Raw genomic sequence first — 70,721 nt, forward strand, 5'->3', positions numbered from 1 at the left:
GGTTTCTCAGAAGGCTAGGCTAAGAATAAAATCGAAAAGAATGAATAACAAAGATCTGTGTCTCAGCAGAGAGCGAGAGCAGCTCTGCCGTGAGTGGTCAGTACATCTAAACACCCACAAGAGACCAATCACGGATCCACCTGTTGCATTCCACAGCAGCAGATAACCATTGTTTACACTTTGGTGCTGAAACTTCTCAGCTTCAGCAGGAAAAATCCTAACGAAAGGATTTTAATGAAAAGATGTCTGTGACAGGATGAGACCAGCAAGGAGCCCCTGTCCCCAATACAGAGGAGGAGTGGGGTGCCCAGAGAGGTGCAGCCCGTGGAGCCGCATCACTGCAGAGCAGCACAAGGGAGCCTGGCACAGCCAAATCCACCCCGGGGGAACCATCGCCATCCCCCAGTTGGATTTGTCCCCCAGCACACTGTCCCAGGGTGGGGAGAGAGCTCCACATCGCACAGAAACTCAAACACCCCCTCGCCCATGTCCGAGACAGAAGGGCTCCACTGGGAACTCCGAGGGATACAAGAACCAGACCCCCGCCAAAGCTCCTCACACTTTTTCCACTGCACCAGCAGCGATCCCACGTCTGCGGTGCAATCATCAAAGAGGGCCTGCATGAGGCGGACCCCCACGAGAGACCACTCCTCCTTGGAGAATGGCTCTGCAGAGTCCGAAAAGAGCCCTTGCTCTCGGGCCCACAGAAACAATCTCTCAAAATCATCCCAGGAAACAGAAACCTGTTTCCACTCCAGGACCCCCCTCCAGAGATCCAAAACGAGGGAATCCTCCTTGAAACTCGCAGAGGTTGCCATCACCACCAGAACAGCAGGCAAAGCACCAAAGAGGGGGGACAACACAACCTCACCAGCAATCTGGACTCTGTGTCTCAGCCTACACTCCGGCAGTCACCAGATGTCACTAGAGGACACAGAAGAACAGAAGCACACACCGCTGTTCTTAGGGTGAAGGAAAAGGGAAGTTTATTTTCTGACTCCAACATTTATAGTTTTCCAAGAGTGACAGCGGACTGGAAGGTGACAGTGACACCTCTCCAATGACTCTGGTCAATCCAACAGTCCATCAATTTCTCCTCCTCTATTAAGGAATGCAAAAGAATGAGTTATTTACAGAAAGTGTGTGAGAAAGTTCGCTACAAGAATGTCAACATCAGAAGGCTTAGAAAAACTTAAAAAACCAGGGTGACAGAGGGGTCAATTAAAACAGGGCAGGGGTCAGTTAAATCAAGGGAGGGTCTTTGGTGGTCACTGGGGCAATTAAATCAAAGGAGGGTCTCTGGTGGTTTCTGGGTTAAGGGAGACACTGAGAGAGAAACAGAGCAGGCAAAGAGAGGCAGGAGAGAAAGGAGGACACAAACACAATGACCTGAGAAGGAGGCACTCTGCAAACAGAACTGCAATGGACTGAAAATGAACGGGAAAGAAATCAATAAGTCTGAGAGTTTTATTTGCTATCAAATACATCCCACAAACCCTGACCCACAGAATATCCATCCCACCAATCTAATTGAGATCCTACTACTCCAAATCACCTCCAAACCCCATCTCACCCTGGTGGCTGTGGAATCGAGTAGGTTTGTGAAGAGGTAGAGCTTTTTTGAGGTGCGAAAAAGCCCTTTTGATGTGGGCCTGAGTTCTCTGAGTCTAAGACTGAGCTGTTTTCACTGGGATTTGAGGTGACAGATCCATCCCTCTTGGCTTTTAGACAGCAGAGAGGCGGAGAAGATAAAAAACTTAATGCGAAACCAAAAGGAGAAGCAGCCAGGTGTGTTGCCAACATGGATCACAGGGAATGTGAGTGACCCGGGCTGTGCCCAAAGTGCCTCCTCCAGTGGGGGATGGAGCTGGAGCAGCGCACGAAGCTCTTCCCGCACTCGGGGCACTCGCAGGGCTTCCCTTACCGGTGCCTCTGTTGGTGTCGGGTCAAGTGAGAACTCCTGGAGAAGCTCTTCCCACACTGGGGACACTCGTAGGGCCTCTCCCCAGTGTGGATGCGCCGGTGCCTGATGAGGTGGGCGTTCTGCCTGAATCCCTTCCCGCACTCGGGGCATTGGAAGGGCCTCTCCTCTGTGTGACTCTGATAGTGCCTGATGAGACGGGAGCTGATCTGAAACCCCTTCCCACACTTGGAACACTCATAGGGCCTCTCCCCAGTGTGGGTCCTCTTGTGCGAGGACAGGTGGGAGCTCTGCGAGAAGCTCTTCCCACACTCCCCACACTCGAAGGGCCTCTCCCCAGTGTGGGTTCTCTGGTGCTTGATCAGGTTGGAGCTCAGGCTGAAGCTCTTCCCACACTCCCCACACTCGAAGGGCCGTTCTCCAGTGTGGATCCTCTGATGCTTGATCAGGCTGGAGCTCTGGCTGAAGCTCTTTCCACACTCCCCACACTCGTAGGGCTTCTCCCCAGTGTGGATCCTCTGGTGCACAATCAGGTTGCAGTTCCGCCTGAAGCTCTTCCCACACTCCACACACATGTGGGGCTTCTCCCCATCATGGAGCTGCTCATGGAGTACCAGCTCCGAGCTCTGGCTCCATCTCCCGCCACCTTCCCGGCCCAGGCTGGCTCTTTCCCCCTCAGATCCCCACCAGCTGCATTTGCAGCTCCTCCTCGTGCGGCATCTCCGGGGCTTTTCCTCCCCGTTGGCTTCCTGCGCCGTGGAGCCGCTCAAAACGGCCTCTTCCACCAGGTTCTGCCGCAGGCATTTGTCCTCCCTGCTCTCCATGCTCAGTTCCTGCTCTGGGGGAGGAAGGACAGGATGGGATTTGCCTCTGTGCCACAGGCAAGGGCAAGGAGATCCTCCCAGGGCTATGCTGCAGCCGGGGCCGTACTGGGCTGGGAGACGGAGCAGCACAGAGGGGAAAGGGGCACTGACTTCCTCCTCACCTGCCTCAGTGTCCATGGGCATCTTCCTCTTCCTCACAGCATCCCAGGGGTTGGCAATGGGAAATCCTGGTTTGGGGAAAACAAGGGATGAGCACGGTGAGTTTGAAGGTCCCTCTGCCCGAGTCCGTCTCTATAAGTCACTGGCCACGTGGGCTCCATAAAAACCTCCCAAATACCAAAAGATTCAGCCCTGGAAAAGTCTCTGAGGAGTTCCCTGTCCCTGGTCCCTCCCCTCTGGTGTTCAGGGGTTCCCCCCTGTCCCAGCTGCTGGGGTCACGCTTGGATTGGGGGTCCCCCTTCTCCTCGGTGCCCACCCTGCCCAGGCTGCTGGCAGTCCCAGCAATGCCAAAAGCTCCCCCCTCTTGGCTCTCCCCATTTCGGGATGCCGGGGCTGTTTGGGCTCCCGGGCTCCCCTCTCCCCTCATTCTCTGCTCGGGGCTGCACCGGCTCCAAGGAGTCCCCCCTGCCCCTCTCCAGGCTCTGAGGCTCCCGCCCATGGCGGCGCTCCCCCCTCTCTGGGCTCCCCACTTTGGGCTCCTGGGGCACACAGGGCTCTGCTCCTCCAGGCTGCCTCTGCTGGCACCACCACCGGCACCCCCCGATGTCCCCCCAAGGGGCCTTTTCCGCTCTGCCTTGGACTGCTTCATTCTCCAAACATCCCCCAAAAACCCAACTGGGAGTGACTGGGAACATACTGCAGGGAACTGGGCTACGCTGAGGGATACTGGGAGTAACTGGTACAAAAGTGAGGGTGAAAGAGCAACTGGAACCATGTGGAGCACAACTGGTTCATACTGGCAGTGACTGGGAGCACACTGGGCTCATCTTTGGATCATACTGGCAGGGACTGGACTAATACTGGGAGTGTCTGAGAGCGACTGGGAACACACCCTGCACATCATCCCCCATACTGGGCCTGACTGGGAGCAACTGGGAGCATGCTGGGAGCAAATGGCATCATACTGGGAATGACTGGGCTGATCTAGGAAGCAACTGGGAACCATGCTGGAGGCGGCTGGGACCATACTGGGAGAGACTGGAAGCATCTGGGATTATACTGGGACCACACTGGGAGGGCTGGCATGTGACTGGGATCAAACTGGAGCTTACTGGGATCACACTGAGGTTGAAAGGCAGTGACTGGGATCACACTTTGGGCTACTGGGAGCAACGGAGGGAAACTGGGACGATGCTGCAAGCAAACTGGAGAAACTGGGAAGGACTGGATGCATGCTGGAGGCAACTGGGATATACTGGGCATGACTGGGGGATCATACTGGGAGAACTGACACCTTACTGGGGCCACTGGCAGTGCCTGGAAATGACTACAGACATGCTGGGGGCAACTGGGATATACTGGGAGTGTCTGTAACCATACTGGGGGGACTGGAACCACACTGGGAACAACTGGGACCATGCTGGGGAGAACGGGGCCCACACTGGGGGCACTGGCATCAGACTGGGAGTGAGTGGGAGCAACTGGGGTTAGACTGCAGGTGACTGGGATCATACTGGGAGTTGCTACACTCATACTGGGATTATACTGGGTGTGAATGGAACCTGACTGGGGGTTACTGGGAGCAACTGGGATCGGCTGGAAGGTTCTGGAACCATGCTGAGAGCACTGAGACTACAACTGGGGCAACTGGGATCATACTGGGAGCAACTGGGACAAGCCTTTGAGTACAGATAGAAACTGGGATAATGCTATAGGAAACTGGGAGCGACTGGGATCATTCTGAGGAAACTAAAACCCACTGGGAGTGTCTCTAACCATACTGGGGGGACTGGAACCACACTGGGAACAGCTGGGATCATGCTGGGAGCACCTGGGACGATGCTGGGGGAAACTGAATCTACCCTGGAGGCAACTGGGCACAACTGGGACCCTGCTGGGAGGGACTGGGACTGTTATTGGGGCAACTGGGATCATAATGGGAGGAACTGGGAACAACTGGAATTATGCTGGGAGCAACTGGGATCACACTGGGATCACAGTGAGAGCAGCTGAGTCCATACTGGGTTACACTGGGATCTCATTGAGAGCGACTGGAATCATACTGGGAGTGACTGGGAGTGGCTGGTTTTGTGGATTTTGGGGGGTTTGGATTTTGGGGGATTTTATTGGCATTTTGAGGGGGAGTTTTTCTGGGGAAGTTTGGTGTTTATTGAAATTTTTTGTGTCTTTTCTTTTTAATTTTGTTTGTTTTACTGGGATTTTGTTGCGATTTTTTTGGGACTCTCAGAAATTCTGGGGGTTTTATTGGGATTTTTAGGAGATGTTGGGGCATTTTATTGGCATTGTGGTAACATTCAATAGGATTCCTAAGGGATTTGGGGTTTTTGGGGATTTGAGGGGTTTTGTGGAGTTTTTTGTGTGTTGCCAGGATTTCTTTGGATCTTGGGGGAGATATTGTGGGACTTCTTATAGTTTTGGGGACATTTTTGGGGGATTTAATCAGGATTTTTGGTGTTATTGGGATTTCAAAGGATTTTGTGGGCTGTTATTGGGATTCAGGGTGTTCTAATGGGATTTTGAGAGATTTAATTGGGATTTTGTGGGTTTTATTAGGACTTTTGGGGGTTTTAAGGAGATTTTGGTGCCTGTCAGCTGTTCCCCACACCCAAGGAATGCTCCAAAGCCCCCCTAAAATTTCACGAAAACTCCAAAAAATCCCCAAAAATTACATGAAAGCCCTCAAAACCCCCAGAGAATCTCCAGAAATCCCAGTGGAACTCACCAAAATTTAAAACAACTGCTAAAAATTTCAATAAATCCCCCCCTCAAAAACCCCCCTGCAACCCAAACAAAACACCTAAAATCCAAAATCCTCAAATCAACAAAAACCCCAAAATCACGTAACCATCCCAAAATCCAATAATTCTCCCCAAAAATTCCCCCCAAACCCCCAACAAAATCCCACAAAGCCCAAAAAAGCCATCCCGAAATTCCCAAAACCCTCCAAAACCCCAAAATCCCCACAAACCCCCCAGACTCAGCGGGGCCGTCCTGGATCAGGGGGCACCGGCCGGTGGAACAGGAGCCACTTCAGGCGGCCCTCGGAGCTTTTTGGGGAGGGGGCACCATGGGAAACCCCTCAAAAACCTGGGGGGGGGGGGAAACCCCTGCTGTGCCCCCTCCCCCCGAAACCCCGGTTCAGGGTGGGCCTGGGACCCCCGGGACCCCCAAATCTCCCCCGGGACCCCTCCAGGAACCCCAAACCGCCCAGAGCCCCCCCAGGGTTGGCCCAGAACCACCCTGGACACCAAAATCTCCCCAGGACCCTCCGACCCCCACATTTCCCCCCAAAATTCAACCCAGACCCATCTGAGACCCCCCCCGCAAACCCATCAGACTGCCCCAAATCCCCCTCAGACCCCTCAATCCCCACCAAACCCTATGAAATCCCCTCAGAATCCCCCACATTTCTCCAGAGCCACCTCAAACCCCCCAGATCCACTCACAACGCCCCAGTTTCTCTCGAAATCCCCCAAAATCCCCTCAGATCCTCCAAATTCCCCTCAGATCCCTCTTAACGCACCTGAGAACGCACCAGATCCTCTCAAGTTTCCCCCAAGCTCCCCAAAGCCCCCTCAGAACCCCTCATTCTCCCCAAACCTATGCACACCCCCCTATTTTCCGTTGATGCCCCCAAAAATCCCCGACTTCCCCTCAGACCCGCCCCAAACCCCCGCAGTTTCCTCCCCCCGTCCCCACCTCAGCCCCGCTCTCCCCTCACAATCTCCCGCCACCACCGCGCGCACGGGCTCCCAACAATGGCGGCGCACCCCGCCGAACCAAACAATCACCGCGCCGTACATCAGCGAAACAACCAATCACGGTGCCGGTCCCCTCAGCAAGGCCCGCCTCCCCGGCGCCGCCCCAGCCAATCCGAGGCGAGCCGGAAGCGGCCCCCCCCCCTTCCCGCCGCTCCTGGGCCCCGCCGGGCTCGGGACAGGAGCGGGAGGGGCCTGAGAGGGGATCGGGGGGGGGGCGGGTTCTTGGAGGGCCTGGGGGGGTTTTGGGGTGGGGTCGTAGGAAGGTCTTGGAAGGGTCTGGGGGTGTTGGGATGGTCCTGGGGGGAGTTTGGGGAGGGTTCTGGGGGCTCCTGAGGGTGTCCTGGTATTGGAATAAGAATCCCAATATTACCAGTTAGATTTTGCCTGGGCCAGTCTGACCCTTGCTGCTGGGCCAAAGGCAGCAACTGTGGTGTGTCACCCCAGAGATACCCTGGCTTGCTGGTGGTTGCAGCTGGGCACTGAACAAGTCCAGGCTTGTTAGGAACTCAGTTTACCTCAGGAGGAGAGCTTCAGGCGATGGTGAAGAGAAAAAGAGATGGATTCTGCTGGAGAGTTTATATCCAGAGGTATATTCCAAGGTTACAGATGTCAGAACATAGGCAACTGCTCCAACAGAACCGGCCTAAACGTCTGATCACCTTTTTAAGCTCAGGGTCAGTGGAAGGGGAGGGAACAGGTGAGCCACCAACCAGGTGAGAGGGGCAGGGTCTCAGGGGGGGATGACACCCAGACAGGCCAATGGCCCCCGGGCCTGAGGGGCATCCTTTGAACTTGACCAACCACACGACGCCTTGCTGGAATGTTAAACCTGACTGACAGCCCAGCAGAGGGCGAGGGGGAAGGGGAAGAGAGGTATTGGCACACCTGGGGAAGGGAGTTTACAACACATTGCAACATCCTGGGAGGGTTCTGGAGGTTTTGGGGAGGGGCTTTGGGGGCTGTGGAAGGGTTTGGGGAGAGGATCTGGGGGAGTCCTCAGGGGACATCCAGGGCTGGGCCCGATTGGGGTCTGGGGGCAGGTTCCTTCCAGGCACGGGCATTCCAGCATTCTGTCAGGGACTCCCTGCCCTTCTTCCCTCTGCTCCCAGCTGCAGAATGTGCAGCAAAGCCGCCTTTGCTGTCTGCTCGGGGAGCCCAGCCAGCTGCTGCAGCCTGACCCTGCCCTGCACAGCTCCCCTGGCAGGCACGGCAGGAGCAGCGCCCCGGCAGCCTCAGCAATCGCCCTCTGACATCTCTGGCACACACTGCCATGGGCTGCAATTCCAGCTGCCAGCAAGGAAAAGATGCTCCTGCCCTTCAAGGCCAAATTCTGAAGGGGCCAAGACACAAGTGCAGCAAGATCTTACACAGACATTTCACTGCCAGCCTCTATAACTTCATCCAGGGCTGTTTGAGCACCTGGATGGGGAAGGAAAAAAAAATCAGGGGAGGGTCTTTGGCTGGAAGCTGCCACAGGTAAACAGAGACCCTGGAAGGGAAAAGGAGCAGACCAAGGAAGGCAGGAAAGAAGGCAGGACACAAATGGCAACCAGCTGACAAGGTGGCACTCTGAAAACCAAACCTGGGCTTATGGAATAAGAATGGGACAGAAATGAAGAATTCTGAAACTTTATTTACTTGGCTTCTCTGAGCAATCTGTGAAGCCAGGACTTCACCATCCTGACAGGGAAGAAGCATTTTCTAGATCAAACCTGAGCTTCGTCCCTTTTACTCTGAGCCCAGTAAATCTCAATGAAGTCATTTGTGGTCGTTTTCATCAAGGGCCCAAGCTTTTTGTTCCAGCACATCCAGCAAGCACCAGGCAGGACAGCACAGGAACCCAACACTCAGCTGAGGGATTCAGAACATCTAAACACCAGCAGGGCACATTGCTCATTTTTGCTCCAATAGATTTGAGAAATGAAACCCTGGGGATGAGAGCTCTTTTTCAGAGCAGTAATTGCTAGTTGATGTTAATGAAGTTGATAGGGTCTGAATTTGAAGTGTTGGTCTGTTGTTAAACATTGAACGTTACAGTTCTAGGACTTGCCTTTAGTTGCCGCTATCCAGTGTTACCATTTTTCCCTGTATTTGTATCTCTCCCCGGCATACTCTGTATTTGTGCCCCTTTCCGCCTCAGCCCAGATTTGTATCCCTTCCCGTCCCAGACTGAATTTAAATGAGAGGCCGTGGGAACTCCATGAACCCTCTCTGAACAACAAACCAGCACATAAACGATGACTTTACCCCAGCAGAACCGCACTAAATCACCCACCCTTGAGCAGAGCCGGATTCTGTCCTGCCCCCATAATTTTAATAGTGCTCAGCTTGGAGGATCCCCCTATGCTCCGAGCCAACGTTGCCTTCCTAAGGACTCTGGTGAGGACGGAAGCCCCGGCTGTGCCGAGAGACAAAGCTGCGCTGCTGCTGCTGCTGCTGCTGCTCCTCCTGCTCAGCGCGGTCCTGTGGGAGCAGCGGCGCTGTGCGCGACCCCTCGGGTTCCGCACCCAGAGCTGTCTTTAATAAAGGCCTTTTGAAAGGAGCTGCTCTCCTGGCCCTGTTTATCACACTGCCAGAGCCCCTCCCCAAAACCTCCAAAACCCTCCCAGGACACCCTCAGGACCCCCCCAGAGCCCGCCCCAAACTCCCGCAGGACCATCCAAACACCCCCAGACCCTCCCAAGACCTTCCTATGACCCCTCCCCAAAACCCTCCCAGACCCTCCCACGACCACCCCGCTTCGGGATCCCTCTTAGGACCCATCCGCGCCCCCCAGGTCCCCCCTCAATGCCCCAGGGCCCCTCCCCAAAGCCCCCCCGGACCCTCCCCCGCCCCCCCGATCCCCTCTCAGGCCCCTCCCGCTCCTGTCCCAAGCCCGGCGGGTCGCGGCCGCGGTGGGGAACGGAGGGCCGCTTCCGTCTCGCCTCTGATTGGCTGGGCCGGCGCCGGGGAGGCGGGCCTTGCTGAGGGGAGCTGCGCCGTGATTCGTTGGTTCGGGGCCGTGCAGGGCGGTGATTGATTAGTTCGGCGGGACGCGCCGCTCTTGGCTGGGGGAGCCGGCGCACGCGGCGGAGGCGGGGGGGAAGCTGGAGCGAGTCTGGATTGTTCTCAGGTGGGTTTAGGGGGATCTGAGGGGAAGTGGGAGGGTCTGAGGGCATTTTGGGGGATTGTGAGAGGAACTGGGGGGTTGCGAGGTTGGTCCGGGGAGAAATTTGGGGGAGTCTGAGCGGATTTCATAGGGTTTTGGGGGGAATTGAGGAGTCTGAGGGGGATTTGGGGCAGTCTGATGGATTTGGGGGGGGGGTCTCAGGTGGGTCTGGGGTGAATTTTGGGGGGAAATGTGGGGGGTTCTGAGAGTCCTGGGGAGGTTTTGGTGTCCAGGGTGGTCCTGGGCCAACCCTGGGGGAGCTCTGGGGGGTTTGGGGTTCCTGGAGGGGTCCCGGGGGAGATTTGGGGGTCCCGGGGGTCCCAGGCCCACCCTGAACCGGGGTCTCGGGGTTTCGGGGGGAGGGGGCACAGCAGGGGTTCCCCCCCCCCCCCCCCGGTTTTTAGGGTCTCCCATGGTGCCCCCTCCCCAAAAAGCTCCGAGGGCCCCCTGAAGTGGCTCCTGTTCCACCGGCCGGTGCCCCCTGTTATGAATATGAAGCTTGACTAGGCCAATATTCAAGCAGCAATCAATTTATTTTTTAATATGGTAAAGTATGAGCAATACAGCGCCGGGTACAGTGGGGGAAGTTTTCTCTCTAACTGTACGCCGATAATTGATGGTTACAGGTATTTATAGGGGTAGTCATCAGCTTTTTTCAGTAGTTTCTATTTCTAATCTTTTACTCATCAGCAATTTTTATTCCAAATTATTACACCACAATTCTATACACTATTGTGATTTTAATTTCTCAGGATGTATCTCAAAGGAGTATCCCCAGATGTTGATGGTCTAGTTTCCGAAAGAAGAAAGACAAATCCCATCTGGTGGGGTCCAGCTCCCCAGATGTGTGTCCACCTTTTAATTGCAGAGACTATAAATCTCATAACAGTGATGTCCAGCTTCCCTTTGGTTGAAACCATAAACCCTTGAGGTGATGTTCATCTTCCTTTCTCAAGCTGCTTTTCTCTGCTTCAATAAGGCGTGAGATAAGCATATTTCCTTTATATATATTCCAAAGCTATAGGTTCAAGGATACAAGTAATATTCTAAAATTATACTTCAGAAGGTTATTATTGCAGAGCTTTTTATGGATTAAATGCAAGCAAAAAGGAACATCCTTAACACCTTAATTCCAATGCTCCTAAATCAACTAGGGTTAATTGCAAACAAAAGATAGGTTCAAAGGCCTTTTTCCATGCTTTATTTTCCTCAGTTATTTTTAGAATTCACAACTATCCCATTGTTGATGTCCACATATTTCGCATTCGCAAGTACACACTTTGCCTGTTTGTACCTGACACGAAACACAGCTTTGCCTCTCACCCCCTGATCCAGGACGGGCCCACTGAGTCTGGGGGGATTTGTGGGGATTTTGCGAGGGTTTTGGGGATTTCGGGGTGACTTTTTTGGGCTTTGGGGGATTTTATTGTCAGTTTCGAAGGAATTATTGGAGGTTTTGGGATGTAATTACTGGGTGAGAATTGCGTGATTTTCGGGCTTTTGTATTTTGGGGGCTTTCATTGGGGTTGTGAGGGGTTTCTTGAGAAAGGATTTATTGAAATTATTTGGAGTATTTTTTAATCTTGGTGAGTTCCACTGGGATTTTCAGAGATTCTCTGGGGTTTTTGAGGGTTTTCTTGTAATTATGGGGGATTTTGTGGGATTTTCATGGAATTTTGGGGGGCTTTTGGGGCATTCCCTTGGTGTGGGGAAGAGCTGAGAGGCACCAAAATCTCCTTAAAAACCCCAAAGTCCAAATAAAACCCACAAAATCCCAATTAAATCTCTCAGAATCTCATTAGAACACCATAGAATCCCAATAAAAGCCCACAAAATCCTTTGAAATCCCAAAAATCCTGAATAAAATCTGCAAATCCCCAAAAAATGTCCCCAAAACCATAAAAAGTCCCACAAAATCTTCCCCAAGATCCAAAGAAATACTGGCAACACACAAAAAACTCCACAAAACCCCTCAAATCCCACCAAAAATCCCGAAAGACCCCAAAACCCCAATGAACCCCACTAAATGGCTCCACAATGCCAATAAAATGCCCCAACATCAACTAAAAATCCCAATAAAACCCTCAGAATCATTGAGAATCCCAAAAAATCCCAACAAAATCTCAGTAAAACCCCCAAAATTCAAAAGAAGCCACAAAAATTCAATAAACCCCCAAACACCCGCAGAAAAACTCCCCCTTAAAATGCCAATAAAATCCCCCAAAATTCAAACCCCCCAAAATCCACAAAACCAGCCACTCCCAGTATGATTCCAGTCTCTCTCAATGAGATCCCAGTGTAACCCAGTATGGACTCAGCTGCTCTCACTGTGATCCCAGTGTGATCCCAGTTGCTCCCAGCATAATTCCGGATGTTCCCAGTTCCTCCCATTATGATCCCAGTTGCCCCAATAACAGTCCCAGTCCCTCCCAGCAGGGTCCCAGTCGTGCCCAGTTGCCTCCAGGGTAGATTCAGTTTCCCCCAGCATCGTCCCAGGTGCTCCCAGCATGATCCCAGCTGTTCCCAGTGTGGTTCCAGTCCCCCCAGTGTGGTTAGAGACACTCCCAGTGGGTTTTAGTTTCCTCAGAATGATCCCAGTCTTTCCCAGTTACTCCCAGTTTCCTCTAGCACAATCCCAGTTTCCATCTGTTGCTCAAAGGGTGGCCCCAGTTGCTCCCAGTATGATCCCAGTTGTCCCAGTTGTAGTCTCAGTCCTCTCAGCATGGTTCCAGAACCTTCCAGCCGATCCCAGTTGCTCCCAGTGTGTCACATTTTCCTCCCAACATGGGCCCAGTTGCTCCCAGTAACCCCCAGTCAGGTTCCATTCACTCCCAGTGTAATCCCAGTATGATTGCAGTCTACTCCCAGTATGATCCCAGTCACTTGCAGTCTAATCCCAGTTGCTCCCAGTCACTCCCACGCTGATGCCAGTGCCCCCACTGTGATCCCAGTTGCTCCCAGCATAGGCCCAGCTGTTCCCTGTGTGCTTCCATCACTCCACTGTGGTTACAGACACTCCCAGTATGGTCCCAGTTGAACCCAGTTGTCCCTGCTCCAGTCCCAGTTACTCCCCAGATGATCCCAGTCCCTCCCAGCATGGTCCCAGTTGTTGTTATTATATTTCTGGAGTCCCAGCTCTCAGGCTGCCACAGCTCTCGGCTGTCCTATCTTGTATTGCTGTTGTTATATTTCTAGAGTCCCGTACCTTCAGGGTGCTCTTCTCACACACAGCTCTTCACAGCAGTGTTGCTCCTGCTTCTTGGTCAGGGCTCCTCCAAGACTCTCCCTGCACAGCCACCCCACTCCCTTTTATCCCAGTTATCTTCATTAGCCACAGCAGCCACCCAATTAAGGACATCACAGCTGCAGCCCATTTACAATTAGGATCAGGGCACGGCCACTTATACAATACATAGATTTTACTAGGACTCCTACTATACCCACTCACTCCCAGTTGCCCCCAGTGTGGGCCCCGTTCTCCCCAGCATGGTCCCAGTTGTTCCCAGTGTGGTTCCAGTCCCCCCAGTATGGTGACAGTCACTCCCAGTATATCCCAGTTGTCCCCAGCATGTCTGTAGTCATTTCCAGGCACTGCCAGTGGCCCCAGTAAGGTGTCAGTTCTCTCAGAATGATCCCCCAGTCATGCCCAGTATATCCCAGTTGCCTCCAGCATGCATCCAGTCCTTCCCAGTTTCTCCAGTTTGCTTGCAGCATCATCCCAGTCTCTCTCACTTGCTCCCAGTAGCCCAAAGTGTGATCCCAGTCACTCCCTTTCAACCCCTGTATCATCCCAGTAAGCTCCAGTTTCATCCAGTCACATGCCTGCTCTCCCAGTGTGGTCCCAGTATAATCCCAGTTGCTTCCAGTCTCTCCCAGTATGGTCCCAGCTGCATCCAGCATGGTTCCAGTTGCTTCCTGGATCACCCCAGTCAGTCTCAGTATGATGCCATTTGCTCCCAGCGTGCTCCCAGTTGCTCCCAGTCAGGCCCAGCATGGGGGATGATGTGCAGGGTGTGTTCCCAGTCGCTCTCAGACACTCCCAGTATTAGTCCAGTCCCTCCCAGTATGATCCAAAGATGAGCCCAGTGTGCTCCCAGTCCCTGCCACTATGAACCAGTTGTGCTCCACATGGTTCCAGTTGCTCTCTTTCACCCTCACTTTTGTTCCAGTCACTCCCAGTATCTCCCAGTGTACCCCAGTTTCCTCCACCGTTCTTCCAGTTCCTTCCAGTATGATCTCATTTGCTCACCAGCACTCCCAGTCAGCCTCAGTGTAGTGGCACTCACTGCCAGTATTATCCCAGTCACCTCCAGCATGATCCCAGTTCATCCCAGTTGAAGTCCAGCAGTTTCCAGTCACCACCAGCATGCACCCAGTCACTCCCAGTTCCTCCCAGTTGCTCCTAGCATGTTCCCAGTTACTCACAGCTATTCCCAGTCACACTCAGCACCATCCCTGTCACTCCCAGTTTATCCCATTTCTCCATAACATGGTCACAATTGCTCCCTGCAGGCTCCTGCTCACTCCCAGTATGATCCCAGTATGATCCCAGTCTCCATCAATGCGATCACAGTCTGGCCTGACATGGCACTATGATCCCAGCATGATGTCAGTACATAGCAAATACAGTCCCAGTCACTCCCGGTACGATCCCAGTATGATCCCAGTACAAAGCCAGTAGAGTCCCAGTCACTCCCGGTACGATCCCAGTATGATCCCAGTACAAAGCCAGTAGAGTCCCAGTCACTCCCAGTACGATCCCAGTATGATCCCAGTACGAAGCCAGTACAGTCCCAGTCACTCCCAGTATGATCCCAGTCCAGCCCAGTCCCTGGCAGTGCTGCCACTGCTGGGATCCCCCAGCCCTGTGTGCGTTCTCCCCTGGCGGATGTGCCGAGAGGAGCCCCAAGGGCTGGCAGTGGCCAGGCAGGGTCCCCAGCAAGGCCCAGTTTGGATGTACAGCCCCCAGTGTGCCCAGTTTGCCTCTCCATTGGCCCGGGCCGGGCTCCCCCCGCCCGCAGCGGCTGGGAGCAGCCGAGAGCCCCGCGCTGCCCATCCCGACCTGTCCCGGCTCCATCCCTGCTCCTGCCGCGGGCTGCGAGGGCTGCAGGAAGGGGCACCGAGGGTGTGGCTGCTGCTGGGGGAGGAGAAGGAGGGAGGGAAGGGCAGGGATGAAGGGGGAGGAGGAGGAGGGGTAAGGGAGGAGGAGGAGGAGAAGGAATGGAAGGGGCAGGATGGAAGAGGAGAAGGAGGTGGATATAACACAGAGGAGCTCGAGGAGGGATGGAAGAGGAGGAGCGGGAGGAGAAAGAGGAGGGAAGGAGGCGGGGTTACAGGGGAGGAGGAGAGGGAGGAGGGATGGAGGAGGAGAAGGAGGTGGGGATAAGACGGAGGAGGAGCGGGAGGAAGAGGCGGGACAAAGGCTGATCAAGGCTGATCAAGGCTGAGCAGATGGAGCCGCGTTGCAGCCCTGCCTGAATTCGCAGCCCCCAGCCGTGGGATCATCGCCCCCCCGCCCCCGTCGCGCCGGTTAGCGGGGAGGGGGAGCCCGGCCCAGACATCCCAGGGGGTCCCTGGGTTGGGTTTTTGGGGGGATGTTTTTTGAGAACGAAGCAGTCCAAGGCTGAGCGGAAAAGGCCCCTCGGGGGGACATCGGGGGGTGCCGGTGGTGGTGCCAGCAGAGGCAGCCTGGAGGAGCAGAGCCCTGTGTGCCCCAGGAGCCCAAAGTGGGGAGCCCAGAGAGGGGGAGCGCCGCCATGGGCGGGAGCCTCAAGAGCCTGGAGAGGGGCAGGGGGGACTCCTTGGAGCCGCTGCAGCCCCGAGCAGAGAATGAGGGGAGAAGGGAGCCCGGGAGCCTAAACAGCCCCAGCATCCCGAAATGGGGAGAGCCAAGAGGGGGGAGCTTTTGGCATTGCTGGGACTGCCAGCAGCCTGGACAGGGCGGGCACCGAGGAGACGGGGGACCCCCAATCCAAGCGTGATCCCAGCAGATGGGACAGGGGGGAACCCCCGAACACCAAAGGGGAGGGACCAGGGACAGGGAACTCCTGGGAGGCTTTTCCTAGGCTGAATCTTGGTGTTTGGGAGGTTTTTATGGAGCCCACGTGGCCAGTGACTTGTAGAGACAGACTCAGGCAGAGGGACATTCAAACTGAACATGTGTTGGGGAAGATGAAACAGAAAAGCCTCATAAATATGATTGTCTGGCAAAAGAATTTGAGAATATTGAAACTCTAAGCAAGATTGAGATGGAAGCAAGCTTTGAAATACCTTAGTGAACAACTGGAAAACAATGGTGTGGCCTGACTAAAGGTAATCCCCTTTTGTTGAAACAATTCCCTCTGCGTGCAGACAGACCCAAGGGTCTGAGCAGACCCTACTAGCTCAGCAGAAGGAGTCCAAAGCGGTGATTTTAGGGTTTAAAATGTAACACAGTATCATGATGTAATGATTCTTACAGGCTGTATGTAAATGCTCTAGGATTTGTATCTTGTACTAGATTTGATAGTGAGAAATAGAATATTCAACAGAGAAGATTTATTGTATTGTAATGGGAAGCTTACTCTCTTACGCTCTTCCCCTCTTACTCTCTCACCCTCTCATCCTCTCTACCCCTCTCTTCTCTCGGGCCTGCTCCGACCTGTGGCTGGCAGCTCCAAGCAGGGCCTTGCACCCAGGCCCTTTGCAATAAACCGCAAGTTCCACGACCTGGCTTCAGAGATCTCTCGTCTCCGTCCGTCCCGACCATCCTACCCCTCAACGCTCCTACAAACGTGCTCATCCCTTGTTTTCCCCAAAGCAGGATTTCCCATTGCCAACCCCTGGGATGCTGCAAGGAAGAGGAAGATGCCCCGGGACACTGAGGCAGGTGAGGAGGAAGTCAGTGCCCCTTTCCCCTCTGTGTTGCTCCATCTCCCAGCCCAGCACAGCCCCAGCTGCAGCTCAGCCCTGGGGGAATCTCCTTGCCCTTCCCTGTGGCACGGAGGCAAATCCCATCCTGTCCTTGTCCTTCCTCCCCCAGAGCAGGAGCTGAGCATGGAGAGCAGGGAGGACAAATGCCTGCGGCAGAACCTGGTGGAAGAGGCCATTTTGAGCGGCTCCACGGCGCAGGAAGCCAACGGGGAGGAAAAGCCCCGGAGATGCTGCACGAGGAGGAGCTGCAAACGCAGCTGGCGGGGATCTGAGGGGGAAAGAGCCAGCCTGGGCCGGGAAGGCGGACAGAGATGGAGCCAGAGCTCGGAGCAAGTGCTCCATGAGCAGCTCCATGATGGGAAGAAGCCCCATACGTGCGTGGAGTGTGGAAAGAACTTCAGGTGGAACTGTGACCTGATCCTGCACCAGAGGACCCACACTGGGGAGAAGCCCTATGAGTGTGGGGAGTGTGGGAAGAGCTTCAGCCTGAGCTCCAACCTGATCAAGCACCAGAGAATCCACACTGGGGAGAAGCCCTATGAGTGTGGGGAGTGTGGGAAGAGCTTCTGTGGGAGCTCCAGCCTGATCAAGCACCAGAGGATCCACACTGGAGAACGGCCCTTCGAGTGCGGAGAGTGTGGACAGAGCTTCAGCCAGCGCTCCCACCTGATCTCGCACCAGAGGACCCACACTGGGGAGAGGCCCTACGAGTGTTCCAAGTGTGGGAAGGGGTTTCAGACCAGCTCCCATCTCCTCCGACACTATCAGAGTCACACAGAGGAGAGGCCCTTCCAATGCCCCGACTGTGGGAAGGGATTCAGGTGGAACTCCACCCTCGTCAGACACAGGCGCATCCACACTGGGGAGAGGCCCTATGAGTGTGATAAATGCAGGAAGAGGTTTCAGACCAGCTCCCACCTCCTCCAGCACTATCGGATTCACACAGAGGAGAGACCCTTCCGCTGCCCCGAGTGCGGGAAGGGATTCAAGCACAACTCCACCCTCGTCAAGCACCGGCGCATCCACACTGGGGAGAGGCCCTACGAGTGTCCTCAGTGTGGGAAGAGCTTCCCCAGCAGCTCTGACTTGACCCGACACCAACGGAGGCACCAGTAAGGGAAGCCCTGCGAGTGCCCTGAGTGCGGGAAGAGCTTCATGTGCTTCTCCAGCTCCATCCCCCACTGGAGGAGGCACTTTGGGCACAGCCCTGGTCACTCACATTCCTTGTGATCCATGTTGGCAACACACCTGGCAGCTTTTACTTTTGTTTTGGCCCTAATGTTTCTAACTTCTCTATCTCTTTGCACTCCAAAACTCAAGAGAGATGGATCTGTCACCTGAAAACCACTGAAATCCCAGTGAAAACAACTCAATCTTACCCAAAAGGGCTCAATCCCACCTCAAATAAACTCAGTGCCGTACCAAACTCACTTGATTCCTCAGCCACCTAAGTAAGATGGGGCTGGGAGGAGATTGGGAGAAGTGGGATCTCAGTTAGAGCGGTGGGATGAGGATTGTGTGGAGCTGGGTGTGTGGGATGCATTTGATAGCAAATAAAATTCTCAGACTTACTGATTTCTCTCCCGTTCATGTTCAGTCCGTTGCAGTTCTGTTTGCAGAGTGCCGCCTTCTCAGCTCATTGTGTTTGTGTCCCCTATTCTCTCCTGCCTCTCTTTGCCTGCTCTGTTTCTCTCTCAGTGTCTCCCTTGACCCAGGGACCACCATAAATCCTCCCCTGATTTAATTGACCCAGGCACCCCCAGAGACCCTCCCTATATTTAATTGCCTCAGGGACCACCAAATACCCTCCTTTGATTTATTGCCCCAGTGACCACCAAGGATTCTGCCCTGATTCAGTTGACTCCATCCCTGATATAATTGACCTCTGCCCTGTTTTAATTGACCCCTCTGCCACCAAAGACCCTCCCCATATTATTTATTATTTTATTGCCCAAATATTATTTTAATTCCCAGTCCCAGGAGCTGAAGTCCTGAAGGCTGGCAGGGAAATGTCTCTGGATTTTGCTCCATTTGCCTTCAAGGGCGGGAACATCTTTTCCTGTCTGGAGCTGGAATTCCAGACTTTTGGAATGTATGCCGAGCAATACAGACTGGCATCAGATATGGACTGGGATCAAATGGATTGGGATCAAATATGGACTGGGATCAAATAGGGACTGGGATCATATGTACTATCCCGAATTTCCTCATTATCCAAAAATTCCCATAATTCTGGAATTTCTGTTATCCCAAAATTCTCATTATCCCAAATTTCCCATTATCCCAAATTTCCCCATTATCCCAAAATTCTTGTTATCCCAAATTTCCCATTGATCTGGAATTTCTGTTAGACTGGAATTCCTGTTATCCCAATTTTCCCCTTGATCCCAGAATTCCCATTATCCTGGAATTTCTGTTATCCCGGAATTCCCATTATCCCAGTTCCCCATTATCCCACTCTCCCAGTTCCCCCCATTATCCCAGTCCCCCACATTATCCCAGTTCCCCCCTTATCCCATTTTTCCTGTTATCCCAGTTTCCCCCGTTTTCCCACTTCCCCCCCACCCTGCTATCCTGTGCCCCCCAGTTATCCCAGTTCCCTACTCAGCGGATGCCTGAGAGACTGGAATCCTATACACTGGGACAAACTGGAATGGGATAGCCCAGACTGGGATCCTATGGATTCGGATTATATGGAGCTGGGATCCTATGGACTGGGATAAACTGGACTGGGATACCCTGCACTGGGATCCTACGGAAAAGGATAAACTGGACTGTGATAAACTGGAATGGGACCAAATAGGGATTGGGACTGTATAAACTGGAACCCTGTGAAATGGGATCCTATAGACTGGGACTGCACAGACTGGGACCATATGGATCCGGGCCATACACACTGGGATAAACTGGTCTGAGATTCTATTGACTGGGATCCCACCAAACTGGGATCGCATGGACCGGGACTGGAAATACAGGGATGGCATGGAAGAGGAGGGATAACGGAGATCGAGAAAGGATGGAAAAAAGAGGAGTAGGTGGGGTTAGGGAGGAGCAGGAGGAGGAGGAGGGGTAAAATGGGAGGGAAGAAGGAGGAGAAGGAGGGAGGGTCAGGGAGGAGGAGGAGGGAGGGAGGGAAAGGGAGGGACAAAGGAGGAGAAGGAGATGGGGAAAGAGGAGGGGGAGGAGGGATGGAAGAGGAGAAGGAGGTGCAGTGAGGGAGAAGGAGGAGGAGAGGGGATGGAACAGGAGGAGCGGGAGGAAGAGGAAGAGGCGGGACAAAGGCGGATCAAGGCTGAGCAGATGGAACCATGCGCTGCTGCCCTGCCTGAACTTGCAGCCCCCACCTGTGGGATCATCGCCATCCCCCGTCGTGCCGGTGAGCAGGGAGGGGGAGCCTGGCCCAGACATCCCGGGGGGTCCCTGGGTGGGGTTTTTGGGGGGATGTTTTTTGAGAACGAAGCAGTCCAAGGCTGAGCGGAAAAGGCCCCTCGGGGGGACATCGGGGGTGGCGGTGGCGGTGCCGGCAGAGGCAGCCTGGAGGAGCAGAGCCCTGTGTGCCCCAGGAGCCCAAAGTGGAGAGCCCAGAGAGGGGGGAGTGCCACCATTGGCGGGAGCCTCAAGAGCCTGGAGAGGGGCAGGGGGAACTCCTTGGAGCCGCTGCAGCCCAGAGCAGAGAATGAGGGGAGAAGGGAGCCCGGAAGACCAAAAAGCCCCGGCATCCCAAAGTGGGGAGATGGAAAACAGGGAACTTTTGGGATCGCTGGGTCTCCCAGCAGCCTGGAGAGGGCGGGCACTGAGGAGAAGGGGGACCCCCAATCCAAGCGTGACCCCAGCAGCTGGGACAGGGGGAACACTGTAACACCGGAGGCGAGGGACCTGGGAGGCTTTTTCAGGGCTGAATCTTGGTGTTTGGGAGGTTGTCTGGAGCACAGATGTCCAGTGACTTGTAGAGATGGACTGGTGCAGAGGGACCTTCAAACTCACTGTGCTCATCCCTTGTTTTCCCCAAACCAGGATTTCCCATTGCCAACCCTTGGCAGGGTGTGAGGAAGAGGAAGATGCCCACGGACACTGAGACAGGTGAGGTGGAAGTCAGTGCACCTTTCCCTTTCTGTGCATCTCCATCTCCCAGCCCAGCACGGCCCCCGGCTGCAGCATAGCCCTGGGGGAATTTCCTTGCCCTTCCCTGTGGCACGGAGGCAAATCCCATCCTGTCCTTATCCTTCCCAGCCCAGAGGAGGAGCTGGGCATGGAGAGCAGGGAGGACAAACGCCTGCGGCAGAATCTGGTGGAAGAGGCTGTTTTGAGCGGCTCCACGGTGCAGGAAGCCAACGGGGAGGAAAAGCCCTGGAGATGCCGCACGAGGAGGGGCTGCAAACGCAGCTGGCGGGGATCTGATGGGGAAAGAGCCAGCCTGGGCCGGGAAGGCGGCCGGAGATGGAGCCAGAGCTCGGAGCTGGTGCTCCATGATGGGGAAAAGCCCCACACGTGCGTGGAGTGCGGGAAGAGCTTCAGGTGGAGCTCTGAGCTGATCCAGCACCAGAGGATACACACCGGGGAGAGGCTCTACGAGTGTTCCAAGTGTGGGAAGGGGTTTCAGACCAGCTCCCATCTCCTCCGACACTATCAGAGTCACACTGGGGAGAGGCCCTACGGGTGTCCCCAGTGTGGGAAGAGCTTCTCACAGAGCTCTCACTTGCCCCAACACCAATGGAGGCACCAGTAAGGGAAGCCCTGCGAGTGCCCCGAGTGTGAGAGCTTCGTGCGCTGCTTCTGCTCCATCCCGCACTGGAGGAGGCACTTTGGGCACCGCCCTGGTCACTTACATTCCTTGTGATCCATGCTGGGAACACACCTGGCTGCTTCTCTCCTTTTGGTTTGGCCTCAATTTTCTTTTGCTTCATCTTCATCCCTTAAAAACAGCTAAAACAGGCTGCTATTAAATGAAATAAATTGATCAAAGATGTCTAACGTTCCACAATTTCAGAGGTTTTTAAGGGAGAATTGATGGTTTAGGGACAATATTTTGGAGGATTTGTGGGTTCTCTGGGGGGATTTTGGGCAGTGTTTTCCATCTCTTTGCACTCCAAAAGCCAAGAGGGTTACCTCAAAACAACTGAATCCCTCTGAAAACAACTGTTGCATAATTTTGTTCAGACATGGCTTATAGAGGGACCATGAAAATATACAGCTGGTTTAAAAGTAAAAGGCAGCTGTAAGCAGCAAGTTCTCAGGCTTTTTCCTTAAACAATAAACACCATGTCCTTGAGTAAAGTGATGAGAAAAAACATGATGGAAAACATGGAGGCCTTGAGAATAGTCAATAACAAATCAACAACAAGATGAGAAAAACAAATCTTAGTCTCAACAAGAAACCACAGATCTTGACAACAAAAGGAGGGGTTGGTGTGTAATCTGTAGCCAACAATGAGCTCGGGTTTTGCAATATGTATGAACTTAATTAACACTACTATAAAAGTGTGTAAGCTGGATCAATAAATGAGATTTCGATGCTGATCAATAAGGATGTGGTCGACTCCCTTCGCTTCCTCAAATGGTGACACCCGATTGTGATATGGCAACACACCACAGAGGAGTGAAGATACGGCTCGGGTCCTGAGAACCAGCCGGGATGGCAGAAAACGCGGAGAAAAGAAAAAAAAGGGATAAAAAAGAAGCTGGGACGCGTCGTGCCTCGGGTGTCGAGGCGAGCCCGACCGATACGTGATGCACGGACCTTGAAGAGGCTGCAACAGCGCTGACGATTTAGGTATGGAAAGGCAAGCAGCATATGATTTATTTACTGCCTTTTTACAAAAAAGGCAGTTTAAGGGGATAGATTTGCAAAAGGATTTACCAGGGTTTTTGACTTATGGCTACGATAGGGGAGTTTTTATTAACACCCAAACGGTTCACAAGTTAACGGAATGGCGTAAATTCGGTGATTTATTATGGGAGGCTACTTTAGAGGGCGATAAAACTGCCAAGAAGTTAGGTAAATTATGGAGGGTGGTTCACAATGAGATGTTAAAGCTTCAGGCTGAGAAAAAGGCTGCCCAGCAGGCTAACGCCGCTCATGGGCGTAATAAAGATTACGATCAGGACAGGCAATACGATCAGGACAAGGGATTACCATTAGCCCCTGCAATGAGGACGGTCTTATTACCTGCTTAGCCACCCTCTTCTGCTTCAAGCCAGGCTACACAGAGCGCTTCTGAGGCTTCCACACCCCCTGAACAACATGAACTATGGCCAAGACCACCCAATAATCTCCTGCAAATCAATGAGCCGATCCCTGGGGCGGAAAACGACCTAGCGGGGGCTATTGCAAGGGAGCGGAGGTTGGCTTGGGCTAACCTTGCCAGAGGCGCTATGAAAAAAGGGGATAAGGGAGTTATCAGCGCTGCTACCGAGCTGGCTTGTCCTGTTGTATTCCATCCACAGGAGGGAGGGGGCATGCAGGCTACCATTACAGCCCTTGATTGGAAATTGCTGTCTCAACTGAGGTGTCTACTGTTAGTCAGTTTGGAGTGAAAAGTGAGCCAGCCAAACAGATGTTAGATTGTATTTTTGATACCAGTCTTCTTCTTTTGATGAATGATTGTAATGAGATAGCTAAATTGATCTTTACTCAGCCTCAGCAATTGTTATTCAATGCTCATTGGCAAGGGCTTCTAAATGAATGCGTAGCACAATTAGGGCTAGGCTTACAAGAACAAGCAGGGACCTCTCGGAATCAGGTGTTAGCTGCTCTTGCAACACTTCAAACCTCAGCAGCACTGCCTCCGACGGCTAATTGGGGCCAAAAATGCCATTCAGACACCGGGAAGCACGAACTGCAGTGACCACGCACCGACACAAGTCATCGCTGCAGCATCAGCACCCTCTCCTGTCTCCAACCCACCAGCACAGGGAGCCTCGGTTTGGAACTGGCAGCCACCGTAGGAGTTACACTGATGACCCCGCACCCACGAAAAATTCTGACAGGGATTCATGGACCTATTGTTATACAGGGTCAAGCTGGGTGCTCTGCTGTTCAGAAGATCATCCGCATTGGGATTATTTGTTTTGCCAGGCGTCAGTGGTGTGGACTATATGATTATGGTGCATACCCCTTTCCCACCACTCCAAATTAACAAAGGACTGAGAATTGCTCAGCTGGTGCCACTTGAGCCAAATGACTAAGGGATTACAGACTATGAAAGGACAAGAGAGGGGGGAAAATGGTGTTGAATCCACCGGAGGACTTACCTTACTGACTCTGAACCTTTCTGAGAGACCAAAGAAAAGGGTGGAAGTGGAATTTCAGGGACAGAAAGGATCATTTTCAGGCTTGCTCGACACTGGAGCAGATTCCAGCATTATTAGCCCTAGCCGTTCGCCTCCTCTCCGGGTTCGCATGAATGAAAAACAGCTAACAGCTTTCTTACCACCTACCAGGACATTGTGGCTCAGTTGGGGGTGGTTTTAACCCTTTGGGGTAGAAGCCACTGCTTGGACCGTGGCTGAGGAACCATATGTTGCAGAATTTTGTTCAGACATGGCTTATAGAGGGGCCATGAAAATATAAAGCTGGTTTAAAAGTAAAAGGCAGCTGTAAGCAGCAAGTTCTCAGGCTTTTTCCTTAAACAATAAACACCATGTCCTTGAGTAAAGTGATGAGAAAAAACATGATGGAAAACACGGAGGCCTTGAGAACAGTCAATAACAAGTCAACAACAGGATGAGAAAAACAAATGTTAGTCTCAACAAGAAACCACAGATCTTGACAACAAAAGGAGGGGTTGGTGTGTAATCTGTAGCCAATAATGAGCTCAGGTTTTGCAATATGTATGAACTTAATTAACACTACTATAAAAGTGTGTAAGCTGGATCAATAAATCGAACTCCGATTTATTGATCCAGCTTACACACTTTTATAGTAGTGTTAAGCAACTGAATTTTAATTCATATGGGCTCAATCCCACATCAAAATAGCTTGTTCCCACCTTAAAATAAACTCAATCCGATGCCAAACTCACTTGATTCCACTGATGGCATGGTGAGATGGGGTGGGAAGGAGATTGGGAGAAGTGGGATCCCAATTTGGAGCGGTGGGATGGGGATTGTGTGGGGCTGGCTGGTTGGGATGTATTTGATAGCAAATAAAACTTTCAGAGTTACTGATTTCTGTCCCTTTCAATTTTTGTCAGTTGCAGTTCTATTGGCAGAGTTCCACCTTCTAAGCTGATTGTGTTTGTGTCCTCCTTTCTCTCCTGCCTCCCTTTGCCTGCTCTTTTTCTCTCTCAGTGCCTCCCTTGAGCCAGGGCAGCTGCCACCAAAGACCCTGCCCTGATTCAGTTCCCAGTGCAGGAGCCACAACAGCCATGGGTGAAGTTCTGAAGGCTGGCAGTGAAATGTCACTGTAGGATCTTGCTCCACTTGGCTTTTGGCCCCTTCATAAGAGCTTTGCCTTCAAGGGCAGGAATATCTTTTCCTGGCTGGGAAATGGAATTCCAGGTCCATGGAGTGTGTGCTGTGCAGGACCATACAGACTGGGATCACGTGGACCAGGATTTCACAGGCTGGGACCATAGGCATTAGGAGCAGAGACTGGGATCATACAAACTGGACCATACGGACCAGGATGCTGCACCAGATTGATGTAAACCAAGGAGGTCCTGCCCTGCCTGGGGGTGCAGCCAAAGCTCCCTGGAACAAATGGAGAGTTTCAGGAGGGATCCCAATTCCAATCCCATTTCTAATCCCATTTCCAATCCTTTTGCCGATCTCAGAGTCATCCTGGCGCTGATCCTGGTCCCGGTGCCAGCCTCGGTCTCTGTCTCAGTCCCGGAGCACTCCCAGTGCTGATTCTGGTTCTCGTGTCAATCTCAATCGCACAGTGGTGCCGGTCCTGGTCTCTGTCTCAGTCTCAGAGCAGTTCTGGACCCAGTGCTGCTGCTGGTGCCAGTCTTGGTCCTGGAGTGCTCCCACTGCCAATCTCAGTCTCGGTCCTGGTCCCAGAGCGCTGCCGGTCTCGGTGCTGGTTCCGGTGACGGTCTCGGTCTCAGTCCTGGTGGGCTCCCGGTCTCGGTCCTGGTCCCGGTCCCAGAGCAGTCCCGGTGCAGGTGCCGGGTTCCAGTCTTGTTCCTGATCCCAGTCCTGGAGCGCTGCCAGTGCCAGTCCCAGTTCCAAAGCACTCCTGTTGCTGGTCCCAGTGTCAGGCTTTGTCCCAGTGGCAGTTCTGGTGCTGGTTCTGGTCTGGGTCTCGGTCCTAGTCCCGGTGCCGGTCCTGTAGCGCTGCCAATCCCAGTTCCCGTGTTGGTCTCAGTCTTGCTGCTGGTGCCGGTTCTGCTGCTGTGTTTGGTCTTGGTCCCGGAGAATTTAGGTCCAATTGGGTGATTTTAGGCCAAACTGGGCAGGTTTAGGGTGGGTTTCAGATCCCTTACAGTGATTTCATGCCTTTTGGGGTGGATCTTATGCCCCTTTGGCTGATTTTATGCCAAATCTGGAGGGTTGAGGGTGGATTTTAGATCCCTTTGGATGATATAAACCCATTTGGGTGGGATTTGGGTCTGTTTGAGTGGTTTTAGGATAAACTGGGCAGTTTTAAGGTGGATTTTAGATGACTTTGGATGATTTTAGGCCTGTATGGTTGGATTTTAGGCCTCTTTAGGTAATTTTAGGTTGAACCAAGCCTTTTAATGGTGATTTTAGTCCCTTTGTCTTACAGATGGCTAATGAGATGATTGGCTCTCACAATTAAGGGATGAATACTGTGTCAATATTAAGAGAAGCTTTATTGATGTGTGATTACGTTATTGCAGGCTGTTGTTTAGATGTCCTCTGTTCTCCCCACAGTCCCCTTTCCCCCTATTGTTACCATCAGACAGCCTGAGCCATCCAGGACAAGTGGAAAGAAGGTGAATACAAAAGCTTGTTCCTCGGGGAGGGGGCGTGGCATGACACGACCTGACCCTCCAATCAAGCTGCAAGAAAGCAGACTCCACCAATAAACAGCAAAGAAGAGTTGACTGACAGACTGTGGGAGGGGCCAGGGTTGGCTGATGCAATCCTTGGGGTATAAAAGGCGGAGCGTCCATCTTGAGGATGAGCCAGGCACGTGGTAGGCAGCCACGATGGAAGCTCCCAGGCCTGTTCTTCCTTATTTAGTCCTTTTCTTGTCATTTATGTTAAGGTTGAATAAACCTTTTAAAATTTTCAAAGTCAGCAGTCGTTTCTCACAATAACCAAAGGTTCCTTTACTGGAGTTTGGTGCACAGGAGAAACACCAACCATATATTCTCAAGAGGTCAAAATGACACAAAATTTTACTGCCAAAGTACAGAAAATCAAGAAACTTTGGAAAAAGATTTAATAAAACATCTAATTCAACATAAAACACCATAGCAGTAACTTCCTTAACTCAGCCTGTTGCACCTGGAAACGTTTAACCACTTCAGTTGTTGAGGTACCAAAAAATGTTCCATATCAAGAGCATTATAAGGAGCAAGACAGGAGGACAGAAGCTCTATAGAAAGAAATGCACATGGCTACCAACTGCTGGGGTTTCAGTGTGGGTGAGACACAAACCCCAGCCATGGAACCCTTGTGACACATCAAGGCCCCTCTGGAGCAAAGAAACCATTGCTGACAGAACAGAAACTCATGGAACCAAGGGGCCATTGTGACCATGCAGATCCAAGGACACCATGGTGGCACTATGGAACCTCATGGGAGCAAAGAGACAATTGTGACACTCTGGTGCCTCACGGAATCAGGGGGACCATTGTGAAACTCAGGCCCCCTATGGAACCAAGGGCCAAGGATGAAGCTGTGGGGCCCATGGAACCAAGGAGCCGTTGTGACACAGCGGGGCCACAGGGAGCCAAGGGGCCATGGGGACATTGAAGGGCTCAGGGAAGCCAAGAGGCCATTGTGACACTGCAGAAGAAAGGAGAACACTGTGACACTGCAGGGACTCCTGGAATCAAGGAGACCCTTGGGACACTGTGGGGCCCCATGGAACCAACGAGACAGGGAGAAGATGTGGCTGGTTTGGCCTCCCGGGGGCTGCTGGACAGGTCTGGCTGACCTTGGCATGTCGAGGGCTGCTTCTCACCTGCCCCTGAAGCACTGGGGCTCTGGGCTCTCCTTCCTATGGGAGAGAACTTTCCTGGTCCTTCTCCAGGGCCCTATGGCCAAAACTGGGATTCCTTCTCCAAATTCCCTTACATGCACAGATTGTTCCCAGATGAAATCTGCCAGGAGAGACAGATCTGGCTGCCTTGGCTACCTGGGGCCACCTCTCATCTGCCTTTGAAACCCTGGGACCATATGCTTTTCTTTCCTATAGGAAAAAACCATCCATCTCGACCAGGCACTCATGGCCAAAATTGGGCAACTGCCTCTGGAATTCCTTATATCCAAGGATAGCTCCCAGACAAAAGCTGCCAGGACTGACAAGTCTGGCTGGCCTTGACTTCCTGAGGGCTGGCCCTCATCTGCCTCTGAAACACTGGGGCTCTGTGCTTTCCTTCCTAATAAAAAGAACTCTTTTTCCTGTCCAGGTGCCCATGGCCAAAACTGAGATTCCACCTCCAAAATGCCCAATATTCAAGGAAAGCCCCTAAACTAAAGGTGCCAGGAAAGACAGGTGTGGCTGGCTTGGCCTGAGGGTGGCCACCTCTCATCTGCTTCCAAAACACTTGGACTTTATGCTTTACTTTCCTATGGGGAAAAAAACCACCAATCTTGACCATGGCCAAAATTGGGATTCCACCTCCAAAGCTCAGTACATCCAAGGATTGCTCCCAAGTGAAAGCTGCCAGGACAGAGAGGTCTGGCTGCCCTTGGGCTCCTGAGGGTGCCTCTCCCCTGCTGTCCAAACACTGGGGCTCAGTGCTTTCCTTCCTATGGAAAAGAACCGTCCTTCTTATCCATGCAGAAATGGCTGAAATTGAGATTCCACCTCTAAAGTTCTTAATATCCAAGGGTTGCTCCCAGGCAAAATCTGCCTGTACCGTCAAGTCTGGCTGGCCTTGGCCTCTGGTGGCTGCCCCTGCAATACTGGGGCTGGGTTCTTTCCTTCCCATGGAGATCCCTGGGACACTGGGGACTTCATGGAACCAAGGGGATCATTGTGGCACCACTGGAGCCCATGGAACCAAGGGGATCATTGTGGCATCACTGGAGCCCATGGAACCAAGGGGATCATTGTGGCACCACTGGTACCCTTGGAACCAAGGGGATCATTGTGACACCACTGGAGCCCTTGGAACCAAGGGGATCATTGTGGCATCACTGGAGCCCATGGAACCAAGGGGATCATTGTGGCATCACTGGAGCCCATGGAACCCAGGGGATCATTGTGGCACCACTGGAGCCCTTGGAACCAAGGGGATCATTGTGGCACCACTGGAGCCCTTGGAACCAAGGGGCCTTGGTGACACAGTGGGGCTTCATGGACCCAAAGGCCATTATGGCTCTGTGGGGCCTGATGGAACCTTGGAGACCATTGTGACCCTTCAGGGTCTCGTGTCACCAAGGGGGCATTATGGCACCTCAGGGCCACCTGTAAGCAAGGGACCATTGGGACACTGTGGGTCCCCATTGAACCCAGGGAACATGGAACAGCTCTGGCATGCTTGGCCTCCCAGGGGCCACCTGACAGCTGTGGCTGATCTTGGGATGTCAAGGGCTGCCTCTCATCAGCTCCTGGAGCACTGGGGCTCCATGCTTTCCTTGCTATGGAAAAGAACTGTCCCCCTTTGCAGATGCCTATTGCCAAAATTGGTACTCCCCCTAAAAAATTCCTATTTGCAAGGGTATCTCACAAAACAAAACCTGCCAGCTCTGGCTGGCCTTGGCCTCTGATGGTCACCTCTCATCTGTCCTGGAAACACTGGGGCTCTGCTCCTTCTATCCTGTGGAAAAGAACCAGCCTTCTTGTCCACGGACCATGGCCAAAATTTGAATTTGGCCTCCCAAATTCTGTATATCCAAGGATTGGTCCCAGACAAAAGGAGCCAGGACAGACAGGTCAGGCTGACCCTGTCCTCTGGTGCTTTTCTTCGACTATGAGCTGAATGTTTTAATTTGGAAACATCTTGGAGAGGGCCCAGAGGTGTCCCAAGGAGGGGTTTGGAGGCCTTGGGCACATGAGCACTGTATAGGGACAAAGGAGCTCTGTGCTCAGTGGGGTGGAGGCTGAGGACAGTGGAGCAGAGCCAGAAGAGTGTTTAAAGAGCGATTTCAGTGATGGTGGATTCTTTTGACATAGTGGAAAACAGCCAGAGAGAGAAAGAATTAATGCCAAGTGCAGCTTGGGAGGCTCAGACTGGCACCAGGAGAAAGGAATTTCCCTGGCAGGGCAGGGCTGTGGTGCAGCAAGTCCCCAGCAGGAACCTGGAGCAGCCTAAGGCTTTGTGTTGGCAGGCAGAGGCAGGCAGGAGGCAGAGCTGTCAGCAAAGGAAGGGCCCAGCCAGGTGGGGCAGCCGGGGGATGCCGACAGCCTGCAGGGACAGAGGCGCAGGGCAGGGACACCGTGGGACAGCCTGGGCTGCACAGGGCACAGGGATGTGCAGCAGCTGCAAGACAGCCCTGCCAGAGCCACCTTGGGCAGCACTTTGGCCATGGCTGCTGGCCCTGGGCCTGAGGCCAGGAGGGGACAAGTGACCCTTGCAGGGCTGGGGCCTCATTGCCTCCTTGTCCCTGCTCAGCAGCCTGGCAGGGGCTGCCCCATGCTCCTGCCCTTGGCATTGCACATGCCCACATGCTAGTGCCCATCCCAGGAAGAGCCCTGAGGAAAGAGGGAGGGACAGGATCTGCCTGGCCAGGGGCTGGGGCTCAGGCCTTGGCCCTTTGCATTCCTCAAACACATCCAGGTGTGCTAAGCACTAGAAACACCTTTGCCTTGTTTGTCCCCAGCTGCCATCACTGCCTCCAGTGTTCTGCTCTCCCTGGAACCCAGGGACACTTTCTCAGTCCTGTCCCTCACAGGGATCTCTTTAAAGTACAAGAAACTTCAGTGTTTCAATCTCACTTTGAGCTCTTGAGAAGTTCTTTGAGTACACGCTGAGGGACTGGGTCTGATGCAAAGAGCACCAAAGCCCCAGAGGCTCATTAAAGTCCCTGTGCTGTGTCTGTGCTGCTGAGCTGGGCCGGGCTTCTGGCCCAGAGGCAGCTCCTGGCAAGGGCAGCGCTGCAGAGACAGCTCTGGCCAGGAGCAGCTCCTGTGCACAGCCCAGCAGGGCTGGGGAACTGCCAGGGCCCCTCAGGGACACCAGCAGGGCACAGACAGAGCTCACAGGGGCTCAGCACTGGCAGGGGCTGTGGGATGTCCCCGAGGGGGCTGTGTCACAGCAGCACCTCTGTGGCTGTGTCATAGAGGCACAGAGCAGCTGGGATGTCAGCAAGGGGCTGTGTGACAGCACAGAGTGAGCTGTGTGAGGTCACAGATTGGGCTATGACATCACAGAGTTTGTTATGTGAGGTCATTGAGCAGCTGCACCATCATAGAGGGGACTTTGTGACATCACAGAGCAGGCTGTGACATCACGGCATGCCTGTATGACATCATATAGCAGGCTGTGCAGTCAAAATGTGTGCGGTGACATTACAGAGTGGCAGAATGACATCACAGAGAGGATTGTGTGACATCACTGAGGGGATTGTGACATCACAGAGGTGGCGTGGACATGATAGGGTAGGATGTGACGCCATAGAGCAGACTCTGCCAGCATGGAGGGTGGCGTTGTGGCATCAGAGAATGGGTTGTGGTATCACTGGGTGTCTGAGTAACATCACAGAACAGTCTGTGACATCAGAGAATGTGCAGTGACATCACTGGGTGAGTTTGTGACATCACAGTGTCTTCTGAGACATCCCAGGAAGCAGCTGTATGACATCACAGAGTGATATCCCAGCATTGGCTCTGTGACATCACAAGGGGGATTTGTGAAATCCCAGCATGTGCTGTGACATCACAGGGGCTGTGTGACATCACAGATGCCCGTGTTATATCACAGGGGCTGTGTGACATCACAGATGGCTGTGTGATGTCACAGGAGCTGGGTGACATCCCAGAGATGGCTGTGTGACATCACAGCTGGCTGTGTGACATCACAGCTGACTGCGTGACATCACAGGGGCAGTGTGACATCACAGGGGCTGTGTGAGGTCACTGGGGAGGTCACTCTGCCCCAGCCCCCCTCACAGTTCCCCCCAGAGCAGTCCAACCGTGGTCGTGCACAGCGGGGTCCCCGGTCCTCCTGGGTCCCCCTGCCCCTGGCCCCTCAGCCTCCCCCAGAGGATGTTCCATGAGATTGACCCCAGAGCCTGACACGGGGACGGGGGCCGGGGCCCTGGGGGTGGCACAGGGGGACAGGGACACTCCGGCAGCGTCCCCGTATTCCCCAGGGCCAGAGCCGGGGCCAGGGCTCCTTCACCTTGCTACCAACGAGGCCTTGAGAGCACTGAAAAAATCCCCAGCAAGGGAGCAGCAAACACCAGATTTAATATTAAGGGATAGCACCACAAAGTTCATTGGCAAGAGTCACTTTGCTCCTGAGTGGACACTTCAGGCACAGCAAGGAAACAAAGCAACAATAAAACTGATAGTGGAACCCTGGAAAAAGTTAAAGATAGAATCTAAAATGTTAGGCTTTGTGCTTTCCCAGATCAACTGCACCTGCGTAAGCAGTATGATAAATTATATAATTGTTAGATGTGATGATTGTTTAGTAATTAAATGTAATTATTATATAACCATAAGAAGAATAGTGAGAAACTATGTTGGAAATTCAGAGAGGGGCTAAATTTATGTATACAATAGAACAATATAAGTTTAATAATTAACATGAAAGTTATGTAACGATAGAGTATAAAACATGATCATTTCGGATGTATGGTCGGAGTCAGATTTGGGTTGAATATACCCCGATTCCCAGAGCTCTTAATAAAAAGCACCGCATATAATCCCACGTGATTATGTGTTTTTGAACGCTAACATTTTGGTGAACCCAGAAGGGACTCTTGTGAGTGCTGCTGAGCGAGTTCACGACTCGATCATGCTCCAGCCGGCACCAAGGGATTCTCGGGGAGCCCATCAGCTGCGACCGCTTCCGCTGCTCACAAACATCCCAGGGAGAAAGGTAAGGTGCGTTTTACTTTGGTTTGGATGCCTGCCAAAAAGATGCAGCGAAAGCTACGCTTGGTTGGGCTAAAGGAATTCCTGTTGGTGCAAGCCTAGGCACCGTTCCATAAGACAATCGCGAAAGCGTTGCGGGTTTGGCATTTGTGGTATTTTTGAAATGGAGAAACTTAAAGGGATTTTGGGCAGTAACACCCCTATCCCGCAAAATTCTCCTTTGCGGTGTTTATTAGCACATTGGAAACAAGGTAACTTTGGGGAAGGATTACGTAAAACTAAGTTGATTGATTATTGTAATTCATGGTGGCCAGAATATGCCTTGGAGAACGGTGAAAAATGGCCAAAATACAGTACTCTGCAATATAACACTATTTTGCAGTTAATGTCGTTTTGTAAACAAGAAGGAAAATGGGATGAAGTCCCATATGTTGATCTGTTTTTCTACTTACAGGGAAAGCCAGAATGGCAGAATGAATGTGGATTATTAATGGTTTAAAACATCTGCAAAGTGTGGGGTTTGTGAGGAACGTTGTTTAGAACACTTGGCATTAAGAGAAAGCTTGAGCAGGGAAAATTATACAGATATTGATTTACAAGTAGCTCCAATAGGAACAAGAGAACCTAACCCTATCCCACCTGTTTCATCTGTCCCTATCCCACTACCTGCTCCTCACCCACCTACCCCTGAACCTGTCTCATCTAATACACCTTTCCCTCTTTATCCTCCTCTCCCATCATCACCTGATCCCTCTTCCTCGGAAGATGAGCAAAACCTAACTGTGATAGAATGGGGAAAGAGGTATGTGAGTGAAAAAGATAGCAATGTTAATGAATCAGTGACCCCAATAGCCCATAGAACCCGGGCTCGGGCAAAGCTTGCTCCAGTTGTGCATAGAGATGGCATAAGCAAACAAAAACAGACTGTGATTGCCCCCTTGCGACAAGGTGTCGGAGTGGAAGGGCCAGTATTTGTAAAAGTGCCTTTTTCCCCAGCAGACTTAGTTATTTGGAAACAGTCAGCCGGAACTTATAGAGAAAATCCTGATAAAGTGGCACGTGTAGTAAAAATGGTTATGAAAATGCAAAATCCTGACTGGGATGACATACAACTAATATTAGATACTCTGATGGATTCTACTGAAAAAGAAATGGTACTTAAGGCAGCCAAAGAGAGGGCAAGAGAAGATATTAGAAATGGACTGGTAACAGGGAATTTAGATGTGAATTTCCCAATTGAGGATCCAAATTGGGACCCTGATTTATTGTGCGATATGAGGAGATTACGGAAATACGAAGAGTGGATCCAAATAGGAGTTCGGAATGCTGTGCCCAAAACTATAAATTGGTCCAAACTATATGAGGTTCGACAGGAAAAGAAGGAATCTCCCACTGCGTTTTTGGAGAGGCTAAAGGAGGTAGCAAGGAAATATAAAGACCTCCAAATGGATACAGAGCAAGCAAAGGTTCAGCTCGCTCTCATATTCTTGGGCCAATCACAGGATGACATTCGTAGAAAATTGCAAAAATTAGAAGGGGAAGAATTAAGGAATTTGGATAAGTTACTCGAGGTCGCTTGGAAGGTATACAACAATCGGGAAAAAGAAGCTAGTAAAAGGCAGCAGCAGAATCTTTTGGCAGTAATACAGGGGAGAGGGAACCCAAATTTCAGGGGGTGTAACAAGAATGGTCGGGGTAGGAGACCAGTTACCCAGGGGTTAAGCCTGAATCAATGTGCATATTGTAAGCAGGAGGGGCATTGGAAGCGAAATTGCCCTAGTTTGAATAACCAGTTTGACCAGGGCAATCAGTTCCAGCAGGCTACCAAGGAGATGGTCCTGGGGGAGTATACCAGCTGACCAGATGTAGAACCGGTAGAACAAGTTAAGGAACCTGTTGTAAATATACAGTTAGGGCATAAAGAGGTCAGATTTCTAATAGATATGGGAGCTACTTTTTCTGTATTGAATGATTTGGAAGGACAAATTGGGGACAAGGAAACGACAATAGTCGGTGCTACAGGGAAAGAGGAAAAACGGCCTTTCCTGCAACCTCTAAATTTGTGTTTTGGGAACAAGGTCATGACACATGAATTCTTATATGTACCTGAGTGTCCAATTCCACTTTTAGGGAGTGATTTGCTAGCAAAACTTGATGCGTTAATAACCTTTGAAAATAGAGAGCTTATAATGAAAATACCTGAATCAAAGACGGGACAGATATTAATGATCAAAGAAAAACCAAAAACCTGTCCCCTCTATCCCAAGGAAGGTAGAAGATGCAGTGATTCCCTCTGTATGAGAGACGGATATACCAGGGAAATCTAAATTAGCACAACCAGTGCATGTAGAGTTAAAAGAAGGGCAAGGGCTGTACAAGTCAAACAATATCCCATAAAACCAGAAGCACGGCAAGGAATAGTAAAGATTATTGAGAAATTCCTGAAATACCAAATTTTAGAAGAATGTGAATCAGAATTTAATACACCAATATTTCCAGTAAAGAAGCCAAATGGTGAATATAGATTAGTGCAGGATTTGAGAGCAATAAATAAAATAACAAAGGACATTTATCCAGTGGTAACAAATCCTTATAAATTGCTAACATCTGTAAAGGAGATATATAAATGGTTTACCGTAATTGATTTAAAAGATGCCTTTTTCTGCATCCCCCTTGACAAAGAAAGTAGGAAACTGTTTGCCTTTGAGTGGGAAAACCCAGGGAATGGAAGAAAGACCCAGCTCACCTGGACACAACTCCCACAAGGCTACAAGAACAGTCCCACCCTATTCGGAAACCAACTGGCAAAGGAACTGGAGATTTGGACTGAAAATGGGCAAGTACCAAGAGACCAATACTTATTGTTGCAGTATGTTGATGATATACTAATAGCTACAGAAGAAAGAGCAACCTGTATAAAGGTAACCATTGAGATTTTAAATTCACTGGGGATGGGAGGCTATAAAGTATCCAGAGGAAAGGCACAAATTGCACAACAGACTGTGATTTACCTGGGATGTGAAATTTCACAAGGGCAACGAAAACTAGGTACTAATCGTATCCAAGCTATTTGTGCTATTCCAGAGCCCCAGAATTTACATGAGCTGTGAGTCTTCCTCGGGATGGCAGGATGGTGTCGCTTGTGAATCATGGACTTTGGACTGATTGCGAAACCCCTGTATGAAGCTCAGAAGACGCAGCCATTCACCTGGGGCAAACCACAGAAAGAAGCCTTCCTAAAATTAAAGGAAGCACTGACAACTGCTCCAGCATTAGGGTTACCTGATCTGTCTAAAGATTTTCAGCTGTTTGTACATGAAAGGCTGCGCCTAGCACTAGGAGTCCTGACACAACGTCTGGGAAGCTAGAAAAGGCCGGTGGGCTACTTTTCCAAACAACTCGACAACATAAGTGCCGGGTGGCCCCCATGTCTGCGGGCAGTTGCAGCTACTGTGATCCTGATACAAGAAGCCAGGAAACTTACTATGGGAAGGCACATAGATGTCAATGTACCACACATGGTAACCATGGTCTTAGAACAAAAGGGGGGCCATTGGCTATCTCCCAGCAGGATGATGAAATTCCAGGTAGTCCTGACTGAGCAGGACGATGTCATATTAAAAACAACTAACCTTTTGAATCCAGCTTTGTTCCTAGGTACCACAACTGAAGAAGGCCCATTAAAACACGACTGTGTAAAAGTAATAGAGTACACCTATTCAGCAAGAGAAGACCTGAAAGACTTCCCACTAGACCAGCCGGAGTGGGAGCTGTTTACAGATGGGAGCAGCTTCGTGGAAAATGGAATCAGATAAGCTGGATATGCGGTAACAACAGTCAATACAGTGGTGGAGGCAAAGGCATTACCACCAAATACATCTGCCCAGAGGGCAGAACTGGTTGCTTTAACCAGGGCACTAGAATTAAGTGAAGGGAAAAAGGTAAATATCTGGACTGACTCAAAATATGCTTTTGGAGTGGTGCATGTACACGGAGCACTGTGGAAAGAAAGAGGACTGTTATCTTCTCAGGGTACGCACATCAAACATCAGGATGCAGTCCTGCAATTGATAAAGGCAGTACAAAAACCTGAACAAGTAGCAATCATTCACTGCAAAGCACACCAATCAGGAAACTCCAAAATCTGTGAGGGAAATCGAAAGGCAGACTGGGCAGCCCGACAGGTTGCTCGAGAGGTACAAACAACAATGGCATTGATACCTTTGAAGCTTAATGTATCCCAATTCAATTTGCCTCCAAAACCAAAATATTCAGTAGAAGATGAGAGACTGGCACGTTTGCTAAATGCACAAAAGAATTCAGAGGGATGGTATGTAACTGCACAAGGACAAATAGTGGTACCCCCCTTGATAATGAGAGAGGTTCTACAAATTAAACATAACGAATGTCACTGGGGAGCAGAGGCATTGGTAAAATTGTTAAAGCAGAGTTTAATTTCAGTACGGATGTTAACAATGGCAAAATCAGTAATGTCAAAATGTGATATCTGCTTGAAAAACAACCCAGTGGCCAGGCGACAGGCACAGCTAGGAAGAATTCAGATAGGAATAGAGCCAGGAGACTATTGGCAGGTAGATTTTGTAGAACTGCCAAGGACTCGAGGATACAAATACCTGTTAGTGGGGGTTGACACATTCTCTGGGTGGCCAGAAGCCCCTCCCTGTCGCACAAACCAAGCAAAGGAAACAGTTAAGTGGTTACTACAGGAGATTATTCCCAGATTCGGGGTACCCCTAGGGGTATCATCAGATAGGGGACCAGATTTCATAGCTACAGTAGTAAGAGAGGTAAGTAGATTGCTGGGGATAAATTGGGACCTCCACACACTGTGGAGACCCCAGTCAAGTGGACAGGTAGAGAGGATGAATCAGACACTAAAAAGGCAAATCAGTAAAATATGCCAAGAAGCCAAATTGCAGTGGCCCCAGGCTTTGCCAATAGCACTGTTGAGGGTTCGGATAAAGCCTAGGAGTGGGATGTCAGTCAGTCCTTATGAGATATTGTATGGGAAACCATATGAATCTCCTGAGCCTAATCCTAATGTACATGTCACAGGAAAGCAGGAAGTGTATAATTATGTTCTGTCTCTTGGGAAAACTTTAGCTCGGCTCTGGAGTATCCTCGTGTGGAATAGACCAGTGACTCTTGAGAACCCAGTTCATAACATACATCCAGGATATGAGGTGTACATCAAGAACTGGAACGAGGAGCCGCTGAAAGAAAAGTGGAGTGGACCCCATCAGGTACTACTGACCACCTTTACAGCAGTCAAAGTAGCTGGCGTGGAACCCTGGATCCACTTTACCCGAGTGAAGAAAGTCCATCCTGGATCACAGACTGTATAAACTCTGGAATGAACAAAGGCTGCAGATAAGACGTGTTTAATTGCTTTCAGAATGCTATCAGTAATTGTGCTAACGTTATGGTTATTAATATCTTTGGGATGTGGAATGCAAAATGATCAACCAACCACTCTTCATTCTAGAATGAAGAGAGAGGTACAAACGGAAACACAGGTGATAAAGGTTTCTAATGCAGTTCGGGCTGAGAATGTAATGATTGGATTAGTCAAAGATTTTGCCAAAATGCAAAACACCAGCCGAATAGCTGCCTGCCTGCCAATACCAAAGGCAGCAGGAGACCCAGTAAATTGGGGAATCATAACATCAAAACTACCTGAAATACAAAAGAACAAAACAATTACATGTAAACTGGTACCCAAATCGAGGCAAGTTACAGAAACAACTCTGGTATGGGAATGTGAGGCCAAGGATAAGAAAGATCAGATAGAACCTTGGGACAGTGCGTGGTCTGTGAGTATTCTTCAAAGATTCCAATATATGGCAATCACCCCTTGGTGTATTAGGTGGGAAGGCCCCGAGAATGAAACAGATCCAGCAATAACAAACACTGACACTAGTAGCAGAACGAGGGCAGACAAAGTAAGTTGGTGGGCATGTAATAAAACTTACGACTGCACTTCAGATGATGAAGAGATAAAACAGATGCCACCCCTGGCAATAGCCCTACAAATTGATTGTGCTTGCAGAGGGATCGAACATAAACAAGGCAGAGTGAATTATAAAGTAATTATAGGGTGTACCAGGATTACAATCCAAGGTCCAGGACAATTTGTATGGGCAGCAAGCGATGGTACCTGGACAACACATCTGCCTGTAGACGGGAAAGTAAAGGAGATTACTTTAGGCCTGCCAACCTTATGTCCAATTTGGAAAAAGTCCCCATTTAATAGAAAACATGAACTTCTGCAGATAAGAGCAAGACAAGAAGTTCTAGACAATGAAAATCCAGATGACACTTGGCAAGAACCCTCTAGTGGAGTGAAATTTGGATGGGCCCTAGAGTCATTGCTTGGTCCTATAGCAAACTATAAGAGCAGAGAGATGCTGTACAAACTTACAGGTCAGGTAGGTAGACTGGCAAGAGTCACCCGGGAAGGATTTAAAGAATTAAATATACAATTACAAGCCACCACAAAAATGACTTTACAAAATCGATTTGCCCTAGATATGTTACTCCTGAAAGAGCATGGAGTATGTGGATTTTTAAAGGGACAAGTTGATCATTGCTGCCTTCATATCCCAAATGTAACTGCAGATGTAGAATATGACATCAAGCAGTTGAAACAAATAGATCATGAAGCACAAGAAGAGCAAAAGGATTTGGCTACAAGCTGGTTAGGAAAAATCTTTAAAGGATTGGGGTGGAATGTGAGTTCATGGATTAAATCTATCATTGAGAGTGTGATAATCTTACTAATTGTATTCTTAGCAATTTGGTAAGTTTACAGCATCTTAAAGGGAGAGATACAGAAGAAAACATCCTGGAACCAGAGGATAATAAAGGCACTAACACGAGATCCACGCCCACCATCTTCTGGTTCTCCAGTTCGTAACATCATCCACGATCAACCCTGGATTTGAAGAACCGAGTACGAACTGAGGAATAAAGGACTGTATCAAGTGAAAACATTTACACCTATAGTGAAGTGAAAATGCTTTCAAAGGGGGGAGAATGATACTGGAACCCTGGAAAAAGTTAAAGATAGAATCTAAAATGTTAGGCTTTGTGCTTTCCCAGATCAACTGCACCTGCGTAAGCAGTATGATAAATTATATAATTGTTAGATGTGATGAGTGTTTAGTAATTAAATGCAATTATTATATAACCATAAGAAGAATAGTGAGAAACTATGTTGGAAATTCAGAGAGGGGCTAAATTTATGTATGCAATAGAACAATATAAGTTTAATAATTAACATTAAAGTTATGTAACGATAGAGTAAAAAACATGATAATTTCGGATGTATGGCCAGAGTCAGATTTGGGTTGAATATACCCCGATTCCTAGAGCTCTTAATAAAAAGCACCGCATATAATCCCCCGTGATTATGTGTTTCTGAATGCTAACAGTTGCAGGGGCTGATCTGTAAGCCTTGGAGCCTCCAAAGGCCCTGGGCTCTGCTTCCCAGCCTGCTCTGCACTGCCCTGAGCCTGCTTTATTCCAGAGACAAAAGCCAGGCCAGGGCATCCTCACCCTGCCTGCATTCCATCTGCTGGCAGCAGCCACTGGCCCCTGGGCCCTACTCGAGTGACAGCTGCAGGGACAGGGCAGCCTGTGCTGGGCAGGGGGCACGGGGCTTTGGGCCCTGGGGCTGCTGCTGCTGCTGCTGCTGCTGCTGAGGGCCATGGGCCCAACAGGGCCCCGAGCTCAGTCCCTGCCCGGGCAGCTGCCCCCAAAGACCCACAATCCCCAGGCATCCCCATCACAGCTGCCAGGGGGAAATACCACGTCTTTCAGGAAAGAAATTCCCCATAGTGACTAAACCAAGAGGTCCAAGGGGAAAGTCAGCATCAGCTGATGTTTACCCACCTTGACAAAGGTGGCTGCTGAGCAGGTGAGATCTCCAGGGCCTCTGGCAGTGCCTGCTCTGCATGAGAGGCTGTTGGGCTGCTCCCAGCGGGACACAGCAGCAGGCTCAGGCCAGCCCTCAGCCCCTCACAGCTGATCCCAAGGAGCAGGCTCAGAAAGCAGTTTCAGACCACTGCCTGCAGATATTTCAAAGGACTACATGTCATTCAAGGAAGCCACCTTGCACATTTAGTTTTGGTGTTGTGTCATGAGAAGCCATGAAGGTGCCTCTCAATGTGCACTCAGGACACTTCCACTGCCATCCCAAAGGGAACACAAATCACAGGCTTCTGCTTTCAGCACTGCTGAGCTCCTCAATGGAGTCAGCAATGAAGTCTCAGGAAGTAGTAGTTTTTCGGATGTCCAGGGGCCTACCACTGCAAATCTAATACCTCATTACTACTATGACGAACTTAAGTAAGTTGCGGCACCCCTCTAAAGCAATGATCTTGCCCATTTGCTTTTGTTGGGTAATGGGGATCAGGTAATTTTCATGATATCATGAAGTTTTTTCTTTCCTTATATGTACTCCCCTAGGTGTTCTCCCCTTTCTTATCCTCTATTGGTCCTAAGTTGCTGCATACAAGGTCTTTTTTTCCTGCAGTATAAAACCCTGTGTGCCCAGCCACATTTTGTCTCCCTCCCTGGACCTTCTCCAGCACAAACCACACTGTTTGGAGATCCACACAAACGCTCCTCTCTTGCCTCATCCATCATCCATTCAAGGAAGCCTGCTCCCAGCTCTGGGAGTGCACGTCTCTCACAGAGGCTGGCTGTGGACATGCCACAACAAGGGTTGCCCAAACAGGGACCTTCTTTGGGAATTCCTGAGAGCGCTTCCAGTGACGATTCGACTGTTCCACTGTCACGGGACAGAAGACGCCTTGGGTCAGCCTCCGCCCTTGAGTGGAACCTGAGTTTTATCAGGGCTTGCTGAAGGCAGCGTTGGCACCCTCCAGCAGCAAGAGGGCTGACTCGATGGACAAAGCCCACAGGATATTTTGAAACACCTGCATCCAGAGCCACCAGAGCAGTGAGCTGGGGGACAGCCACCAGCAGTGCAGGATCTTTGGGTCATATTTTAGACCTGTGAGTGGGCCACCCTTTACATCAGGGGCAGCTCTGGGTAACAAATTATCCAAAGATGTGAGGGACATATATGTTCGAGTTAGGGAGGTTCTCCTTTCAGAACGGAAGACTTTTACTAAGGGAAGTTTGAAGTTGTTTGTTCATTGGCTGTTTACGGAGCTCCCAGACATTTCTGTTGATTCAGTTCGTCATGTAGCATTTTGGGACTGAGTTAGGGAAAGACTATCTTTTGCAACCTCAGGGAGTGATAAGAGTGGCAACATTTTCCACAATTTTTCACATATTTTATGGAGTTTTCTCAAGGGTTCAAAGTTCTAATATTCAACCCAGACTTTCTGTTCTGCCCCCAGCATTCCTGAACACACTGATACCATTAGGATGAGAGACAGAAACTGCTGTAAAGCACAGACGAGCCACCTGCTGTCTGACATCTCCCCTCTTTCTCTACCCCTTGCCCAGGTCTGTTCAGATCACACAGGCCTGGATTCTACCCTAACTTATTCTCCAGTACCTCTCCTCCCTGGATCCCCCTCAGATAGCTCACAAAATGGAGTCCCTCCTCTGGAGGGGGTCGTCAATGTCAAACTCCCTCCCACCCTCAGCTCTCTCATCAACTCTCCCTATGTTTTGTGTCCCAGCTCTGTGTTAGGTACCACCCCTGCATTGGGATCCAACGCTTCCTTGCCTACTCCCGCTGCCCTATACCCTCCAACTCAGCGCCTTGCGGATCCCACACTGTCGGAGCTGGAAGTGTGAGGGGCGGTAACCGGAAGGCCGCCATCTTGGCTACCAAAGGCCCACAACACCGGGCCTGGCCAGTCACCCCAAGGCCCCGCTCCTCTGCCAGAGACCAAGTTCCCTCTTCTGGAGAGGAGAGGGAAGGTTCATCCCACCTTCAGCATGAGCCTGAGGATTCTTGGACAAGGATGTGGAAGCTGGCGGCAGAAGAGGGGGACTGGGAATTTGTAGCTAAAATACAAGAAGCACCGGTGCAGTAGCAAGGGGGGGCTAAGCCCCAATTGGAAGCTCTCATACATGGGAGATGAAAGACCTTTATAAAGCAGCGAAAAACCATGGGAGGGGCTTGCCCTATATTAATCATTTGTTAAATAACATCTATCCAATACATGTGTTGGTACCCCACAATTTGCGCCATTTTATGCACATCCTACTTTCTCCCACTGAAATTATTCTGTGGGAAGGAATGGGGAAAAAACTACTACAACAACTATTAAAAGACTATGCTAGAGAAGACAGGCGGACACCCCTAACACTAGACCATCTAGCCAGGGAGGAAGATTCACTAAACCTCATTCAATAGACCTTCCCTGAGCTCTTTTAGAAGAGACCTGCAGGGACCTGGGAAATCCCTTCTAAAATTTATTGACCACCTTACACAAGCAATAGAGAAGAAAGTTGAACATCCAAAAGCCAGGAATGTACTGCTTACTAAACCTCCTGAAACAAATGCTAACAACACCTTTAAAGACATTTTACCTTCTCTACCCCTCTACAGAAAGCCTACCATTGCACAAATGGTCGTGGCATGCACACTTAGGGCATCCTTACACTGTGATGCTTCCTGTCATGGTGTATTAGAGGTGCTAGTAGCCTCCCAGGTTAATCCCTGGCACACACATGAAAAAGGACCTTGCTTTAAATGTGGGGAGATGATGCATTCTCAGTAGAATTGTAAAAATACAGACTATTACGAGGGACCTTCTAGGTGTCACAGCCACTTTCCTCACTGCCCCCTCCTCCACATGCTTTCCAACATCACCAAAACCGGTGGCCTGCAGGAAACCCCACACAGACACAGAAAGGTGCCGCACAATGACACCAAACGTGAGGCCGTTCTGCGCTACCTCCCCAACATCATGGAGGACCAGCACAGTGACCTTCTCAGATCCAGCAGGATAGCTCGATCACTGCAGAAAACTCGACAAAAGACAGCTCTGCCTTGGAACCTAAAGGCAGCTGGTAAGTGCCTTTTCTATTCCAATCCACAATATTTATGTTCACCATATTCCAAAAGGCAAATACAGGCCTGAAGGATGGCCCAGAGACATTTTCATTTAACCAACACCAGGGAAGGGATGGAGACAGACACTATACTACCTGAGATAGTCGTCTAGACTTCTTTGAAGGAGATAACTGTCTAAGGTCTATGCAAATTCCCCCCCTTTTCATTCCAAAAGGAACAGTTACAGCCAGAGCCTACCTCCCACGGGATATGATCACCACACCAGCTCATCCAATGCTGATGTGGGCACAGATTATGGCAGAAATAGACCCATTCCAAAGTGTGCTTTGTCATGTAAAGGGAGAAAGAGATGTCTTTCACGACTATTAGATACACGAGCTGACATCACCATAATTTCCCTCTCTGACTGGTTAAAAGCATGGCCCCTGGTTTCAGCGGCTGAAGTGATAATTGGCATTGGGAGAGCCACTACCAGCTTCTGGAGTCAAGGTACCATGTGCATGGAAGGTCCTGAGGGCACAGTGGTACAGTAAGATCATTTGTCACCTGGGCACCAATAACAATTTGAGGAAAGGCCTCTTGTCCCAAAGGGGGACAAGGCTAGACATCATATCAACACCTCAAGATTTCTAGACGGGGCAACCAAGCAGCGCGCCACACTTCAGTCAGCCTGAAAGATCAACAACCCCATGTGGGTGGATCAGAGGGCCCTCCCAGGCAGAAAGTTAAAGGCCCTGCAGTCCCTCGTGCAGGAGCAGCTGACTGGGGGCCACATTGTACCATCTACTAGCCACTGCAATGCGCTTGTCCTTGACATACAAAAGCCTGGCAAGGACAAGAGGCGGCTCCTGCAGGACCTCAGGAAAATCAACAATGTCATTGAGGACATAGGTGCCCTCCAGTCCAGCCTGCCCTAAGCCTCCAAGTTTCATCGAGTTTGGAAGATGGTTGTTATACATCTAAATGACTGCTCTTTTGACTTCTCCTTGGACCCCAATGAAAGCCCCTTGTTCTCCTTTTCCGTCCCCAAATTGACAAGCACCGTTACAGAGGTACACATGGACTGCATTGCCTCAAAGAATGGAGAAGAGCCCAACTACTTGTCAATGCCTTGCTGCCCAAATTCTCTCACCCAGACGGAAAAGATGCCCTAATGCTATCATTTTTCATTACATGAACGATACAGTCATTTGTGCAGAAGGTGAAATAATTTTGGATGTTGCAGTACAAATGTCATCACTGTGGTACAGCAGAAAGGTTGTGAGATTGCAGCAGATAAAATCCAAAAGACAGCCCCCTGGAAGTAGCTCGGCCTAAAAAGCACAGAGAGAACCATCACACCCCAAACACTGCACATCAAGGACAACCCAAAGACTCTGCAAGAACTCCACCAGCTCTGTGGAAGCATCAGTTGGGTCAGTTCACTGCTGGGAATCACCACAGAACAACTCATGCTACTGTTCCTGCTCCTTAAAGGCAGTTAAGGACTCGATTCCCACGATCACTGACACCGGAGGCCTAAGCAGCTGTACAAAAGGTATCCTGGATGATTCAAATTAACAGGCACACAGATACCACCCTAATTTTCGTTTCTCCCTGGCAATCCTTGTTGTAAGTCCAAAATTCCATACATTATTGCTTCAGTGGGACTCAACTATCTCAGATCCCCTGATAATAATTGAATGCGTTTTCAGATCACACCAACCTACTAAAATCATAACAACCCCACAGAAAATTATTGCACAACTAATCGGAAAGCTAGAGTGCATCTGTGCTCCCTATCAGGAACAGACCTTGTGAATATGTATTTACTTCTCACTCAGGAGCACCTCAATTGTCTACTTCAAACATCTGAACCATTGCAATCAATATGCCTTAGATCATTTTTTCACAGACAGGATCACCCACCAATTCTACCATCAAAACATTCCTGTGCTGCTCAGGATGTTCAAAATTAACCAAGACCCGGCAAGATCCATTGTAGCCACCGGCCAAAATTGTCAGGAACATGGCCTTGCTTCTCTCACAGCTGGAGTCAATCCAAGAGGACTAGAGAGTCTCCACATCTGGCAATCAGACATCACACTAAGCCTCTTTTGCCAGACTAAAATACATCCACGTCTCAATTGACACCTTTTCCAGAGGGATTTTTGCCTCTGCCCATGCTGGTGAAAAATCAAAAGATGATGCTATAAAACATTATGTTTTAGTTTTTTCCACCTTAGCACTTCAACAGGAAATTAAAACTGATAATACTTCTGCTTATACCTCACACTGATTCCAAAAAGTTTCTGACTACTGTGGTATAAAATATGTTACAAGCATACCACACTCCACAACAGGACAGTCCAAAGCTGGAAGGCCCCGCTGATCCATCAAAAGGATCCTTGATCAACTGAGAGGGGTAATCCAGATATTATCTTCCATTGACAGACTGGCCAAGGCCTTTAATGTATTCAACTTTTTGACCAACTCATTTATAGAGCCAACTCCCCCCATCATCAGGCATTTTACTAATTCAACTGCAGCCCAATTAAAAGAACAGCCACCTGTGTTGATCAAAGACCCTGATTCTAAACAATTTATGGGCCCTTTTCCATTAATTACTTGGGGAAGAGAAGATGCCCTTGTCTTTACAGCAACACTCCTAAGATCGATCCCAGCAAAATACATTAAAACTGTTTCTGGGAACAGTGAGTCAAACACCAGAGCCACCATCAGAATAAAAGAATGGAAACCTAAGAGAGACAGCAGCAGCCTGAGAAAGAACAAGGAGAAGGACAGAAGAAGATCTCCTAAGCAGCGTTGACCACACACACCAAGACCAAGATAGCTCAGACACCACTAACCAGGATCTATGTCTTAACATTTGTAAAAATTATATTTTAGCATTGATATGTGATTCTTCTAATAAGCTGTGTTCACACCCTTGGCTTACAGAAGAGAAAGTTTAGTGGGAACACAACTTAAGTTTCATCTTCTAATCTCTTCATCTGTTTGCTTTTAGGCAACCCAAGCCTCAAGATACTAAATTAGCTAAAGTCAGAGGATGCTGCCATTGGTTGCTGCTGCAGCAGGAATCTGAATGCTCCTCACTGAGCCACATGCCTTCAGCTGGGTGCTTCCACACACAAGCCACAATTTCATGGCCATGGCCATGCCTGTCAGGCATTTGAAGGCATGTGTTTTTTCAATCTGCTGTCACATAGAGAGTCAGTATACCAGGGCATCCAGCTGCTGAAAGATCAAGGAAACAAGATCCAGATGGAAGGCAACAACGACTGGTTCACTGGATTTTCACACACGGGGGGATGAAAAACTGGTTTTCATCTTTAGTTATGACTGTTGTGTGGGCTTTGTTTCTTGTATTCATTGTGTTGGTTATTTTATCCTTTTTTGCTAAATGCCTGCAAAATCTAGGGCAGAAGCCTTCTTTAAAGGCAACAAAAAGGGGGAAGTTCTTGGGGCTCAGGGGCCTACCACTGGAACTGTAATACCTCAGGGCAAAGTGACCAAGGTAAAAGAGAGACATCGCTCTGAATGCAATGGTCTCACCCATGGGCATTTTCAGGCTTCTGGTGGTGCAGCACGTTTTCCTGGCATCACCCAGTTTAACTGCTGTATTTTCCTTATATGTACACCCCCTAGAAGGTTCTCCCCTATATTCTACCATTTTGGTCCTGGCTTACTGCAATGCTACCCTGATTTTTCCCCCCATTTTCCATCTATGTGCCCAGCCCCATTTTGTCTCCCTTCCTGGACCATCATCAGTGCAATCCACAGTGTTTGGAGTTTCACACAAAGATCCCTCACTCACCTCGTTCACCAGCAGTTTAAGCAAGTGTGCTCCCAGCTCTGGGAGTGCAGATCCCTCACAGAGGCGGGCTGTGGCCAGGATGCAACTCAGGAACTGAGTGCAACAGAGAACCTGGCCTCTTAAGAAAAGGCCTGAATCCAACAGCCCACACAAACCAATGCCTTGCATGTCCTTCCATTTTCCTTATTCTCTCAGTTCTCATGCCACATTCCGCATTGTCTGTGACTGGGTTCTTGGCTTCTCTCTCTCCTCTCTGCAGGTGAGGCCACACATGAGACCCTGCAGGAAAAGCCAGACCCAGAGGGAAGTGGGACAAGACCCTTGGTTAGAAACTGTAGTGACAGGACAAGGAGGAATGGCATCCAACTGTAAGAGGTGGAAGAGATTTGATGATGGGAAGAAGTTCTTTACTCTCAGGGTGCTTGTCCCTGACACAGGGACCAGGGCAGAGAGGCTGTGGATGCCCCATCCCCAGCAACATCCAAGGCCAGGTAGGACAGGGGCTGCAGCAACCTGCTGTGCTGGGAGCTTGCTCAGCTTGGAACCACATCATCTTGAGGGTCCCTTCCAAGCCAAACCATTCAAGGATTTGATCATTCTGCCATCCCCATCTCCCACTGAGCAGCGGCCCAGAATCTTCAGTGACATCACAGCTCCCAGAGGGTTCCAGGTGGAACGTCCAGGATCTGGAAATGAGCACAGCAGACACTTCACCGGCTGCCAAGTGTCAGTTGCCTTTTGCTCTGTGCTCTGACCCTCAGTTCTGAGGTGCTGCTACTGCCTGGGCTTTTCCTGCTGCCGGCTCTGGAGCGCCAACCTAGCAGGATGTGCTCTGCTGTGCCAATGGAGGTACAGTGCCATGCCAGGCAGGGGGCACCTGGCTTGGGCAGGCTTTAGCCATGTGGGAATGGATGGTGTGGGACAGGAAGCCCACTGGGAGATTGTGCTGCCCCTTGCAGACTGACACAGACATTGTGGATGTGGAGATGGATGTGGACCAGGGGCTGGATGATGAAGAAATGATGGAGGTGGACTCCCCCTCTACTTCCATGTCCTCCCCTGTTGAGGACAAGGAAGTAGAGGAGGAGGAAACCATTGAAGAGATGGAGGTGGATGAGGAGGACAACATCGAGGACATGGAAGTTGATGAGGAAAATGAGGAGGAGCACATGGTCCTTGGATGAAGATGCAGCCCCACAGGTAAGACAGGCAGATGCTTCCAACGCACTGCCCACACACACTAATGCCAGGCTGGGGCTGGGATTGATGGCCCCGCTCAGGGACACGGTGCCCGCAGGGGGCCTGGATTGTGCTGCCACAAGCACCAGCCCCGGCCTGCCCTGCCCTTGCCTGGGGCCACACCAGCCCTGCCAGCCCCAGCCCAGCCCCTGGGGGCCAGCTGCCAGCCCTGCTGGGCCCAGTGCTGCCAGCTGAGTCCAGCTCTGCTGCTTCCTTTCTTCCAGGACTCATGCACATCATGGCACAGATGCCACGTCTTTGTAAATATGTTTGAACATTTAGAAGTTTCCTGTAATTTGGTATGAAAGTTTAGAAGATTTCTGTAAATACGTTCACTACATTTGAAGTTTCCTGTAAATACGTTTTGAAGATTGTTAGCCCATCAGATTCCATGTAAATATGTTCTGTACATTGTTGTTGTTGTTGTTGTTGTTATAACAATTGTTATAATGACACATGTTCTGTAAATCCTAGATTTGCCGATCTTCGGCAAATAAATACTGTTTCTTTTTAAAACCTGACTTCTCTTGGCCATTCCTTTGGGCACAGGCAGCCTTTGCACACTTGTGGGTTCCACTTGTTCCGCGTTCCTGGGGCTGGAGGTCCCTGGGGGTGCTGGCACAGCCACCCCAGGGCTGGGGATCCCTGTGCACAGGGGCTCCCACTGACACCACTCCTGGCCCTGGGCACTGCTGCTCTTCCTGGCCTGGGGCACAGCGCTGTCCCCAAGAGCTCAGCTCTCACCAGCTCTCACACAGGGGGCTCTCACAGCACTGGCCCCTGCAGCCATGCCACCAAAGCAGGCAGCAAACCTTCAGCCACCCTTCCTGCTTCAACCACACGGACTCCTGGGCCCAGAGCCGGCAGCAGGCCACAGCCATGCAAAATCCACCTGCATGCTCTCAAGGCCACCACAGCCTTGGCAACTGGGCCACCTGAACCTGGGCTACTGCAGGGACTGATTTTTAAGGCTTGAAGCTCCAAAGGCTCCCGCCTCTGCTTCCCGGCCTGCTCTGCTTCCCAGCCTGCTCTGCACTGCCCTGAGCCCGCATTGTTCCAGAGACAAAAGCCAAGTCCGGGCATCCTCACCCTGCCTGCATTCCTGCTACTGCCAGCGGCAACTGGCCCCTGGGCCCCACTCGGGTGACAGCTGCAGGGACAGGGCAGCCTGTGCTGGGCAGGGGGCACGGGGCTTTGGGCCCTGGGGCTGCTGCTGCTGCTGCTGCTGCTGGGGGCCATGGGCCCAATAGGGCCCCGAGCTGAGTCCCTGCCCGGGCAGCTGCCCCCAAAGACCCACACTCCCCAAGCATCCCCATCAGAGCTGCCAGGGGGAAATACCACGTCTTTCAGGAAAGAAATTCCCCATAGTGACTAAACCAAGAGGTCCAAGGGGAAAGTCAGCACCAGTTGATGTTTACAGCACCTTGACAATGGTGGCTGCAGGGCAGGTGAGATCTCCAGCGCCTCTGGCAGTGCCTGCTCTGCACGTGAGCCTGTGTGGCTGCTCCCAGTGGGACACAGCACCGGGATCAGGCCAGCCCTCAGCCCCTCACAGCTGATCCCAAGGAGCAGAAAGCAGTTTCAGACCACTTCCTGCAGATATTTCAAAGGATTACATGTCATTCAAGGAAGCCACCTTGCACATTTAGTTTTGGTGTTGTGGCATGAGGAGCCATGAAGGTGCCTCTGAATGTGTGCTCAGGGCACCTTCCACTGCCATCCCAAAGGGAACACAAAGGACAGGCCTCAGCTTTCAGCACTGCTAAACTCCTCACCCAGCAATGAAATCTCAGGAAGATGTAGGAATTATGTGCACCAGGGCACCTGGCCTGAAATAACAGGCATAAATCCCTCAGGGCACTAAACCCAATGACTTGCATGTCTATACTTTTTTTGTCCTTCTCTCATCAGTCATGTCAATTTCCCCAAAACCTGCCATTTCACAAATGGTCAAGGCATGCACCATTAGGGCGTCCGTACACCGTGATGCCAGCCTAGATAAGACTACCAGTCAGGGTGTAGTAGATGTGCTAATACCCTGTAAGTTTCTCACCCACAAACATATGAAAAAGGACCTTCCTTTATATGTGGAGAGATGGGGCATTTTTAACAGAACTGTAACAATATAGGCTATTACTGGAGACCTTCTAGGCATCACAACCACTGTCCTCACTGCCCGCGTTGTCCACACATTTTCCAACACCAGCAAAACTGGTGGTCTGCGGGAAACCCCACACAGGCACAAAAGGCCCTGTGCGATGACGCCAAATGCGAGGCCATTTTGCCCTACTCTCCCCAACATCGTGGAGAACCAGCACAGCAACCTTCTCAGATCCAGCAGGACAGCTCGATCGCTGCAGAAAACTCGACAGAATACAGCTCTGCCCTGGAACCTAAAGGCAGCTAGTAAGCGCCTTTTCATTTCCAATCCACGATATTTATGTTCCCCATATTCCAAAAGGCAAATACAGGCCAGAAGAATGGCCCAGACACATTTTGATTTTAACCAACACCAGGGAAGGGATGGAGACACTCACTACATTACCTGAGGTGCTCGCCTTGACATCTTTGCAGGAGATAACTGTCCAGGCTCTATGCTTAGACCCTCCCCTTTTCATTCCAAAAGGAAGAGTTAGAGCCCGAGCCATCCTCCTTCGGGACTTGATCACCACACCAGCTCATCCAATGCTGATGTGGGCACAGATTACAGGCCCAAATAGACCCATTCTAAAGTGTGCTTTGTCATGTAAAGGGAGAAAAGATGTCTTTCAGGACTATTAGATACAGGAGCTGACATCACCATAATTTCCTGCTCTATTTGGCTAAATCAATGGCCCCTGGTTCCAGCTGCTGGGGTAATTATTAGCTAGCAGGGGAGAGCCACTACCAGCTTCTGGAGTCAAGGTACCATGTGCATGGAAGGTCCTGAGGGCACAGTTGCTACAGTAAGATCATTCGTCACCCGGGCAACAATACCACTTGGGGGAAGAGACCTCTTGTCCCAAAGGGGGACAAGGCTAGAGATCCTATCAACACCTCAGGATTTCTAGATGGGGCCACAGAGCTGCGCGCCACACTTCAGTCAACCTGGAAGACCAATGACCCCATATCGGTGGATCAGTGGCCCCTCCCAGGCAGAAAGTTAAAGGCCTGCAATCCCTCGTGCAGGAGCAGCTGTCTGTGGGCCACATTGTACAATCTACTAGCCTCTGCAATGTGCCTGTCATTATCATATGAAAGCCGGGCAAGGACAAGAGGCGGCTCCTGCAGGACCTCAGGAAAATCAATGAGGTCATCCAGGACATGGGTGCCCTCCTGCCCAGCCTGCCCTCAGCCTCCATCATACCCTGAGACTAGCAGATGCTTGTGATACATCTAAATGACTGCTTTTTTGACTTCTCCTTGCAACCCAATGAAAGCCCCTTGTTTGCCTTTTCCATCCCCAAATTGACAAGCACTTTTACAGAGGTACCAGTGGACCATATTGCCTCAAGGGAATGATGAAGAACCCAACTACTTGTCAATGCCTTGCAGCGCAAATTCTCTTGCACAGCCGGAAAAAATATCCGAATGCTATCCTTTTTGAGTACATAGACCATATATTAGTTTGGGCAGAACCTCAGATCATTTTGGACTTTGCAGTACAGGATGTCATCACTGCAGTACAGAAGAAAGGTTTTGAGAGAGCAACAGATAAAGTCCAAAAGACAGCCCCCTTGATGTAGCTCGGCCTAAAAAGCACAGAGAGAACCATCACACCCCAAGCACTTTGTCAAAGTGGTCGCAAGGGTTGTTGGGTGAAGAGAAAGTCGAGAATGTTGAATCCATGTTCAGAAGGCTTGATTTATTATTTTATTATATGCATACCCCATTATTATTGTACTAAAAAGAATAGAAGGAAAAGTTCTCAGAAGGCTAGCTAAGCTAGGAATAGAAAAAGAATCAATAAGAAAGGAGCTCTCCCCAACTCTGTCCCAGAGATAGCTCGGTCCTTGATTGGCCATTTATTGTACACATCTAACATGGGCCAATCACAGATGCACCTGTTGCATTTCACAGAAGCAGATAACCATTGTTTACATCCTTTTTCTGGGGCCTCAGCTTCCCAGAAGGAAAAATCCTAAAGAAAGGATTTTTATGAAAAGATGTCGGTGACAGCACTGCACATCAAGGACAACCCAAAGACTCTGTGGAGACTCCACCAACTCTGTGGAAGCATCAGTTGGGTACATTCACTGCTGGGAATCACCCTAGTGTTCCCGCTCCTTAAAGGCAGAGAAGGACTCGACTGCGACCACTGACACCGGAGGCAGAAGCAGCTGTACAAAAGGTCTCCTGGGTGATTCTAACTAAACAGGCACACAGACACCACCCTAATTTTCCTTTCTCCCTGGCAATGCTTGGTATAAGTCCAATATTCCATACATTATTTTTTCGGGGGCACTCAACTATCTCAGGTCCCCTCATAGAAATTGAATGCGTTTTCAGAGCACAACAACCTACTAATACGATAACAACCCAACAGAAAGTTATTGCAGAACTAATCAGGAAAGCTACAGAACATCTGTGCTCCCTTGCAGGAACAGACCTTCTGAATATATAATTAGTTCTCACTCCAGAGCACCTCAATTGCCTACTTCAAACATCTGAAACACTGCAATACTCCTCAAATCAAATTTACACAGACTAGGATCAGCCATCAATTCTACCATCAAAACATTCCTGTGCTGCTCAGGATGTTCAAAATTAACCAAGACCCGGCAAGATCCATTGTAGCCACCTGCCCAAATTGTCAGGAACACGGCCTTGCTTCTGTCAGAGCCACAGTCAATCCAAGAGGACTAGAGAGTCTCCACATCTGGCAATCAGACATCACACACCAGGCCCCTTTTGGCCGACTAAAATACATCCACGTCTCAATCGACAGCTTTTCCAGTGTGGTTTTTGCCACTGCGCATGCTTGTGAAAAATCAGAAGATGCTATAAAACATTACCTTTTTGTTTTTTCCACCTTAGCAATTCCACAGGAAATTAAAACTGATAATGCTCTTGCTTATACCTTGCACTGATTCCAACAAGTTTCTGACCACTGGGGTATAAAACATGTCACAGGCATACCACACTCCGCCACAGCAAAGTCCATAGCTGAGAGGGCCCACTGAGCCATCAAAAGGATCCTTGATCAACTGAGAGGGGTAATCCAGATATTATCTTCCATTGACAGACTGGCCAAGGCCTTGTATGTACTCCACTTTTGACCAACTCATTTATGGAGTCAACTCCCCCCATCATCAGGCATTTTACTAATTCAACTGCAGCCCAATTAAAAGAACAGCCACCTGTGTTGCTCAAAGAACCTGAATCTAAACAAATTTACGGGCACCTAGCCATTAATTACTTGGGAAACAGAAGATGCCCTTGTCTCTAGAGCAACATTCCTAAGATCGATCCCAGCAAAATACATTAAAACTGTTTCGGGGAACCGCGAGGCAAACACCAAAGCCACCATCAGGAGAACAGAATGGAAGCCTAAGGAGACAGCAGCAGCCTGAGAAAGAACAAGGAGAAGGACAGAAGAAGATCTCCTAAGCAGCATTGACCAAACACACCAAGACCAAGATAGCTCAGACACCACTAACCAAGATATATGTCTTAACATTTGTAAAATCTATATTTTAGCATTGATATATGATTCTTCGAATAAGCTGTGTTCACACCCTTGGCTTACAGAAGAGAAAGTTTAGTGGGAACACAACTTAAGTTTCATCCTCTAATCTCTTCATCTGTTTGCTTTTAGGCAACCAAAGCCTCCAGATAATAAATTAGCCTAAATCAGAGAATGCTGCCGTTTGTAGCCGCTGCAGCAGAGAACTGGATGCTCCTCACTGAGCCACATGCCTTCAGCTGGACGCTTCCACAGACAAGCCACAATTTCTTTTCCATGGCCATGCCTGTCAGGCACTTGAAGGCATGCATCTTTCTACCTGTTGTCACATAGGGAGTCAGTATACCAGGGCATCCAGCTGCTGAAAGATCAAGGAAACAAGATCCAGATGGAAGGCAACAACAACTGGTTCACTGGATTTTCACACACGGGGGGATGAAAAACTGGTTTTCATCTTTAGTTATGACTGTTGTGTGGGCTTTGTTTCTTGTATTCATTGTGTTGGTTATTTTATCCTTTTTTGCTAAATGCCTGCAAAACTCGATAGCAGAACCATTCTTCATACACAACAAAAAGGAAGGAGTTGTTTGGGCTGAGGGGCCTACCATTGGAACTGTAATATCTCAGGGCAAAGTGACCAAGGTAAAAGAGAGACACCGCTCTGAATGCAATGGTCTCGCCCATGGGCATTTTCAGGCACCTGGTGATGCAGCACGTTTTGCTGGTATCACCCAGTTCAACTGCTGTATTTTCCTTATATGTACAACCCCTAGAATGTCCTCGGCTCTTCTTTACCGTTTTGGTCCTGGCTTACTGCATTGCCCCACTGCTTTTCCCCCCAAATTTCCCTCTGTGTGCCCAGCCCCAATTTGTCTCCCTTCCTGAACCCTCTTCAATACAATCCACAGTGCTGGAGTTCCACGCAAAGATCCCTCATTCATCTCAATCACCAGCAGTTTAAGCAAGTGTGTTCCCAGCTCTGGGAGTGCAGGTCGCTCACAGAGGCTGGCTGTGGGCAGGCTGAAACACACAAACTGAGTGCCCCAGGGAACCTAGCCTGTAATAAAATGCATGAATCCCACAGCCCACGCAACGCAAAGCCTTGCATGTCTATACATTTTCCTGCTTCTCTCAGTCATCATTCCACTTTCCACATTTTCTTTAACTGAGTACTTGGATCTCTCTCTCCTGTCTGCAGGTTCATCCACACATGTAAACCTGCAGGAACAGCCGGACCCAAAGGGAAGTGGGAGAGGACTATTGATCAGGAACTGTAGTGCCAGGACACGGGAGAATGGGATCAAACTGCAAGAGGTGGAAGAGATTTGATGATGGGAAGAAGTTCTTTACTCTCAGGGTGCTTGTCCCCAACACAGGGACCAGGGCAGAGAGGCTGTGGATGCCCCATCCCCAGCAACATCCAAGGCCAGGTGGGACAGGGGCTGCAGCAACCTGCTGTGCTGGGAGCTTGCTCAGTTTGGAGCCACATCATCTTGGGGGTCCCTTCCAAGCCAAACCATTCAAGGAATTGATCATTCTGCCATCCCCATCTCCCACGGCGGAGTGGCCCGGAAACTTCAGTGACATAACAGCTCCCAGAGGGTTCCAGGTGGAACGTCCAGGATCTGGAAATGAGCACAGCAGACACTTCACCGGCTGCCAAGGGTCAGTTGCCTTTTGCTCTGTGCTCTGACCCTCAGTTCTGAGGTGCTGCTACTGCCTGGGCTTTTTCTGCCGCATGCTCTGGAGCACCAATCCCAGCAGGATGTGCTCTGCTGTGCCAATGGAGGTACAGTGCCATGCCAGGCAGGGGGCACCCGGCTTGGGCAGGCTTTAGCCATGTGGGAATGGATGGTGTGGGACAGGAAGCCCACTGGGAGGTTGTGCTGCCCCTTGCAGACTGACACAGACATTGTGGATGTGGAGATGGATGTGGACCAGCGGCTGGAGAAGGAAGAGATGATGGAGGTGGACTCCTCCTCTGCTTCCATGTCCTCCCCTGTTGAGGACAAGGAAGTAGAGGAGGTCGACAACATCGAGGAGATGGAAGTGGATGCGGAGGATAACATCGAGGACATGGAAGTTGACGAGAAGGATGAAAAGGAAGAGCCCATGGTCCTTGGATGAAGATGCAGCCCCACAGGTAAGACAGGCAGATGCTTCCCACGCCCTGCCCACACACACACTGGGTCCCTTGACGCCCGGCTGGGGCTGGGCTGGATGGCCCCGCTCAGGGACACGGTGCCCGCAGGGGGCCTGGATTGTGCTGCCACAAGCACCAGTCCCGGCCTGCCCTGCGCTTGCCTGGGGCCACGCCAGCCCTGCCAGCCCCGACCCAGCCCCTGGGGCCCAGCTGCCAGTCCTGCTGGGCCCAGTGCTGGTGGCTGAGTCCAGCTCTGCTGCTTCCTTTCTTCCAGGACTGATGCAGACGATGGCACAGCTGGGATGCCTTTGTAAATGCGTTTCAAAGTTTGGAAGTTGCTTGTAAATACGTTCAGTACATTAGAAGTTTTCTGTAAATACGTTTGAAGATTATTAGTCCATCAGATCCCATGTAAATATGTTCTGTTCATTGTTGTTGTTGTGGTTGTTATAAGGATTTTTATAATGAAACATGTTCTGTAAATCTGAGCTTTTGCCGATCTTCAGCAAATAAATACTGTTTCTTTTTAAAACATCTCTTCTTTTTGCCATTCTTTTGGGTGCAGGCAGCGTTTGCACACTTGTGAGTTCCTCTTGTTCTGGGTTCGCAGGGCTGGAGGTCCCTGGGGTTGCTGGCACAGCCACCGTGGGGCTGCGGGTCCCTGTGCACAGGGGCTCCCACTGACACCACTCCTGGCCCTGGGCACTGCTTCTCTTCCTGGCCTGGGGCACAGCGCTGTCCCCAAGAGCTCAGCTCTCACCAGCTCTCACCCAGGGGGCTCTCTCAGCACTGGCCCCTGCAGCCATGCCACCAAAGCAGCCAGCAAACCTTCAGCCACCCTTCCTGCTGCAGCCACAGGGACTCCTGGGCCCAGAGCCGGCAGCAGGCCACAGCCATGCAAAATCCACCTGCACACTCTGAAGGCCCCCACAGCCTTGGCAACGGGGCCACCTGCATCTGAGTGCTGCAGGGGCTGATCTTTAAGGCTCGCAGCCTCCAAAGGCTCCCGCCTCTGCTTCCCAGCCTGCTCTGCACTGCCCTGAGCCCGCCTTCTTCAAGAGACAAAAGCCAAGCCAGGGCATCCTCACCCTGCCCGCATTCCTGCTGCTGGCAGCGGTCACTGGCCCCTGGGCCCCACTCGGGTGACAGCTGCCGGGACAGGCCTCTGCTTTCAGCACAACTGAGCTCCTCACCCAGTAATGAAATCTCAGGAAGTAGTAGTTTTGTGGAGGTCCAGGGGCCTACCACTGGAACCGCAATACCTAAGGGCAAAGATAATGAATTAAAGTGAGACACTCCTCTAAATGCAATGATCTTGCCCAAAGGCTTTTGCAGGCCTTTGGGGATTCAACAGGGTTTCTTGGTATCATGAACTTCTTTTTTTCCTTATATGTACTCCCCCAAGATGTTCTCACCTGTCTTTTCCCCTGTTGGTCCTGGGTTGCTGCATATAAGACCTTTTTATCTCCCATATAAACCCTGTGTTCCTAGCGCCATTTTGTCACTGTGGACTGAGAAACTCCTGTATTGACTAAAAATATAACTTCTTCGCTCTGAGGACCTACTTTTAGTTTTATTATCAAGGCTTCTTCTGGTTGTATTTCGGTCCTCTTCAGTAAACAAAAAACTCTTGCCCTCTCTGATTCTCCTGAGAAGTTTTCTCATCTTGCCGTTTCTTTCTGCAATTTTTTTGCAGGTGCCCCTTTTTATGACAATAAAAACAGGTAGGTCCCGCATCCTTTAAAGTAGAACAAGAATTTTTTAAGTATCTTTTCTTGTGGCGGGAAAAATGCACAGGTCTTGTGTTCCTAAAACTAGATCCTGACATTCGCCGTTTGTTTTTCCCTGCAGATTTTCTGTATTCAAAGCTGCCTGCATTTCTTGAACTGCTGCCACCAAAATTCTGGCATCTGTTTTCTGCTTTTTCTCATTTCTCTTTACAAACGCCCTTTGTGCTTCTCTCAGTAACTCTTGAAGTGAAGTCCCCTGTCCTGCCAATCTTCTAATTTTTCCAGCTTTTTCCTGATGTCACTGCAAGATCCGGTCACCAACTGAATTTTTAACAGAACCTGCCCTACTGCAGTATTAATATCTATACCTGAATATAATTGCAAGTTTCTTTTAAATCTTTTTAACCATTCTGCCGGCGACTCATATTTTTTCTGATGCTCGCTCAAAACTTTTCCTATATTATGTCCTTTAGGCACTGTCCTCTGACTTTCTTGATTTTCTTCCCTTCAGGATTCCCATTCATCCCAAAACCGTATTATCATCCCCAGTGGGCTGTACTGAGGAATGCTCCCCCCTCTGAGAACCCCCCTCATGGTTCCCAGATACCTCAAACCACTGCGAATTTTTCCTACAACCGGCAGCCCCTGGGTCAAGGAACTTACTTTTTCCCTGACCCATTCCTGTCGGCAACAAACTAAGAAATCCCCGGTACCAGGAGAGCCTTAGTTTCCCACACTCACCTTGTGTCTCAACTTCCTCACTTACTACTCTGTCACACTGCCTTTTCAATCTACCTGTTCCACTCCTATCTCTCCCTCTGCAATCTACTTGTTCCACTCCTATCTCTCCCTCTTTCTCAATCTATTAGCCCCGTCCTCTCACCATCTAATCACATACTAAATTGCCTGCTACCAACCCCTCCAAGGAAATTGAACCTATTCATTCACTCTCTTTCTCAGTCTCCCTACTGAGTCAATCCTGCTCAAGGACCCTCCCACAGGTGCCTGGACCAGGGATCCCCTCCTTCCCCCTGGATCAAACCCTCCCAGGGTCCCCACTCGTTCACTTTTCATTCACTTCCCTCCTTTTCTGGCCGGCGTCCTCTCGGAGGGCACGAAAACGCGGTACAGGGAGGTCCTGCTCACTTCGGGGGTCTGGCACTGCCCTGCCCCCGTCACAGGCACTCCACACACACACACACACACATACAGCCGCCCCCCGACCCAAAACCCCGTGATACTCACAGCCTCCTTTTCTCACGAGGGTCTTCGTTCAGAAAGCAGTTTTCTATGGATACTCTCTCTCCTATAAGTCGGCACTCTGATGGGAGCCTCTCTTGCGTGCTCTTAAAAACTAATTTGCTTATGCGTTATTGTAATAAAACCTCTCTTTTCCCAAGGGAGAGTGGTCTAGCCTTGGGACCACTTAAAAGTCTGGTGGGGAGCTCCTTCCCAGAAACTATCCACCTCCCCGGAGTTAAGAGAGTCACGGATGTCGGCACCAAAATTGTTATGTTTGCCCAATTATCCTATCATAAAAAAAGCCAAACAATATTAAAATTAGTAACAATTTTAATTGAATAGTTAAAATAAAAAAAATAAAATTGGATACAATATAATTTGATTAAAATAAGGGATAATTTGGTTTCAATAATAGTGCATAAGCAAAAGACAACCACGGGGTACGGAGGGCAGGGTTCTGGGACCCTTGCAACATCACGTACGAGCTTGCTAAGTAAAAATCACCCCTTAAATGCCATGTGTCAATACCATCTCCTCCCATTTTTGGTTCGTCATATCTCTATCTCTGCCTTCATTACCACCTTTACCGCACATGTGCCACCACTCGGTTTGGTGGTCACACAAGTCTTTGGGGGTCGTCACTGATGAAGGCTCTGTAGTCTTCTTCTGTGTCCTTTTATTCATGTTTGGGTTACACATGTGCACCAAGCCAGTACAATGTAAGCCAAGACTAACGTATCACTGCATCTACATATCAAGGCAATAAATCCCTTATAATTAGCATTTTCTGGGACCCAACCAGGTTTTTGCTCATTTTTAGCAACTTTATCTTCAGCTTCTTTCCTGTGGTCCTTGACAACATCTGCTGGGAAGGGGGGGGGGGGGGGGGTGGAGCCCCTCCTCTCCCTCTCTTCTTTGGCATTACAACTTCTAACTATTTTATTATTCTCAAATATCAATTACTGTATCAATATTGATTGCTGTTTCAATTTTTATCAGCACGAATCATACCTATTTATCATATATGTAAATTGCAGTTTAATGAACTTTACTTGAATTCAGTTTTGACTTCTGAAGAATTAAAAATCCAAATGACAATGACACAGCCTCACCTTCCCTTAGTGATATGTGAAAGGCCAGAACAAGAAGAGGGAATCTGGTGCCTGCTGAAATCAACATGTACTGAGAAATTATTGGTATTATTGAAAGAACAGTTTAAATTACAGGAGGGTCTCTTGCTTTGGTGAGCCCTCATCCCTCTGTGATACCCCTCACCTCAATATAAATTTCAGGTGGTTTGGGGTTTTCTTTTTCTTTCTCCAAAACACGAAGAGATCAAAATTCTTGGTAAAAACAGGACTTCTACTTTCAGTCAAAGCTAAAGAGAAGCTCTGCAGGACTTCTTCCTAGATACGGATAAAATACCCTGGTGATCTTATCACACCCTGTTCTCAAACTTTTGGGACCAGCTTCTACTCTGGAACACCATGACTTCCTTGTAATCTGAAAGAGGGAATAAATCAAACCTCAAGAGCTGGTCCTACCTTTAAAACCAGTGTTCCTCCCACCAGAAACTTCTTTCCCTGTTGTGATAGATGAGTCATGTGATGATTGACTCTCACAATTAATAGAAAAATATCATGTATATAAGTCAAGAAAAGTTTTATAGATTTATAGTTATGCTGCACCCCATCCCGTGGTTATCAAGGGACAGCTGGGAGGGGTGGCTTGTCACTATGACTCCCAGATGTCCCCAAGGGGTTGGAACATCTGGGAGGGCTGGCGTGTCACTATGGTCACACTTGACCCCCAATCAGGATTTGAGGAAGAGATCTCCACCACTGGACAGCAAAGACGGGGTTGATGGACAAAACTTTGGGAGGGGTTAAAGGGTTAAAAGGGAAAGTCTCCAGTGTGAGGGGGCTGAGCACATGGCGAGGAAAATCTTTTGCTCCTGGTGCTGTAACCTTCTTTCTTTATTCAGTCTTCTGTTCTATTTTTGATAAGGTTTAATAAACCTTCCTAAACTATGAAGAGTAGCTATATCTCACACTGTGGTCTGCAGCCCTCACTCTTTATTACAATAAAATGCCTCTTTTTATTAGGTTTAAATCAGTTCCATATGAGCTTTTATGAGATTTTATGCCTTTTTAACTACATATGTTTAATACCACTTTCTGCTTATTGCAACATTCCAGGAATCCCTTTTGACTCTTCTCTCCATATTCCTGCAGAAGGTCAGGTCACTGTGGATTTTACACCAATAAAAATCCAGGCTGTTCAGATCCTAGGTGTGATGGGCAGGCACAATTTCCCTGCTGACACAGGGACTGAAGACAAACCCCTCTGTTGTCACTGAAACCAAAACAAAGGAGGAAGTTTCTGCCCATTGGAAAGTCCCTGTTTGCCCTGAAGGACTCTGCCTCTTCTTTCTCAGCAGCAGCTCAGCAGCCGGACGCCAAGGACAAGAGAGGGAGGGGTGGTTGATTTGTGTGACAATTTAACAGCCCTTGCAAACAAGAGCTGAGTCTGTCAGTAACATCTCTGCAGAGGCAAGTCCTTGCTGAGGATGCAGAGCTGAGTCACTTGTGTTTAGTTTGCACTGAGTTAGTGGCACGGTGGGTTTTCATGCTGCAGGTGTGGCCCCTGTGACAGCAGCCTGTTCATCCTTCAGGGGGTTTGCACCCACAGGGACAGTGCTGCACCTGCCAGCACACCACAGCTTGTCCTCATGCCAAAAAGTCTGTGCAGAACTTCTTAAAGGAACATTTTCCTTTTGCTCTCAAACCAAAGATTTAGATGCAATGGTATAATAGAAACAAATCTTTTCCCCTGTTGTGTGTTGGGACAGGAGGAAAATCCTATCACATCCAGATAGCAAGGCACTGATTTCACATCTGCTCTGGAAATGACTTGCAGGAGCAAGTAAATAAAATTCTCTGCTAGAACAGTGAAGTCCTGCCACTCTAAATCAGTGTGGTGCCTGAAGGGTTTTGTAGCAGGGTTGCACCTAAGTTGATGCTCAAGAAGTTTATGAGGTCCAACACAGACGTAAGGTTTGCACAGCAGGGTTTAGGCTAACAGCTAAGGGAGCATAAATTAAATGGTCTTTCCAACCCAGAAGGCTGATGAGAATTGTTGGTATTTGTGCTCTCCTTCCTTGTTTAAAGGATAGCAACATATTTGATGAGATTTTGGTATTGCAGCTAAAAGTCATGGCCAGATTAAGTCACCAAAGTGGTTGTTGTGCATTTCTAATTGTGGAGGTCAATATCAATGTAGCTGCTTCTGGTAATACAAAAAGCTCTTTCAAGACACTTCTTAAGAGAAATGTCCTTTTCCTTTTCACTCTTAACTGCAAAGCACCTCCAGGATGAACAGCAAACAGGTTATCTAAATTGTCCTTTCACAATAACAGAAAACTTCCCCTTTAATCAGCCTGAATTGCACAATTCTCATCTGTATGAAGGAATTTCATTTAGTCTCTGCTGTAAAGAAGCAACAGGGTTGATAAAGGGAAGACCCAAATTAACAAGAGTGGTATTTGTTAACGCTGCCATTACTCATCACAAACTTTAAACAAACCACACCACCCAGCCCAAAGCTAATATGGCTCTGTGTTAAACATTTCTGAGGGATTACACATCCTTGTGTGAAGATGGAATTAGGATTTAAAGCCAGTATTTCTGCATATACAAGCATTGTGCAAGAACATTTCATCTTCAAAATGGAAACCAAATATCACCTGTACAGGGTAAATGCTGCAATAACATGACTATACTTCTCCCATCAGGTTCACAGGCAGCTTAACCAATTCTGTGCTTGCAGATAATCTGTTCCAGCATCTTTTGGGGCCCTGAACCAGGAAGGTCACATTGAAATACTGTACGACCATGAAAATTTCTCCAGATCCAAACCAGTCTCCAGGTGACACAAGTGACTGCAGCAACAACCAGCAACACAGCGGAGGCCAGGTTTGCTGTGTTCTCTTTGTCATTGTGGGTTTGTAATTCAGACTCACAGAAAGGCTTGAGTTGGAAGGGGCCTTAAAGACCCTCTAGATCCAATCCCCCTGCCATGGGCAGGGACACCTTCCACTAGACCAGGTGGCTCAGAGCCCCTGCAAGCTTTGGCAAATACCCAAGGACACCTTTCCCTCTGTTTTGCAAGGTCAGATTTCCATGCTCACGTTCACAGATGGCTCCAGTCTCACACAGAGCATTGCTGATTGGGGTCACTCTTATCTCCACAGCCCAGCAGAGATCCTGTTTTGGATGGCTCTCACTGCTCCCAGGGCCCCAGGGACCGGACACCGCCTCTCCTCCTTCTGCTTTCCCTTCCAGGATCAGAGATTTCCTGCTGCTTCCTCCACATCTGAGACAACTGGAGGAGATGAGGGGCTGAAGATGTGGCTTCTGACAGAGAGTTGATAACGCTCAGCTAAGTATTTTATTCTCCTGCCACAAAGCTGTCAGGCTGCTGCTGAAATTCCTCCTGCTTGGAAAGGGTTGGTGTGAGCAGCAGGAATTGTTGCTGGCTGGAATTTTCCAAGAGCTGGACAAAAGAAGCATTTTTTGGAAGGCCACCAGCTGCCCTTGGTCAGCAGCACAACATGTGAGGTCTCCTTTGAAGGCCATCCCGGCTCAAGGACAGCCTGGCCTTCTCCAGTGCCCAGAGCACCTTCCAGGCTTTTGGGCGGGCCTCGTCCCTCACCCTGGAGAAGCAGGTTGCTGTTGGAACTCTCATATCCACAGTTTCTGGCTGGATTGCCTTGTCTTACCACAGACAGCCCTGGAGACACCAGTACAGACTCCATCTGCAATAAAAGGGGACTTTGTTCCAGCTTTTCCCTTGGACCAGCGTGCAGCAAGCCCACCTGGGCCTCATTCAGGTCTGTGTGGGCTGGTAGTCAGCTTCTGCTGGGAATTTAAAGCTTTTGCCCTACTTTGCACAGCAAATAGTGGAGCGAACCCAGCTGCATCACCCCCCGAATTTCACTCTAAAAAACACAATTTTCATTTTCCTCTATTCAAGCCTTGAAGAAAACAAACTTTTCTTGAGGGAGCTGGAGGCACAGTGTCCTCCAGCATCATTCTTGAGTAGGACAATATTGCAGGGGAAGATTGGCAAACCCAGAGTTTACGGGTGCTTAGGAAGCTTTGCTAAACCTTCCCACGTGCAGTGCTCTTGCACCTCCTGAGCTCCTGGAGCCCTCACTCAGCTCAGGCACAGTTTGGACAGAAGGGGATGGTTCCGTCTGTCACACGTGGAGACAGGAGGAGGGAAGACTTTGCAAACACTGGGCAGGGCTGGGCTGCCCACGAGGGCAGGGCTGTTTTCATTGATGGTGCCAAGTGGTAGTACATCATCTTTGATTAAATGTGAGGTGCTGTAGGGCAAAAATTCTCAGTGATAAGGAGTGTCTCCACTCACACAGCAAGGTAAGTGAAGGGGAAAGTGCAATCTGTATTTCATGGGAGGTATTCACTTTTTCACAAAACCTTTTTGCAGAAGACGTGCCTAAGCAGGGGTGATTCAGAGCATTTTATCAGCCTCACAGAGTATCCCCACATCTGCTTTGCCACATTTTCTCTCTTTTTTTCATTGTGAATGATTTCTCCTGCCAGGGTTGCTCCTGCTTGGAGTTCTACTTTCAGTGGAGCCCCGGAGTTTTCTCAGCTGCCTCTGCAGCGAGTTCTGAGCCAACGTGGGGCTCTGCTGCCAGCCCAAATCTGCGCTTCCCCTGCCCAGCCTGAGTGCAGGTGGGGCATGTGCTGGGCATGGCCGGAGATTTGCATGGCCAAAATCCTCCAGCATTTACACCTGCTCATGGCTTTGGGTAGCACAGATCACAGAACACCCATCGCAGCTGACAAATGGCATTTCTTGCAGATTGCTACACCAGCACTGCTGATCCACAAATACACAAGAATCAATATCAGCTGAAAAATGTCATTTATTACAAATTGCTACACTCACGCTGACAATATAGAACTATACAAATCTCAATTTAAGTTAAAACCAGGAATTTATTAGATTATTACAACCAGTCTGTGTAAAAATATACAAATACTAATTCAGTTAACAAAACTAAATTTATTGCCAACCTCTACAACAACTCACTATACACAAAGATCAATTAGGCATTTAACAACTTAATTTATTACATATAACTACAAATGAATAAATAGCAACACAACATTATATATAGGAAACAGAACTAAACACAGATACAATAACATCCATGTATACTTAGATAGAAATATACATAGATGTAATTACAAACAAATATATATATATACACGTACATATATACAGAGGGTACATCCCTAAACACCACACATACAAAAATACTCCTATACAAATAGCAACCGACAAATGTGCATATCCAAATGATATCTTTAGACATTTCTACATAACAGATATGTCTAGAGATGGATAGACATGTCTATCCAAATGGATAATGCAATTCTAGACATGTCTACACAGAACTCAAAGCAGAGGGATCCCAGCTGCCCCATCTTCAAAGCCTCTCGCTCGGTCTCCTCCTCCCGTGCAGAGCAGCTCCCCTGGACAGGGACAGCAGATGGAACATCTGGGAAGCAAAGGGAACACTGAGTGAGTGTGGGGACGTTTCCCTTGGCAGCAGCTGCACTTCCATCAGGGCAGAGGAAATGTCAGAGCCTCCCCAGGGGGTCAGAAAGAGAAAGCAGCTGGGCGGGCCGGGCTGTGGTGAGCGCAGCCGCGGCGGGACTGTCCCGCAGCCCCGGCAGCCCGGCAGAGTCGGCACAGCTCCCGGGCCCTGCTGGCACAGCTGCCTTGCCCAAGGACAGCCCCTGTGCCAGCCGGGGCAGCTGCACTGAGCAGCCCCAGCACGGGCAGGGCCCGCTCCTGCCCCGCCGGGCAGTGCCCACGGCCACAGCCCACGGCAGCCTCAGCCCCACCTGCCTCCCCGGGCCTGTGGCCTCAGCCGGGCTCTCTCCAGGCTGGCAGCAGCAGGGCCCCGTTCACTTCTCTCGCTGCTGGCCTTCAGCTCCTCCCTGCTGGCTCCCGTCAGTCTCCGGCTGTCCTCAAGGTCTTCATGGCAGCTGTGGCAAAAGCAGAGCCTCTGGAATTGCTTCCAAGGCCTGGCAGAGCTGCAGTCCCAGAGCCCTCTGTGCTCCCTGCTGGCCCCCTCCATCCCCTCAGCCCCGCCATGCTCTCGGTGAAGCCCCAGCCCCCTTCAGTTTCTTCAGCCCCTCACAGTCCTCTCACCCCCCTCAGTCCCTTCTGAGCCATCCCGTCCCCTGAGACCCACCACCCTGCCAGCCTGTGCCACTTCCCTGTCACCTCAGTGCCACCAAGGCCCTCGGCTGCCCCACAGCCCTCAGCCCCAGCAGCAGCTCAGGGTCACTGTCCCTTCAGCGCCACGGCCCCCTCAGCCCCCTCAGTCTCACCGTCCTTCAGCAGCTCCTCAGGGACAGTGCCTGGGGCCAGCGGCAGCTCCCACTGCTCCAGGGACAGCCGGGGCTGGAAGTGCTGCTCCGCCCGGCCCGGCTGCCAGCTCGGACCCAGCACAGGGACAGGGGACACAGGGGACACAGGGGGAAAAGCAAGAGGTGAAAAAGGCAGCTGAGGGGGGATAGAGCTACAAATGCAGCCTAGGCCTACACAAACAGCAATCCTTCCATCAATCTCTCCATCTAAACATTCCTGTTCCTCCTACTATATAACTATACATGTTTATAAATGTAACTTCATACATATATATATTTATTTATATACGTATTTTACTCCACACATATAAGAATCTAACTCTGAAAATATATAAATGTAAATATATAATAAAATATATCACATCTATAACTATATACAAATCCACATTTAACTACACAGATCTATCAATATATGTCCATAGAAATAGCACATTATCCTCTATAAATGGAACTATATCCACTAATAATTAAAACCATAGAAATCTATAAACATATCTACAAGCAGAGGAGTTCTACCTGCCTGATGGTCACAGGCTCTCCCCTGTCTCTTCCTGCCATGCAGGGCAGCCCTCCTGGAGATGTTGGTCACGTGGCATCTGGGAAGCAAAGGGAACGCTCAGTCAATATTGGCCCTTGTGCACCTTTCCTTTGGGCAGCAATTGTCCTTCTACCAAGGGCTGTCAAAGATGGCCTGAAAGGCAGACTCTCACTTGGCAATTTGAAGCAATGTGCCCTTAAAAGAACAGGGACCATTCCAAGTGTTCAAAAGTGTGCTTCAAAACATTGAAGTATCTCAATGAAGTCTCAGCCCCCACAGTGCAAAGGGCACCCAGGAGAGCTTGAAACACAGACAGTCCCAGCTGCCACAAGGAAGCCCAGCCTTGTTCTTTCTCTGAGCTGATAGAGAGACCTCAGTCCTCACTGAAATGGCTGAAGCTGAAGGTGCTGGGAGCTGAGTCATGAACCAGCTCCATTACCTGCCATCTACAAACTGCCCTCTGCAGGGAGCAGCAGCTGCTCCAACTCGACCATCAGCTCTGGCAGGAAGGGCTGGGAGGGACAGAGCTCCCTACAAGGCCTGCAGGCTGCACCAGCTGGGCTAAGGAATGGATCCACAGTGCTCCTTCTCTCCTCTTAGGCCTCCCTAATCAGGGGTCATTCAAGCTTTTCCTTCTGATACTGGAGTTGCCGTGATTTTTCAATTACTTGGCCTCTGATGTTGTGCTCCTTGTTTTTCTTGTGGGTCACGACCACTGGTATTACATTTAGTCAGTGATTTGGACTTCTACCCTGACTTTTTGCTCTTTTTTTTCCCTGTTCCTTCAAGAGTCGCTCAGCCTGGCCTTCCCTGGCACCCTGCAGTAAATTTATCCACCAACTTCAGCACAAAACTGGGACACCTGGCTTGGTGACACAACTCGCACAAGGTCAGGTTTATTCCCTGCTCTCTGCCCCAGCAGAGGACTCCGTGTCAGAGCCTCTGGAGAAGCCTGGAGGGCAGGGCTCAGGGAGGTTGTGCCAGCACAGGATTTGAACTCAAGGCACCAGGAAGCACCAACCCTGCTCAGAGCATCCATCTCACAGCTCTCTAAACCAGTGTGGGCTCTGTCCTTACCAGGCTCCTCGGGCTCCTGGGAACTGTTCCTGCAGCTCTCGGTGCCAGATGAAGCTTCCTCTGCTGCAGCTCTGTTCACAGGCTCCCCTCCTGAAGAATCAGGGGCAACACCAACATTGTCCTGAGCAGAAAAACAGAAAGAAAGGAACCCAAAGATCACTCACTATTTTGCTGGAATCATATCAGGGATACAGTAACTGTCCTTCTCCAATCCCAAAGGACATGGAGACCAGAGGAGGGAACACTGCCCACACAGTTCACATGACAAGCCTTTTAAACTCAGGATTCAGGGGGCCAAGGCGAAACTGAAGCTCTCACAAAATGACCTTTGAGACAAAACAAGAACACAGAAAACCAGAAGACACCAAGTGAGGGAACGTGCCCCCATGCTCTGACCCTGCCTTATCCCAGAGCTGTGAGAAATCAGCCAGCACAAAGCCAGGGGCTCTCCTTGCTGCCAGCATGGCTCCCAGCCCTGCTCAGGGCTGTGTGCTGCAAACCCACAGGCAAAGCACACATTTCTGCCTGGCAGTCTCAGCACCCCCAGCCAAGTGCTCACACAACCCATCACAAGGTGCTGCTTCTCCGAGCCCTCTGCTGCTGCCCCGCTTGTGTCATCCAGGCAAACATTGATGCACCCAGGCTATTTCCAGGATCACATTTGTGATCAGTGGCAAAAATCTGTAAATCGTTAGGGTGGGGAAAAAAACCAACCCAAAAGACAGGAAAATCCAGACAACCAAGTAGTGTTTTTATTCCTATACTCTATACTGAGGAAGCAAACGTCCACAATGAAGCAAATTACCTTTGGACACAAAGATATTCTCCCTATGACCAGTTTCAGAACATTCATCTCTTCTGCCATAGTCCGTCCATCAGAACCCTAAAGATTCTGAAGATGGTTCCAAGCCTGCAATGTTTCCTTTTATTATGGAATAAAATGCTTCTCTAAGCTGCTATGTGTGACTTTACAGAAGACAAAAGTCATGCCACTTGAGAATAAGGCATTGGCAAATCCAAAAAATCCCACTCTCCCCCTTGAGTCATAATCACAAATGTACTGCAGGCAATGGGTCAGCACATCAACAGAAAGACAGACATTCTTTGGCCAACAGTGTAATAATCTGCAAAGGACAGAGAGCTGCAGCTGCAGCCCAGCCCCAGCCACGGCTCTGGGAGCGCCCACACGCATGGCAGGGCTCACACAGCAGCAGCAGCTGCAGCCCAGCCCTTGCTTTGCCTTGGCCTTCCCACCCAAAAGAGGCACAGCCCACATCTGCTGCAGCTGCAACAGAGGCATCTCTGGCATGCCCCTCCCTGCACGGGACATTTGGCCTTCAGTGCCACTTCTCCAAACACTCTTCTCCTCTTTCCCAGCAAGTAAAACCTCTTCTTCATTTCTTCATCATCCCCTCTTTTAGAAATCTTTCTTTACCAAGAATAATTCAATAACTAAATAATAATGAAATAAGTTCAATTAAAGAAGCCTTTGCTTCTTAACCATGTAACAAGGTTCAAAAGTTCTCAGTCCAGCCCCTTTTATCCCAATCCAATGGAATTACCTGTGCAGAGGGAGATCTTTCAGACAGGGACCTCCTGATCTCCCGAATCATTTTCTCTACGGCAAGGCCCAGATCTGCTGGTGGCCATTCCTTCTCCCCAGGTGCGTTCTGTGCTGAGCTGGAGGCCGTCCATGCTGCACAGGCTGCACTGCCGGGTGGAGTGCTGGGCCCTGAAGTGCCCGGGATGGCTGCAAGAATCCAAACACATTGGTCAGGCTCCACAACGTGGCTGTGGGACACAGAGCTCTAGTGCTGCTGTGGACCAAACATCACGGGAAGCACACAGCAAAACCAGGCAGAGAATCTTTTGGCCTCCTAGGTGCCCCTTTCTA

At 50.0% G+C, this 70,721-nt stretch overlaps 2 protein-coding genes and 2 long non-coding RNA genes across 5 annotated transcripts; 1 reads left to right on the top strand and 3 right to left on the bottom strand.

Moving 5' to 3' along the window:
* Positions 1 to 1,456: 1,456 nt before the first annotated feature.
* LOC134433950 (zinc finger protein 239-like) lies at positions 1,457 to 7,353 on the bottom strand. Of its 2 annotated transcripts, none has more exons than XM_063182632.1 (3): positions 7,202 to 7,353; positions 2,907 to 2,972; positions 1,457 to 2,759 (listed from the first exon to the last, which is right to left on the bottom strand). In XM_063182632.1, exons 2-3 carry the CDS (start codon positions 2,926 to 2,928, stop codon positions 1,921 to 1,923), a joined length of 861 nt encoding a protein of 286 aa, XP_063038702.1. In that variant the 5' UTR covers positions 2,929 to 2,972; positions 7,202 to 7,353; the 3' UTR covers positions 1,457 to 1,920. The 2 variants fall into 2 exon arrangements, with proteins under 2 accessions (XP_063038702.1, XP_063038704.1); XM_063182634.1 differs by lacking the exon at positions 7,202 to 7,353 and adding an exon at positions 6,625 to 6,710.
* A 946-nt stretch (positions 7,354 to 8,299) lies between these two features.
* LOC134433910 (uncharacterized) lies at positions 8,300 to 9,242 on the bottom strand. Its single transcript, XR_010031758.1, has 2 exons — positions 8,962 to 9,242; positions 8,300 to 8,614 (listed from the first exon to the last, which is right to left on the bottom strand). It is a non-coding gene; the product is annotated as an uncharacterized LOC134433910 (long non-coding RNA).
* A 529-nt stretch (positions 9,243 to 9,771) lies between these two features.
* LOC134433935 (zinc finger protein 239-like) lies at positions 9,772 to 18,172 on the top strand. Its single transcript, XM_063182621.1, has 3 exons — positions 9,772 to 9,798; positions 16,637 to 16,702; positions 16,856 to 18,172. Exons 2-3 carry the CDS (start codon positions 16,681 to 16,683, stop codon positions 17,860 to 17,862), a joined length of 1,029 nt encoding a protein of 342 aa, XP_063038691.1. The 5' UTR covers positions 9,772 to 9,798; positions 16,637 to 16,680; the 3' UTR covers positions 17,863 to 18,172.
* On the bottom strand, positions 10,349 to 13,593 carry LOC134433936 (uncharacterized). Its single transcript, XR_010031769.1, has 2 exons — positions 13,040 to 13,593; positions 10,349 to 10,852 (listed from the first exon to the last, which is right to left on the bottom strand). It is a non-coding gene; the product is annotated as an uncharacterized LOC134433936 (long non-coding RNA).
* Positions 18,173 to 70,721: the final 52,549 nt, after the last annotated feature.

Source organism: Melospiza melodia, unplaced genomic scaffold (genome assembly GCF_035770615.1).
Source record: "Melospiza melodia melodia isolate bMelMel2 unplaced genomic scaffold, bMelMel2.pri scaffold_28, whole genome shotgun sequence".
Lineage (NCBI taxonomy): Eukaryota > Metazoa > Chordata > Aves > Passeriformes > Passerellidae > Melospiza > Melospiza melodia.

What these genes read in the sequence shown, in the direction of transcription:
- LOC134433935 (XM_063182621.1), top strand. Translation starts at nt 16,681, where the DNA reads ATGCCCCGGGACACTGAGGCAG. An exon ending in GCCCCGGGACACTGAGGCAG is followed by an intron (nt 16,703 to 16,855) that starts GTGAGGAGGAAG and finishes TTCCTCCCCCAG; the next exon opens with AGCAGGAGCTGAGCATGGAG.
- LOC134433950 (XM_063182632.1), bottom strand. Translation starts at nt 2,928, where the DNA reads ATGCCCATGGACACTGAGGCAG. An exon ending in GCCCATGGACACTGAGGCAG is followed by an intron (nt 2,760 to 2,906) that starts GTGAGGAGGAAG and finishes TTCCTCCCCCAG; the next exon opens with AGCAGGAACTGAGCATGGAG.